This window comes from Lacerta agilis, chromosome 11 (genome assembly GCF_009819535.1).
Source record: "Lacerta agilis isolate rLacAgi1 chromosome 11, rLacAgi1.pri, whole genome shotgun sequence".
NCBI classification, from domain to species: domain Eukaryota; kingdom Metazoa; phylum Chordata; class Lepidosauria; order Squamata; family Lacertidae; genus Lacerta; species Lacerta agilis.
Genome location: NC_046322.1, coordinates 41,016,218 through 41,088,306, shown reverse-complemented (window position 1 = coordinate 41,088,306; position 72,089 = coordinate 41,016,218). Strand labels below are relative to the sequence as shown.

At 40.8% G+C, this 72,089-nt stretch overlaps 1 protein-coding gene across 1 annotated transcript; it reads right to left on the bottom strand.

Annotated features, from left to right (window-relative positions):
• Positions 1-13,888: 13,888 nt before the first annotated feature.
• Positions 13,889-71,597, bottom strand: MAN2A1 (mannosidase alpha class 2A member 1). The gene is made up of 22 exons (XM_033164606.1): positions 70,979-71,597; positions 59,831-60,091; positions 55,600-55,744; positions 53,852-54,023; positions 49,363-49,490; positions 47,862-48,035; positions 44,590-44,776; positions 42,584-42,761; positions 41,708-41,910; positions 40,480-40,665; positions 39,914-40,028; positions 38,254-38,321; positions 25,445-25,610; positions 23,862-24,095; positions 23,641-23,763; positions 22,287-22,401; positions 21,007-21,140; positions 19,748-19,889; positions 19,225-19,358; positions 17,675-17,869; positions 15,477-15,587; positions 13,889-14,877 (listed from the first exon to the last, which is right to left on the bottom strand). Exons 1-22 carry the CDS (start codon positions 71,111-71,113, stop codon positions 14,725-14,727), a joined length of 3,459 nt encoding a protein of 1,152 aa, XP_033020497.1. The 5' UTR covers positions 71,114-71,597; the 3' UTR covers positions 13,889-14,724.
• Positions 71,598-72,089: the final 492 nt, after the last annotated feature.

The window sequence follows — 72,089 nt, the reverse complement described above, 5'->3', positions numbered from 1 at the left end:
GCCACAAAAAACATATCTGATCCACAACCGAATCTGAACGTTAATTAATATGCTGCATTACTTTCAATGGGATGTGTGTTAGGTATTGTGGACAGCAATAAATTCCACTGCTTTCAGTGTGATGTGCAAACTCATCTATATTCTGCTGCAGCCAGTCTGGTACATGTGACTGGACTGGAGTGAAGGATCATTGATCTGATTGCCTTGCCAACAGGAACCCATTTCTCTCTTCCTTTCCAATTTGCACAACCCTTTACAAAAGGCTACAAAATTCAGAAGAAATGGGGTCATATTTTACAGAGGTGGAAATATTTGCCAAAAAATAAATTAAAAAATCCCCCTTCCCATTGTTGTTCAGCACTAATTATTTCCCTATCTTATATTGATGTGGGAGTCACTGCCTGTCCTAGGCATCCCAGCCAAGAAAGGTACACACATGGGCGTGGCTGATCAAGTAAAACAATAGAAATAACCAACTGACCAATCACAGCAGTCCTGCCCCCCTCCCAAAAAAAATCCTGGCTATGCCCATGGGTACACATATGATAAGTGTGTACTTATAGCAACTCCCATGGTGCTCCAGATACACACACACAACTTCTAGCCTCTAGGCAGGTGTACCCAGATCTGTGCCCTGCAGAGGAGTTAAAGCAAAGGGAAACCATGCTTCCCCCAGCCAGCTTATGTACCCTCATCTGATGAGGTGCACACGGTCAACCTGAGGGCTTCTATTACACAGACACCACCATCACTGCTCTTCAAGCTAGGAGACAGGGTGGAAGGGGATGGTGGGGAGTCAACTGGCCAATCCCTTACCTCTTCCTCTGCCACTGATACATCCTGAGTACTTTCCTCCATCTCAGATGGCTCTGACCCTTCCTCTTCCTCCTCCCTGCCCTGACTCCTGCCATGCAGGTGGTGCCAAACCCCGTAAATCACTGGTCCCCTCTCCTGGGTCGATCCCCTGGCCCTCTGCCCATGCCAGTCCCTGACACTGCCCCATGGCACACCAATATCTGAATGAAACAATTGGGTATTAAAGATCTATGTGATGGTCACCTCACTGCTTTATTCACATACAGTTGTACAGTTGGAACCACGATGTTTGATGCACATGGAAATGGGGTCTGACTCACCTGACATCCCTGATTAGTGGCCCTTCTGGCTGGGGGCCACCTGGGGGGAGGAATGAAGGAAGTACTGCATATCTGGTAGACTCCACAGTAACTTGCTCTCTCATCCTCTCCATTTCAAGCCACTTCTTGAAAGGCTGCCAGAGGTTGCCCACAAAGATCAGAGTACAGTGGTACCTTGGGTTACAAACACCTCAGGTTACACACACTTCAAGTTACAGACTCCACTAACCCAGAAGTAGTACCTTCGGTTAAGAACTTTGCCCCAGGATGAGAACAGAAATTGCGCGGTGGCAGCGGAAGGCCCCATTAGCTAAAGTGGTAGCTCAGGTTAAGAACAGATCTCCGGAACGAATTAAGTTCGTAACCAGAGGTATCACTGTACTTGAATTCCATGTCACACTCCACAATTTGCTTTGAATGTATATTGCGACAAGAAAGGCATTATCTCATGCTCATCATCCCTAAAAACAGAGATAGGGAACCTGTCCCCTTCCTGATGTTGGGTTACAACTCCCATCATCTGTGATCATTGACCACACTGACTGTTGCATAGTCATGAGTCTTTGTGAAAGGCTTCACAACAGTCTTTAATGATGACAATGATTTATGGCTTTGAGACAAGATCTCTCCCTAGTAACTGCCACTTTCCCACTTCATTAAATACATCTATTTAGTTATTTGGTGTTCTTCTATTTTACACAAATCTGATATCTCTGGTGATTGTTAATGTATCCTCCTCCTCCTCCTCCTCCTCCTCCTCCTCCTCCTCCTCCTCCTCCTCCTCTAATTTATTACTAAGGACCTGCTGTGTTGGGGTGGAGTACATGGCAATCTGTTTATTAAAATCACGGGACTGGTTTAAAGCACACAGAGACACCCTGAAATCAATGTCTTAACTTAAGCAATGATTAAGACGGGGTATCAACACCAGCAAAGGCCCAGATATGACTGACAAGGCTGGTTTGCACATGCCATTTTGTGCTCGCAGGTGATCTGTTCTGCTGTGTGTAGCATGTTTTCTGGCTTGTAATCACAGCTTTCCAATGCCTGCTGCTGTATTTACACATTTCATTGTGTAGTGTCCCCCCTGGGCTCTTCCCCAGCCTCCAGTATGACTTCATTGACAATAATGGAACTAGCTAAACATTCTGTGCCTTTCCCCCACAGGGTAATTTGAGTGTTAGCAAAGAATGATTTCTCAGAATAGCTTTTGGAGACTTTGAAGGCAACCTGCTTTTGTGTGCATGTAAGTGTGTGTTTGTTTTTTGACACAAAAGAATTACTCTTGCAATGACTGACTAGAAAAATATTTCACATTTGCCTCTCTGCAGCTGCAGGAGGTAGGAAGTCAATTGTAGAATTGTACATTTTCATGAATCTTTTCAGGGAGCAACGTGGCTATCAAATGTTAATAGGGAAGAGTAGGGTGGTGTCACGAAGGTCATCCCACACTCTGCAAGATTCCTGGGGGTTCCGTGCACTCACTCAGGGTCTATGTTGCTTTGGAGAATTAAGGCACAGCGGAGACTGTCGTAGCTGAAAGAAATATGGTTTATTCACCTATTTACACCTTCAGTCTGCATGGGGGGGGGGGAGTCCATGTCTTACAGCATGGCAATTTCAAGAGGGGCTTGTCCCCCACAGCAGTGCAGCTGCTCTGGCTATCTCCCACTTGGACTACTGCAATGCGCAATACGTGGGGCTACCTTTGAAGGTGACCCAGAAACTACAACTAATCCAGAATGTGGCAGCTAGAGTGGTGACTGGGAAAGACCTACATTGGCTCCCAGTACGTTTCCGGGCACAATTCAAATTGTTTGAAGCCCTAAACAGCCTCGGCCCAGTATACCTGAAGGAGCGTCTACATCCCCATCGTTCTGCCCGAACACTGAGGTCCAGCTCCAAGGGCCTTCTGGCGGTTCCCTCACTGCAAGAAGTGAGTTTACAGGGAACCAGGCAGAGGGTCTTCTCGGTAGTGGCGCCCGCCCTGTGGAACGCCCTCCCACCAGATGTCAATGAAACAAACAACTATCAGACATTTAGAAGGCATCTGAAGGCAGCCCTGTTCAGGGAAGCTTTTAATATTTGATGAATCATTGTATTTTAATATTCTGCTGGAAGCTGCCTACAGTGGCTGGGGAAACCCAGCCAGATGGGCAGGATATGTATGTATGTATGTATGTATGTATGTATGTATGTATGTATGTATGTATAAATAAATAAATAAATAAATACTACTACTACTACTACTACTATCTCTCCCTGCCAGCCTTTAGCCAGCCTGCTCAAGATGGACCCCAACTTTCTTCTCTCAGATAGCCCATAAACCAATTTTGTCATGTTGACAGATTTGCTCTTCACTAGGCCTTGTGGGCTTGCCGATCAGAAGGTTGGCGGTTCGAATCCCCATGACGGGGTGAGCTCCTGTTGCTCGGCCCAGCTCCTGCCAACCTAGCAGTTCAAAAGCACACCCCAAAGTGCAAGTAGATAAATAGGTACCGCTCCAGCGGGAAGGTAAACAGCATTTCTGTGCGCTGCTCTGGTTTTGGTGTTCCGTTGCACCAGAAGCAGCTTAGTCATGCTGACCACATGACCCAGAAAATCTGTCTGCAGAGAAATGCCAGCTCCCCTGGCCTGTAAAGTGAGATGAGCGCTGCAACCCCAGAGTCGTTCACAACTGGACTTAACTGTCAGGGGTCCTTTACCTTTACCTTTTTAGGCCAGGCAAGCTGGTTTGCATAAGGCAGCCCAGGGATTCCTTGTCTGGCACATTTCTGCAGCTTGTACTTTCATCCATATCCCAATTAATCAAAATCCTACCGTTTATTAATTTCTAGGGTTGGGGGGGGTCCCCTCCCAAATCTATAACACGGGGCATCAAACAACCCATGTTGTTTGTATCTCTCTCTGTTCCTATCAATGTCCTCATAATGGCTATGGTCTAGACCAGGGATGAGCAGTCTGCAGGGAGGAGGAAGCCTGGAGGGAGAGAAGAAATGGGGGGGGGGGGAGAGCTGAAAGAGAACACTGGGACGAGGGAGGAGGAAATCCATCTGCAAGTGATTGCTTCAGACCTCTGGCAAAAATGATCTGCCCCTCCCCTGGCAACCCACTGTGCGGAGAAGGAGGAATAGAGAAAAGGGGTGGCTCTGAACTAGCCCAGTTTCAGCCCTTTCCACCAATCGCAGGTGACCCTTCCTGAGATTACAGGCCTTTATTGTAAAAAAAAAAAAAAAGGTTTCCTGCTTTTGTTTTAGATTAGATGAACTATTCTAGCACTGAATGCGATGTAGGTAGATAATTCCTGCAAGGGAGAATCTGTCCGAGAAGCTATGGTTAAATGATATATTAAATACTGGATATGCTCATTGAAAGTTCAAGGTAACCAACAGATGGAAGCAGGAAACTCATGCTTTAATATAAATTATTAATGCAATAGGGTTGTCCGTAGGACTGGAAGAGTCTTGGACCGAAGCCGCCATTAAGATACTGACTTTTGCTGATTAGCTCATCTGCTTTATCTATGTGAATATTATGCTATAAAAATATTCCTTTGTGATAGTATCTTAAGGGCACATGGATGGGGGGGGGGAGTTGAATATATTTTTACATTATTAAAAGTAGATTGCTACTATGCTGTCTATGCTCTTGCAGAAGTTTAATTCGATAGGAGTTTTGCAGAAGTTCATAGAAGATTACGCCCAGTGCACAAATATTATCACATCAAGTGCCTGTTGCTCTAGAACTTATAAGAAGCTCAGTTTTAACTTGCCTATAGCCTTCTAGTGCTTAATAGTTTTTTTGCTTGACTACCCCATAGTAATTTCTTTAAAATGCAGGCTTAACTGCTATGGTTAGTTGCTTAGGCTGGGCAAATTAAATTAAGCCTCTGGCATATGATTTAAGCTTTGTTTCAGCTAATTGAGCAACTAATGGGTGAGGATGAATATGAGCTATACAGAGAAATATTGTTTTTCAAAGTTTTTCCGATTAACAACCATTCAGATGAGTTAACAGGAGCATTTAAGCAGACACTTTTGCAAGCAAGTTTAATAATGAATCATTGAGCCTTGCAGAATACTGTCATTGTATGAAGTGTACTCTGAGATACTCACCCTGTCTCACTTCCCTTTTTCATTCCTCTGTTTTATACATTAATAGTGAATAGCCTGTTGGTTTTATTGGCCATAAGCATGGTCAAACTTTCTTCCTAACCTCACTGCTCTTGCTGCAATTGGTCAATCTGTTGTGATGGCACAGAAGCTTTTGTTGTTCTTAGATGTTTAGACAGCAGCCTTACTCTAGACTTGCAAGAGCTGTAGTGACATCAGTGGAGCTGATGCAGCTCATGGTTCTTCTGCTATCTGCCATTGGTCAGCTGCTGTGACGAGATAGAGGACATTGCCACTGGCAGAGGAAGAGGAGTGCGGGGGGAGCGCACAACCCCCGGCAGCGCAATCCTGGTGGGGTGCCATTGTGGCTGCCCCCCCCGCCCATGCTGGACGCCACACCCCTGCAGGCAGCGTGCCACACCCCCAGGATGTGTGTCACGCCCCCAGGACGTGCGTCACGCCCCCACCTGCTCTATGCCCCCCCCAAGTGCCAGAGCATGAAGCTCCTCCACTAGACATTGCAAGCCTGTTTAGGGCAACAGGAAATGCTACTAGGGCCGTGTGAGGGAAGGGAAGAAACTTTACCACAGAGTATACTAAAGAGTCAAGACAGAAACAAATGTACAATAGGAAAAGCAGAGAAAAAGAAGTAGGATGAAAGGGGTTGCATTTTAGGACAAAGTTCGTCTGGAATAAGGAAGGAAGGAACTGAAAGGAACTTAAGTCACACAATCACACCAGCCACCTCTAAAAACTCTGCAAGGAGCAGAGAAAAGAACTCAAACAGTTTCTGGTGTGTTCCATTTGCATCCCTTCTGCAACTCTTAAAAAAAAAAAAAACCTCAGTTGGTACAAATAAAAGGAGAACTCTGATAAAGTCATTCCCAGATGGAAATTTAGAACTGTCTGTCACAGACCCACATCCCATTCCTGTGTCTCCCTTTCCTCTCCCTGGTATTTTCCAGTCGTGGACAGCTTGAGGAAAGTTTCACAACTGTGTCAAATGGGCCAGAGAAACAGCACGAGTTTTCTAAGGCTCAGAAGCTGTTCTGAAGCTTTAAGACTTGCCTGCTTTGGACCCAGGTTGTTTCAGGTCCAAATATGTTGAGAGCAGGTCACTTTGACTTGAACCTACTTCATCCAAAATCAAATGCACAGTCCTAATTGTTATAAGAATTCTAAGGTCCCAAATATAAAATAAACATTCATAAATGTACAAGGCATACACATTGTTCAGTCGTTCAGCCGTGTCCAACTCTTTATGACCCCATGGACCAGAGCACACCAGGCACTCCTGTCTTCCACTGCCTCCCGCAGTTTGGTCAAACTCATGTTAGTAGCTTCGAGAACACTGTCCAACCATCTCATCCTCTTTCGTCCCCTTCTCCTTGTGCCCTCCATCTTTCCCAACATCAGGGTCTTTTCCAGGGAGTCTTCTCTTCTCATGAGGTGGCCAAAGTACTGGAGCCTCAACTTCAGGATCTGTCCTTCTAGTGAGCACTCAGGGCCGATTTCCTTGAGAATGGATAGGTTTGATCTTCTTGCAGTCCATGGGACTCTCAAGAGTCTCCTCCAGCACCATAATTCAAAAGCATCAATTCTTCGGCGATCAGCCTTCTTGATGGTCCAGCTCTCAAGGCATACACATACCTAAGTATATAAACCACGTGTCTGAAAAGTACAGGAGAGCAATGCTGAAGCCATTTTGACTCTCCCAAATTGACCTCAAAAGGGAAAGCCTCTCCATTGTCTTTTGCTTACCTGTCTTAAGGGTGCATTTGTTTATGAATAGGGTGAGCATGTGACCTGGATTCAGGAACTAAAAGTGTTTACCGTCACAAAAGAGTATCCTGGGAAAAGGCTCATCTTCCAATGAGCCATGGTTTGAACACTTCTTCCAATTTAGTGCTGCATTTTCTAACTCCATAGGCTAAAGTTTGTATGATCTTTCATGTGAATACAAATGCAGTTGCGTAATATTATAGACTCAAACTCTGTGTTCCTATCTGTACACTTTTATACTGAAAACTTTCCAAGGCGGCCTCCTTTGCCGATCTTTCTTTTTTTGTATGGTTAATGAGCAGTCTACCTACCAACTTTGATAAAATGAATGACAAATGTGGTACAAAAACTAGTCTAATCAAGTTTCTTTTTAAAAATTGACTTCTATTTCAAGGTCTTCCATTTTCCAATTAGTGTCCCTAAATTGATTGTTTAATGCATAACTAATCTCAAAACTTGCACTCCCTTACTGATGGGGAAAGTTACTGCTCATTCTGCGGAAGCCATGGTACTTATGGCTCACATTTATCAAGAGGTGGCATTTTAGAAGTCATTATGGCTGCTGCTCTGCTTTTGCTGAAAGCAGACTTAAAATGAATCAATACAAAACATACTTATGAGTGAGTTGTAAACACTTGTGTGTTCCAAGTACTGCTCCTGCTGTGCTTAGAATTTAATCCTGAACTCGTAATCTGGTGTCAGGACTGTACTATTTTTGGTGGGGCTTAATATGACTGAATGTTCCTCATTAAAAAATAAAAATAAAATAAAACCTGTTGTTGTTGTTTAGTCGTTTAGTCATGTCCGACTCTTCGTGACCCCATAGACCAGAGCATGCCAGGCACTCCTGTCTTCCACTGCCTCCCGCAGTTTGGTTAGACTCATGTTGGTAGCTACGAGAAATAAAACTTACCCATGTGGAAAACTGGCTTGACATAGAAACTCGGCTAGAAACCTCTCTGACAATCCAACTTACAAGGTGAAGAAACTCTCACACATGTGTGTGTGGTATACAAAAATGTCAGAATCTTTTGGTCCCTAAAGGTAAAGGTACAGAGACCCCTGACCGTTAGGTCCAGACACGGGCGACTCTGGGGTTGCGGCGCTCATCTTGCTTTACTGGCCAAGGGAGCCGGCGTACAGCTTCCGGGTCATGTGGCCAGCATGACAAAGCCGCTTCTGGTGAACCAGAGCAGTGCACGGAAACACCGTTTACCTTCCCACTGGAGCGGTACCTATTAATCTACTTGCACTTTTTGGCGTGCTTTTGAACTGCTAGGTTTGCAGGAGCTGGGACCGAAGAATGGGAGCTCACCCCGTCATGGGGATTTGAACTGCCGACCTTCTGATCGGCAAGCCCTAGGCTCTGTGGTTTGGTCCCTAGGATCCTGCAAACTCCAGGTGACCCCTTAGCCTCAGAGAATGCCGGATGGGACCCTTTCCCTCAAGGGCCTGGAAATTCCTTTCTCATCACATGACCCCTTTTCTGTTTTTATTTCCATGGTGTAGGACAGGCATAGGCAAACTTGGCCCTCCAGATGTTTTGGGACTACAACTTCCATCATCCCTGACCACTGGTCCCGTTAGCTAGGGATGATGGGAGTTGTAGTCCCAAAACATCTGGATGGCCAAGTTTGTCTATGCCTTGTGTAGGACTTTCCTACCTATACCCCTAAATGTCTGTAGTGCCATGATTCCATTCACCTGCCCATGCTATTCTGGCTTGCCATTGCGGGTTATCCCTCAGACTTGATCTCTTACCTTTCTGGCTCTAACCAGTCCAGGTTTCTTCCTCCCTTGCTTGTCTTGCCCTTGTCCCTCTTCGGACACCTGCTTCTTCCACTCATCAATGTCTTAGATCCTCCTCCTCCTCCAACATTCCCTTTTATGCGGCCACCCTGCATGTCTGCTTAATGCTCTAAGCTGCTTCCATCCAGCTGCCCCTTTCCTAGCTCACCTGTGTTTTCATTTGAGTGGCCTGGGAATGTCATGGGAGGCAGCTGGAGCATTGTTATGCAACCACCACAATCTTTTCTGAAGTGGTACCTCCCTCGTCTGGCAAAAGGGAGCCCGGTGGAGTTCAACCCAAAATCCCACTACGGGTACTCTAGTAGAAAATGGCTGCTTGGTTGCCCATGCAATCCAGATTTCAAGGCATTTTATATTCAGAGTACACAACTTCCTTTTTATTTGAAGACAATTTACCATCCAACATGTTTTTCTTATCATGTTTGCCGTTAATCTTCTATTAGCTTTATCTTATCTACTCCTTTTGTAAGAAAATTTGGAGCAGAAAACACAAGCTAAGTAAGCATGGTATGCCGAGAGCCAGAACAAATGCAGAGCAGGGAAAGACCAGGCCCATCGTCATGGCAACCGCTATCAGATACAAATCATTGGCAGGTGAGTGAAATTCCTTTCAGTGGGACAGTATTAAGATTTCTTGCAACATTTCCATAAAATGTGGCTGTAATACTGTAATAACAACTCGTTCTATGCAATTATGTTCAGGAAACAATAAGAGCATACTAGTCCAGCAGAAAATTCAGACGATAATTTTTCAGCAAACAACTGCTGCTGTTCTTATTTTATTTCTATACTGCCCTTCTCCTAGTGGGAACCTGTGGTGCTGAACACAAAAATTACAATCAGAAAATTAAAAACATCTTAAAATAAAGCTCTTAAACCAAATATGGAAGAAAAAACAACAACAGCTGCTGAAATTCCAATTGGCGTTCATGCCTCAAAAACCCAGATAGCTAAGCAGCTAGGTCTTTAATTTGCATCAGGGAGAAAATTCCTTATAAGATGTTCCTGTTTGAAATTTGTAAAAACTTTTCAAGCAGACCTGAGCCACTTCATACTCTATGTATTCTAGAATTATGGGGGTCAACCCTCCCGTTTTTTAAAAAAATGGCCTTTAATTTAATAAACTCTCAAGGATCCATTGACCCTCACTGAAACGAATGGGGAAGTGAACCTATCAAACATGTAAGCTTCCTAGAGTCTATTCTATTCCCGGCAACTAAAATAAAATAAAAGAGTCCAGAAGGTAATTTAGCATTCAAATTAATATACGGTGTGGCTATACCACTTTAAAAGCTTTTAAAAATAAACGAATCTGCACTTTCCTGTGTTTACTCCACCACAATTTATTTATTTAAACTTAAAATCCCACCATTCCTCCAAGGAGCTGAAGATGTATATAGTTCCCCACCCCTCCCCATGAACCCTAGGCTTAAAGGCGGTTAACTCTGCTTAAGTTAGCTTTATATTAACATAGCAATTAACTCGCTTATAGAGCAAACTCGCAACACCCATTTCTTATCTGTAATGTATTTCTCAAGACAATGGTCACTTACCCATTCCAGGCATGGGTGGCATTTGCAACCTGCCACGGTGGCTCCCTCCCCCCCCCCCCACCCGAAGCCACACCATGTTTGTTTAGCTGTTGGCCCCATCCCCTGGCCGGATTGGTGCTCTCTGGGTCCCCGCCAGATCCAGATTTGAATTTGCCACCATCCACAGTGGCTTGGGAGGGGCAGGGCCTGGCTGTCGAAGTTGTCACTCCAGTCTGCTCCCAGGGCATTTAAATGTGCAGCACAGCTGGCACAGAGCATCACTCACCCAACCCACCCTCTAATCATGCTTCCTTTGCAGCCCAACTTTTCGCCTTCCTCGTAGCAATAACAACTTTGGCGGTTTAAGCCTTGGGCGCTATCCTATAGTCTTAACCTCTGATGAAGGCATGAAGTGGTGACTCGTCCCCTGCTCGTGGTGGCAATAACAAGGTACCCCATTAGAGGGCTGCTGAAGGAGGTCTCTGTCCATAAAGCCAGAAGTGTGTGGCTGGAGGGCCATAGAGATTCCCTTAGCGCCCGGGGGGGGGGGGGCGCATTTGTATAAACACACATTTTGCAGTGGTCCCAATTTCCCCCTAACTGACCCTGTCTTGCCTCGGACCCCTGGCTGGGGGCTGAGAAGGATACATGTCCAATGCTTATGCCAAGGTTTACCTACAATTGAAAACAAATAAAAGTTGTGGCCATTTTTCAATCCCAAAATGTTGTTGCGTCCTTTCATTTGCCCATGGTGGCCTGGCTCTCTGGGGAGGGGCTGCTGCGACAGGGTACGCAATATCCTTTTATTTACTTTAAGCCCAGAATAGTGATTTGTAATGCCATTTTAAAGAAAATATCCTTTTGTTATTAACTTTAAAACATAGTAACTTTTAAGATGTATTGATTTGATTGTTCTCTCTTGTTATGAGCCCAATATTTTACCTATGCCTGTTTTCTGTCGTCGTCCCCACCCACCCTCATGGAATTCCTGCTACCCCAAGCAAGGAATTTAGGTTAACATTCTGAAATCTGTATTAAGACTAGATTGGCACACCAGTATACTTGCACAATTTGCACAGGGGTTGTGTTCTGGGTCATCACGTGCAACAGCAAAGGTTGTATAAACCCGTTATTCCCCCTTTTTCTGCCCCTTCCAGGTTTGTGGCCATGTCTGAGTGCATGGTCACGAATGCTTTGATCACGTGCGAAATGGTCATTGCCTGTATCTGAATGATCTGGAGTAATTTTGAAATCAACCAACTATACTTCCAGCTAAGCCTTTCAGTTGATACAGTCCCCCCCCCCCCAAAATGGTGTCCAGCAGTTAGGATGTATATGACCTTGAAAGTTATTTCAGCATTTCCCCCATCCTTTCATTCAGCAGGAGTCTATACAGCAAAGGGAATTAGATGAGGTATTCCAGATCCTCTGGTTATTGTGAAGATTCTTGCACATACTGTAGTCCATAACCTAAGGATCATATCTTCCTAACAGTAACCCCTGATGTTACACTCTTACTGGTATAGACAGAACAGCGACACAAACTGATGCTTTGGCAACAGGGCTGAATATTTTATCTCTAAAATGGTGATCAAAACAGCTTGACAAAAAAGTTATCACATTTTTTTATTAGGAATCTTGCATCACACACCCCACCCCCAAAGATATAAAATCTTCCTAGGGAAATATATATATATATGAAAACATTCCAATTAAATCAGCTGGCTTCAAGGGACAGTATGAAAAAAAATGAGACACAATGTAAAGGAATGTTAAAAATCCTTAGAATGGTGGAACTCCTGCAACAAGAAATTTAGATTCAGCTTTACATGATTGCTTTAAATGCACTGATTTCTTCCAGTAAAAAAAAAAATGAATGCATGATAAATTGTTCTTAACATATATGGGCATTAAAACTGACATTAAAATGTGTACAAGTTTGAAAAATGTTCACAGGAAATGCAAGGAATAAAAACAGTAAATCCTGATTTTTTCTTTCCTTAGATTAGTATGAACTGGACTGCAATTTTGACAACTTTATATTTTGTATTGAATTAATTACCATTGCCTCAGAAGGCATTAGCTTTCAGACAATAATTATTTTGAATTAACACAAACATCTTCTGGTTAAGGAACATTTAGGCATGATTGTACAGCAGATGAAAAATAAATGAGTAAAAAAATAGTAAGCAAGCATAGGATTGCAGCCTAAGAAGTTTAGGCTGCAATCCTGAACACACTTACCAGGAAGTAAGTCCCATTCAACACAACTTCCAAGTAGACATGCATTTTAATGTAGACTTATGCAATAGGATTTCTGAGGGAACATGTCCTAAGATTGGGCTGCAAGTCTAGTCACGTGAAACATTATTTGGAAGCGTGTTTTACAAGTAAACAGACAACAATTCATTGCATCTTTTATTTTTTCTGAATTTTAACCTTTTTAATACTTTTTTTCTCTTAAGAACAATTAGAGGCTTCCAGTAAATATTTCCCACCTATGGACATCATAAAACTGAAAAAAGTAGTTACAGGAATGTTCTGCTGGCATTTAAGGATTTCATCTAAAGAAAAAGTATTAATTTTTTATGTTTATTGCATAAAATGATTCATTTATAGCTTTTTAATACTCTTCCACTGTACTATTTTTTCCCCAGCAGTTCACATGAAATTGTGTGAATACAAAAAATGAAATAGGGAATCTATAGTGTCCTCTGAAGAATGCCTTCAAAACATGAAAATTATATTTTAATGTCATTAAGACAGGAAATGTGCCTAGATATCAACATGGCATAGATCAGATTACTATAGTACAAAAATGTGTGACTATAAAAGCCATTTCCCCATTAAAGTATTAGTTTTAGAGGAAATGGTGTATCAGCAAAACTAAAAAAGGTGAAGGTTAAAGGAACTGGAATTAAACAGAACTGCAATTTACAGTGCAATCCTACATATGTCTACACAGGAGTAAGTCCCAATGGGTTGAATGGAACGTGCCCCTGGGTGTTTATAGGACTGCAGCCTTTACTGGTTGCCAATAGTAAACAGTAATTTTATTTAGGGAAGTGGAACTTTTAAATCCCCATGGCTTCAAGAACTCAGTGTAAAATACTGGAAGCAGAAATACTGAGGAATAGCATCTTCAGAAATACGTAACAAACATTAGCAAAATAAGCATGGACATTTAAGTTTGTACAGTGACATTTTAAAAATATAGGCACATGATTCTCAATGCACTGTTTGCTACAATATACATGGCAAGGCAGTTTTTGCACACCTTTAAATTTATGTGTATGTTGCAGTTTTAACTGGTAGATGAATTTTACAGTATCATTTATTCTTCCATTGTTTTAATTCATTACATCATTTTCTACATTCAATTAGAGCATCCAGACCACCACCACCAGAACAAATTTGGTGCAGGAGAACGGAATGTAACCACCACTGTCAAATAAAAAGTATGTGTTTTAACGTCCTTCCCCCTTCCCCCCAAAAAACTACATGGACACCAAAAGAGTAACAAGATGTATCAAAAAATAAGGCACATTTATTTTGATATTGAAATATTGAAATAGAAAAAGGCTTTCAGAGAGCATTAGTATCCAAATGTTCTGTAAAAAAATCTTGTATTCATGAAAGTATAGACTTAACTTTCCTTACTCTTCATAATGGAGTAATTGCACATATCCCAATGTGTCAAGTAACGAAACAGAAGTTTGTTTGACATTTTCCAAGAAAGATGAATCTAAAATTCCGGAATTTTAACTTCTGCCACTTCAAGATGGTAGGACAAGTGGTTATAATTTTCCACACTTCTTAAAGGCTCTTGGATTTCACTCTACAGCTAGAGTGGGATAAATGCAGACTCCATGTGGAACAAAATTGTAACTGTCACTTATAGAAGTCTTTACAAGTATTTGGACAATAGCTTCGCCAGAGCATATTCAGGGTTTTAATTCCCGACTGTATTATCTGGGATTTCAACAATATGTAATTATTTAAGACCCAATTACAGATCAGAAAACCATTTAAAAATCAACAGTCCCAACCTTTCAAACACAAAATCATAAACTTAGAATCCATAAACTAACATTTAACCTGAGATTCACTATGTCAATGAGAATATCCTTTATTTTTCTTCCACTTCTTATACAGATGTTGGCATTTTGTTAATGGTAAAGTTGCTTGCTTGCATCATGGCTTTTTACTGTGCTGGAGATCAAATAAATTCTAGAGTGAATGTATTGTCACAGTATCCAAGAAGCTGGAATAGAAATGTGCTTCTTATTGCACACCAATCTTTGAGGAAAGTTGCAGATTCTTCTTTAGCATTTGAGTTCTAAAGGTCAAGTTTCATCTCAGCTGAATTCTGTATGTGTTTATCTCCATAGGACTAATACTGATTTCACTAATGTTTCTGGCATCTGGAGGTGAATGCATCAAAGATAAGGATGTGGGTATAAGACTTCCCACATGGAACTTGTTAAAGAGTCTGTGCACCTTTAGCTGGAGAAGTAAAAAAAAGTACAGTATTTACAACACAAAATTGGACATGAATTTTAACTTCACTCTTTAACGATTTTCCAACTGAGTTCCTCGTAAGTAGATTCTAACTAGGGCTGGGCGAAATATTGATATATCGTCCAAAACCGGCTTGAAGTTCATATAGTGAAAACCGTTTCATAATATTTATAATCTGGCAATATATCACAAATCACAATGTGTGTGAGGGCTGGATAATATCTGGCTTTCAAAATCGTGATATATCACCAGCAAAACATCGCAATATACTATGATATCTGAAATAAGGATGGGACTATGCAGAGGTGAACAGGGCACTACAATTCTGCTCACTTAAGTGAACTGCAGGCTTGTGTTCCTCAAGCAGCAGTTCCTCGTCATGCAAGATGGGAGACATCTCTGAAACTGAAGAGACTTTCAGGATGGACTGGTTTGTGACATAGTATAAGAGCCTGCTACTCAAAAGAAAGAAGGTAGAAAATCCAACTGAGCAGGTCCAAGCCATTATCAAAAGAAGCTGACTCAATCTCTGCCAACTTGTTTCTCTACTACCTTATGAATATATCTAAAATATTGTAGAATACCTTTCCCTGAGTTGTAGAGCAGAGGAGGCCCAGGTCTGTGCTTGTGAACCTACAATCGAATCCCTTCCTGTGAACAACCAGGGCTGCTTCCTCAGATGGCCCAGAATCTGCCTGCAAAACAAAAGGAGAAATTGTGGGCAAAGGGGAGAGGAGGAAAGAACTGTAGAGTCTGGGCAGAGGCACAAACTTTTGAATCGTGACTGAAACTGCTAGGAAATTGACAAGTTATTCTGGAGCCCAACATTGCCCAACTTCACTGATTATTGCTATGATTATAGACCTCAGTTATATGGCCATAACAGGTTCAGTCACATACATAATTTTAATTACTATATTAAAACTTTAGAATATTTTGGCATACATAGCAGTTATATCCCCAAATGTATGTGTGCAGGAATACAGATGTTATCTGAAGCAGGTTATGGGCTAATAAACAGCTCAGTAAGATGAACAAAGCATCTGTTACTTTATATACCATTAGATTCACTTGGCAGTGGCACTAAAAACTACACCAGAAATTCAGGCAAAATAACCTCCCACATAACTAAAACAGTACATACAATTGTACAAAAAGGAAGTGTCTAAGCTTTTTTTGTTTTTGTTTTTAAAAGGATTCAGGAGCCTACAATGTTAACAGGCACATACAATGGCTCTTCTAAAAGGCAGAAGATGGGAATACATTATAGGTGTGCAAAATATGTACAATTTTTTGAAGCAGAACTCTCAAAACCCATGCTGTCAGCTACTAAATGACTCTGAAAACACCGTTAGAGAAATTTACACAAAGAGCCATCCATGACTAGTAGCCATTGACAGATGTATCCTCCATGAAGCTATCTAATTAAAGCCAATTAAAACTAGTGGCCACCACCATATCTTATGGCAATAGTATGTTGGGCCCTGCTCTGAAGTACATTTCAGGCATATCATCTATCCCTTTAACGACAGCAAAGCAAATACGGCAGCGAATTTCAGCATGCCTACCTGTTGCCCATTAAGCAAGATCGTCTGCTTTTTCGTTAGGCTTTTGCTTTAAAATATTTGTATTCTAAAGGCTGCCCACTATCCACCCAGTGTGTAAGAACACTTCTCCCTTTATTTATTTAACGCTGTGAACAGGAGCATGGCTATTTTATGACAAGGCTTCATCACACCTTCCCTATTATTATTATTATTATGGGGGAGAGATGCTACTGCCAAGAGAGAGAAAGAGAGAGAGAGAGAGAGAGAGAGAGAGAGAGAGAGAGAGAACGAGAACCAACGGAGGCAAATGTTATCTGGAAAAGTCTTTCGGTTCTTCTTGATTACCGAAATTCATCTTATTCTCTGTCTGGTTTAAATCTGAGTATTTTAATACTACTAATGCAAGATTGCAACATTTCGTAATTTCAGATTGTCTTAAATATGCTGCCGTTTATCATTCCAATAATATGCATCATTAGGCAGAGAAATCTACAATTTTATTGTTTCTTCTACAAAAATGATGGTTTGTGGTCTATAAGGAAGCAGACATTTATCACTCTCTACTTCAGTAGACTCACATAATGAAAGCCCATACGTAGCATACACAGAGTTATTGCTCATAGAAATTAATTTTGTTTGTGGTGTAGAAAAAAAAGTGACTGCATCTCTAAATCTACATTCATGGAAGTACATGTCACAAGCTATGTTGCAAAGCATTGTTATAAGTAGGCAAGGAGCTGTGCATCTCAAATAAATCATCCTAGTAATCAGACTCAAGCCCTTACTCGCTTCTCAAACTTACTTCTGCACTGCTCTTTGACACCAGAAAGTATCAATAACAGTGTCAATAATGTCCACATTTTGTAGTGTTTAGGAGTAAAAGATGCTAAGACTGTACTAATTTCCTTGGAGACCCATTTCAGAAGTCTTGTAAAGGGGCTTTCTAGAAAGCAATAGTTTTGAGTACATTGGACGCTTGGGTTGCGGACGTAATCCGTGACGGAGGCACGTCTGCAACCTGCAGCGTTCGTATCCCGCAGCACCGTGTCTGCGCACGAGTGTGATGTAATTTGGCACTTCTGCGCATGCCCTAGCGCCGAAACCTGGAAGTAACCTGTTCTGATACTTCTGGGTTCGGCGCGGAGTGCAACCTGAAAAGGTGTAACCCACAGCGTTCACAACCTGAGGTATGACTATGTACTGAAATAACTATTTCAAACTTATTTCAAGCTTACCTTTGATTGTATGGTTCTTAAATTAACTATATGCATATCACAGGGCATGGATGACATTAATGGAGAAAAGGTATTCAACAGCGATGGGATGCCGATGTCTGCATAGGTAATCATTGGAATCAAAGGATGATTTATGAAAGATGATGTTATATGACTAAGGAGAGAAGGAAAGCTGACTGTTGATTTTTCTTCTTTCTATTAAAAAAAGAAGATAGTAGTAAGCTATTTTCAGTTGTGGTACATTGAACATTTATGCATTCATTTAAGCTGAAATGAACCCATGAATAAAACTAAATGGCATTTGGGGCATAGGTAGCCAACAGTGTTTTAAAGTCAAAAGTGCCCCCAAAAGATTACCATACAGACATACACTCTAGCCAAAAGAAGTTATAGCACTGTTAGGGCACATACTTTAACCTATGGCACAGTATGTGAATTGTGTATTTTCTCTTTCTCTCATATAGAAGTGATTATGCAGCATTTGGGAGTGCTTAGCTGATCCATTTGGGGGTCTATATTCATATCCCAAAGGAACTGGTTCTTCATCATCCATACTCTCTGTGGGGATCTTTTGCATCCCTCTGTCATGCTGGTTCCTGATGGATGACTGAACAGTGTGCTCTTTTAATCCTGAAGCAAACAAGAGGTACCCTTTTCTTGGTTTACTGGGCTGTTTCTCTGTGTGTCACATTTAACTGGGTAACCTGCTATACTCTGCCTATACCCAACATTTGTAGCATTGTTTATGGATTCTCATGCAGCATTAATAAAGATTTTAAATTTAACTGCTACAACCTCAGACTTCCTTGGGTCCCAGTATAATGAACTGTGACTACACCATAGACTGGAATGATGTTTATCTTTGTCAAATCTGTACCACTTAAGACTGTGATAAATAAATACATTTAGTTTAAAGCAGCTTGGCTGGTAAAACTCAAGGTGTTCTTTACCCTGTGAAAATGTGCTAAGTTGTGCATTTGTATGACTTCACTCTATAGTAGACAAAGTCATATGATGTAAAGCATGATACTGAAATATTTCATCTTAAGAGTAGTGTAGAAGACCAAATATTCAACTATTGTCACTGCTATCCCACTTCCAACAATGAGCCTACTGTTGGTCCTCATTGCCTTTTATCACCACAATCCCTATTCCCCTCTTCTGCATGTAGAAGGCCCCATGTGCTCCCCTGCAAACCACAAGGGTCTTACAGTGATGTCTGATGTCTACAGTTCTACAGATGGAATAATCACTTTTTGCCCAACCCCCTTTCCACCAGAATTCATTTGGACCCAACCATCTGGTTTTCTTAGCGAGTGACATTACAGCAACATATTCTTTCATAAGAACTCCCTAAAACAGTTATGACACACCATGGTCAGGTTCAATAACGTAAGTGAATCTATATTTGGAATACTGAAAGATTAATGTTCTAATCAGAGATATGGAGAATCCCTTGGTTAAATGTTCTTATGATACATACATGTATATATATTTGGAGGCTAATATTTAAGAAACTGAAATCAAGTTATATTTAACACTTCTCCTACCGTATCTACTGCATTTCTTTTCTCCAACAGAATTCGGAATAGATTAGCTGTGATTTTGTTATCTTGTACACCTTGTCCTAAACCTCGATTGTCATCCTGCATAAGTCGGCGATCCATGATGACCTCTAATTGGCCTAAAAACAAACAATTGTCTTATTTTGGATTCACCACTCAGCACTCTGTTAAAGTATCTAAAAATCATACTGCTACAAAAAGACAGACTACCCATTATTCTACATATACATAAAGGCTAGAAGTATTAACAGGTATACAAAATTTGGAGTCTTAAAGCTCTCCTAATCCAAGATCTTTTGTCAAAAATATTCATAAACATTGCTCTACTTATATTACTTTTTCCTCTAATGTTTTAGCAAGCACCTACATATCTTATCAACTATTCATACAGTCTTGATTACCCTTGGATAATTCCATGGAACTTGCAGGGCCTTTAAGCTATGTTATGACCACAACATGGTTTACTTTCCAGCACAGTCAGTCTTTAAAACCTTCTAGTGTTACTTACCACTTTTTAAACTTGCAACGCCAAGAGACTGAGCAGAAAGAAGAGACAAACGTATCTTGCTATCCTGGACATAAGCCATTGTTGCCATTGGATAAATATTTGCTTGAAGAGGCAATTTGCTCATTGTCCGTCTAGGCTGAATCTAAATTAACAAATGTGACTTCAGTAAATTTCACTGATAATTTACATAAGACAAATAGAAAAACAGCTTTTGCTAAATGGTAATTGAATACAGTCGTACCTTGGAAGTTGAATAGAATCTGTTCCGGAAGTCCGTTCGACTTCCGAAACGTTCGACTTCCAATGTGTGGCTTATGATTGGCTGCAGGAGTGTCTTGCAGCCAATTGGAAGCCGCGGAAGCCCCGCCGGACTTTCGGCTTCTTGAAGAACGTTCGAAAACCGGAACACTCACTTCCGGTTTTCAATCGTCTGGGAGTCAAAATGTTCAACTCCCAAGGCGTTTGGGAGCCAAGGAATGACAGTACTATATACTCTCAGGCTTGCCCAATTTCTGTTTCTTTCCCTAAAACCAAGTTATTGATAGCAGCCTATAAACAAGTTATCTTTCTAACTAATAATTTATGAAACAAACATCTGTATGCAACACAGCTAAATCTTGGGAGCTCCCAGAGGAAAGTCACCGATTATAATCTCAGTGAAAGGGCGAACGGGTATAAGAGAAGATGGTTAACAACTGGGTTTTTATTTCTCTCCATCATTTTTGAGATTCACTTGCTTTCTGTGTGCCTGCTTATCTTCTAATTTACCATGTGCAAGAGCTTGCATACATGTTGCTGAAAATACAGGGAGCTTGCCTGAGTGAGGTCTGCTGCATTCCACCATGGCTGTGGGTTCATCAGCAAACATACTGATTGCACCAACCTCAGGTTATGCTAGTTGATAATTCCCTTTTAAAGGGAATGGAAGCACCTCTCTGCTGTCCTGACTTGGGAATCCAGATAAGGGAGAGAGACAAAACATGGGGACAGACATGGTATCATTAGTGGGAGATAAAAGGTGGTATTTCTTCATTAATGTCTAATAAAATTGAGTGGAATAAAAAAATAGGGGGATGAGGAAGATGGGAAGGTAACATAAATATTTTAAGATTTTCATCCAGTTTATAGGAATTTTTTTTAATTGTTGCTAAAAAAATTAAAAACACAACTCCAATAAAAGATGAGAGTAAATGTTAACAAAAAGCTAATCTAAAATGTAGAACATAACCCCTGTGTTTAAATTAACGTATGGCGTTTACCTGGTAACCATTGAGGTCAGTGTAAAATTTGTTATGGCTTTCTATGTCAGATGAAATCCGCATTGCAATCTCACGATTGTATTCTCCTCTAATGTCCACAATATTGGATACCTCAAGGGACTGACCTTCAAGCCCTAAATATAAAATGAGATTCAATAATTTCCAAATACTAGTCCGTCAAACCCATGATCCTAAGCAGTAAGCAACCAGTCAAGTGCACCATATATTTGCAGCTCAATTGGAGCCACGTAAAGAAGGGTTTCGTAGATGCTTCTATCGGTTGAATCCTCTAGAGCTGCATATCCTGCTTTAGAAAAGGACTGGAACCAAAGGAAAGATGTCAGAAGATGCCAACTTTTGCACATTATATATTTATTAATTCAACCGATTCCACCTTTGTTGCTCTCCTTTGATTTTCATAAGTAGTGTGAATTAAAGAATGAGTTGGGAAATTATTTATAATGAGTTTTTTTTTGGGGGGGGGGTGTTTAGATTTACCTTCCCAAAAAAAACCAGAGCCCTTTTTGTTGGGAATAACCCAGACAGAAATTCCCAGGGGCCAGAAAAGTTTTGTTTATGTATGCAACAACAGCAGCCTGTGTTCTGTTAGCCCCCAAATAGAAAGTGAGCAAGGTCCCTTGTAAAGAGCATTGGCAACTTTAGGTGTTAGAATACGAAGAAAAACTTGCACGTTTAACCCACAGAATAAGAGAGCAAGAAAAACATGTATTTAAAGAAAAATGGAAAATATTTACTGAATATATGGAGAATAATTGTACACAGCTGAAAAGCTGGCAGCACTGAGATAAATTCAACAGAGTAAACAATATTTGATTGATGTAAAAGTGGAAAATTGATTTGAATAGTTATAGTAAAATAGGCAGGAAAGTATGATTTGCAATATGAACTATGGAAGGAGAAGAAGGGAAGTCATTGGATATCTTAAAGGTTGTGAAATGTTTAATTTGAAATGTAGAATCAATCTATCTATCTATCTATCTATCTCAGGCTGTTAGTTGAAACCAGTTGACGTTCCCAAACACTTTTCAAAGGCACCACCACAAACAATGGATTACATTAATCTAAAGTAGGCTGAATAAATGTAGCAGATTAAAGAGTTCATTTCTGAACAACTCTCACTGCAGTTAACAAGTTTCTAAAATGGGAAACTGTAGGAAAGTCAACTGTATTCACATGCACCAAAACAAGACAATATTAAACCCTAAAAAAACTAGAACATAATAGCACAGCTAGATTAGGTAATGATAACAATACATTACCATGAACTTTGTAAAGTCGTATTGTGTGTGTCAAATGATGGAAAAAAGTAGTAACTTCAGAAAAGATCCTCCCATGTGTAACACGTATGATAGGTGGATCAGAGAAAACATAGGGCTGCAAAAAGACAAAAGCAAAATTATGTTAGTACTTCTTCACATTTCATTGTCTTGCTTAAGGCGGGGGCACTGTTGTTGTGACCCTTCAGAGGAGCTCCAAAAAGTAGGATGAAGCATGTCCCTCACACACCCTCTTTCACCACATCCGTAGAAGGCCTTGAAAGAGCTCCAAGTTAAAATCGTACAAGATGGATTTTGGGCAACATTTATCTTGTCAGAGATCCCTCAAGCTTCAACCAAGAGCTATATGAACAAAGGACACTTGTTATTCAACAACATCTGATCGCTAATTAAAGAGTTTTCCCCCTTTCTGGCACAGCTTTTCATAAAATTGGAATATTTATTTAGGGAAATCCCAAGAAAACTGGGAGATGACCTTCTCAGTCATTGGCAGCGACAGCAAGCCCCCTCCCCTTACAAATGCACAACCCGGAGCACATTTCAAAGGTCCGGATCACTCATTGGCTGCCACATCTCCACCTGCTCCTCATCTGATGGAGGCCTGGGACAGGTGGTTGTGGTTTGGGGGGTAATGGCTTCATGAGTCAAGCAGCGACCCCTGCCAGACCTAATTAGGTCTGTGGGTTGGATGCTCCTCAATCCTGCTGTAGATCCCTGTTTCCAAAATGTTTTGTATCTGCCGTTTATCTTCAGTTAAAAATGAAGGCCCAATTCACTAGCTACTTCAATATTTTAAGTTGGCTCTCGAGTTGCCCTTCCACAAATGGAAAGCTTCCTTCCATTGATGGAAGGAGCTGTGGAGTACAAGACAATTCCCCCTGATTTCCTCACCTCACCTCTTACAACCTAGTTCTCCCAATCCTTGAGGGTATGTTTTCAAGAAACACAAAGGGGCTGCAGCAGGAAGGAGTAACCTGCAAAAATCACCCTGCCTCTGTTTCTTCCAATAGGAGCATATCTGAATTAAGTCCATATTTTTTTAGTGATACCTATATAACATGACAAGTGATAAAAATGTTCTATAAAAATCAGACCCCACCTTACCACTAATGGATAGCTAAATGAGCACTGACTCTCAAGAGATTCATCCTCCTTTCTTCCCAGTCAGTCATGGCTCACTTTTCTCAATCCAGTGCTCTTCTGGGAGGTCACAACATCTATTTCTAAAGTGGGGGAAGTTTTCCACTAGCAGAATGGTACCTCTGGATCAAAGCCAGTATATACACTCTTCCCTGCTTTCCTCAATATAGTCCAAACACAAGCCTATTATTATTACCTTGGCGTCTCCATCCGGTAAGAAGAGATAAGCCCCACTCTTATCTCTGTTACTTGTAGTCCCATACCAAACAAATTCCAGCTTGACACGATGATTTTTATTATTTTCTTTTGTATTTACTTTCTAAAGAAATAATAATAATAATAATAATAATAATAATAATAATGTTATTCCAATTAATTTCATTATCAAAATATTTTCAAATAGTTAAATATACATACTTCAAGAAGCCCAGAATTCCCAGAGAACCAGACTTTCATGTAAGAGTTCTCTAGCATGATCTCATCCAGAGCATTCTGTATCTCTTTAACGTTGAAAACTCTATAGGGCTTGACTAGCTTAGCTTTGTCGTTATGATAGAGATTATAGTCCGCCAATGCAGCTTCGGAACTCAGACCCTCCAGTAGCTGGTAAACTCCAAAACCCAAGGGTGGTATACGAACCAAGAAAGAAATCTGTTAAGTGAAGGCAAAGAAAGGTTATTTTTCCAATATCAAGAGCAGACATCCAAGTGTAAACAAAATTATTTGGTCCCCAAAGAATGGCTTATACTGAGATCCTAAACTCACAACAGTGCTAGGAACTATTTTCTAATCGAAGCCAACATCTTTGTTATGAACAGACATGTGAAAATAATGGTACTCAAGAGAGCTAGATCTCATTTAGCAGGATTCTTTTCAGTTTATTACATCCATGCTTTCCCTACAATAAAGCAGAACCTAGGACACAATATTAGCTACAATAGCTGCCTTTCAAATAGACTGCGTTCAGTCAAAGATTCCACTACATCAATTTACAGTATCCTCATTTTCTTCTATTCTAAGAAATTCAATGGTAATGATGTAATCAAATTCTTCTACGTTTGAGAAACTTGAGGAGCAATGAATTAACAAAAAAAAATTTGGAGCAACAAACCATCCTTGTTTTAATCATTGCATGTACTCTTACTTGAATATATAAAGAATATTAAAAGCATTGCAATGCTTTTCTTTAAAGCTGTTTCACACAAGTACAGACTCTTATATTTCAAGCAAGAGACAGAAAGGGAAATCAAGAATAATTATTTTCTGCATGCTCAAACACTATAGCTACATCCCCTCAGTAGGTTTCTTGTACTTCAGCAGTCGCAGGGAAAAAATGTTTTCTTTTTGCACTTTTAGGAAACTGTTACAAAAAGCATAAGGATTATATCAGAAAAAAATGTTGATGGAAATTCCACAGAATTTCATGAAATTGGAGAGCCAAGATAATTTGAAAGGAAATGTAACCTGGATTTTCCTTTTCCAGAGAGACAAACAAAATAACTTATTTTATGTTCTGAGAATTGTTAACTTCAAACTTACACATTCTGCTCTGACTTCTCACCACCAGGAAAAACATAATTAAACTAAATATTTGAAATGAAAAATTCATACTTTTTTGTCACTTTGGAACTATAACCTGGATTAAAAGAAAGCTTTAATAGGACTACAATCCTATATCCAATTTCTTAGGAGCAACCTCCAAGAAATTAAAGTGAGCTTACTTCCAAGTAAACACACATGCTGTAGTAATTTTATGCACCTTCCAAGTCTCAAATGCATAGGCATCTTATTACTATTTATAAAGGGGGAGACAATAATCAAATCCCAAAGTTAAAATTATCACTTGTATGCTTTTAAAAATTTCCCAAATACATTATCTAGCAACAGTTGTAGATGACTGAATTCCCTTTTTGTTTGTCGTTTGTACTACTACTTCCCACATACAAAATATTCACATGCTTGTTCAATACATGTTCATAGATGTATTACAAATAGCTTGCCTGGTATGCATCATATGTTATTTTAGCAGCTCCATCCCATACTGCGGTAAGCTGGACCACAACTGGTCTTCCAGAAGGAGACAATACTTTAACTTGAGGTGTATTCACGTAGACTGAAACCACTGATGAGCGTTCTTGTTCTGTAGGATTATAAATCAAAAGGTACCTGCAAGAAATGTTGCCAGATCTTTACAAAAACAAATTATTTGATCAAAGACTTCTTTTTTTACCTGAATTACCAAGATAGGAAATTATACCAAGAAAACATTAAAACAAGTCAAAACAAAACAAAAATACATGAGCAAAATGCATCTAATATGCTAGATATATTGAAGAGAAAATACTGAAAAGTTCTCTTTTCAAGATAAATCTATTAATTTACCAGTTACCTGTTTCAAGTCTAGAGCCTCAAAATCTATTAATTTACCCGTCACCTGCTTCATGTCTAGAGCCTCAAAATACAGTTTAAAATGGTGTGTATATTCTCTTAAAAGCATACACAACTTGTTGAAATTACTTTATATCATTGGGTTGGGTTCAAATGAGCTTCCTCTGTTGGAGGAAACACTTTCCTCCTTCAGAAAGATGCTTTTGAGATCTATCTGGAAAACACTGAAAATCACCCAACAAATGAAGCCAAGAATTGTAGCTGAATCAAAGAACATCTGGACAGTTGCAATTTCTTAGCCCAAACCACAAGCAATTAGTATAGAATGAAACAATGCAGCTATATCTTAAAATATGCATTCACATAAATTAAAGAGAAAAAGAAAACTGTTGGAATATAATGAAAGCACTGGTATACATTTTATCATTTTCTGTTCTTACACTTTCTACCACACTACTTTGTCTCAGTTACTTAACTTCCTAGGTGATTTCTTGCAGGAGCACATTTGTAAGCTGCATTGGTCAATGTGAATATACTGACATGACCTCTATTTAAAAAGTTGATATTTAAAGAATCTAAAATGTTGAAAGAAACTGAATCACCCTTTCCCAATAAAATTCATCCAAAATTAACCTGGGAACAATGGCAAAGAAGAGTGTTTATATTGCTAAACGTTCAGATACCCCTTGTTTGAGTTACTCCCCGTGTTCACTGGCATCTAAGAGACATGCAAGCGTCACTCACTTGCACGTGATCAACTCACGTGTGACCGTGTATACATGCAGTGACGGGAAATAAATAATTCGATTCAAACCCGGAAGGAGTCCTTGTGGCTCACAAAGAGACCAACCCCAGAGCCCGAAGAGGGTATCAGCGAAGGTGGAGGAAGCCCTGAAGAGACTGGGCTTTGTTTATGCTGCTCAGCCTCCCTGCCTAACAGCTGGTGTGTGGGGTAGTGCAGCCACCGCTGCCACCACTTTCCCACACATCCCTTCAGCCTTCTGCCAGCTCCACAGCTTCAGTTCTAGTTGTGGATATTTTTGGATAAAGCATTTTTTTTTGTATGGATTGAGGAGAGTGTGGCAGAGATGGCATTTAAAGGGTGCTCCCCACTTTACACAATTTCACTTATGTGCGCATGGACCTGCAATGTAACCCCCACGTAAGTGGGGAGATGCCTATACTAGTGAAACTTATCACAACGACGTGGTTGTATATGCGCCACCCAGTTTTTCATCTCACCACTAGGAAGTTCCAGCATGCCTTAAGCCTTGACCTTCTCAAGATTTATTCTGTTCTCTGTACAAGAGAACATATCCTATTAATTCAAAAGTAAAACTACAGTTGTCTCTTAACTTTACATAAGCTGCAACAAATTATGAGACACACCGCTTGCGCTTCAACAGTTCAATCTAAGACATGAATATTAAAAATTATGACATAAAATTTTCTATGGGGAAAAAATGACAGGAAATGTATTGGGGTTTTTTGCATATTATTTTTATGGAGTGTAAATTCAAAGTCCTTCATAGACATAGCCAGCCTAGGCTTGCATAGACTATGTAGATGCCTGATTCTGAGATATATTATTATTAATTACGTGGTGTCATCTATGCTTTCCAAGGAATGGGAGAACAAATCCCTACCTCAAAGTTGCCTCTAATTTATCTGAATTTTAACTTCTGTGAAGAAGACGAAGAAGAAGAAGAAGTAGTTTTTATTGTTACCCCAGCCACTCTGGGCAGCTCCCAACAGAATATTAAAAACATGATAAAACATCAAACATTAAAAACTTCCCTTCAGATGTCTTCTAAAAGTCAGATAGTTGTTTATTTCATTGACATCTGAAGGGAGAACATTCCACAGGGAAAGTGCCACTACCGAGAAGAATTTCACAACAGAAATTCAGGCCGTATAAGAACTTAATTCATTCATTCTTTCTTTCTCTTTCTTTCTTTCTTTCTTTCTTTCTTTCTTTCTTTCTTTCTTTCTTTCTTTCTTTCTTTCATCTCCTTCAGCATAGTCTTTAAGAGATATTGATACAAAAGGAAAACCAAGTGACAAGTTCTTGTTTCCACCTCATCTGAACAGCAATTTAAGAATAACTGCTGCTTGAAACTGTCCTTGAATCTCCAAGCAGTGCAGATGTGGAAGTCCTTTGTCAGATTAAAAACAAAGATGCATATGAACAGGAAGTTGCAATGCGGAGATATTATCCAAAGCCACTCTCTAATGGGGGAAGGTCAGAGAATAATTTAATGATAAATGTACCTAGAACCCCCAAAAGTTGAGGTCAACCAAACTCAACCATTTTATAAAATGTAACTGGGGAACAAACAGAAGGGAAGGCAAAAGAGGAAATTAGTAGTCCAATAAGAAGAGGAAACTTACATTGTGATTTTAGTCAAGAATTAAGCCCACAATCTGGGAAATGAAAACACCATGCAAACAACAGGGCACATCCTGTCAATTTCAGGCACACAACTGTGTGTGTTTTAGTTTATGACTTATACAGCTCTGCAATACTATTTTAAAGCTTTGCATCAGTTCCATCACTTAAAACATCATGTCACCTGTAACAAGATAGATATCTACAATAAAAATCAAGACACCACACTCACAAAAGACTCTACTTCACTCATACTATGTGGCACAGCACAACATCCACCCATGTGGAAAGACAAATGCTAGATGTAACCCACCCACAAAAAACAAGCATGGAGGCAGGTTTACTGAAGGAGGCTTTTAGTACCATCTAAGAAGGTCCCATTAAAATTGGACTTAAGACAAGAACTCGGAGAAACTGAACATCTACCTCTGTTTCAGAGGCAATAGGCAGCTGTGCTGCTCTCACCATTCAGAGCACTTCTTTGTGGCACTGCCTCAGGGTCTATTGCTGGAATTGATTTCTTCCTTCAAAAATTTAAAATTGCTCTCCTGTTTCCATCAGCCAGAAAGACCCTGAAGAAAAAAATTTCCAGTCAGAACATTTTACCCCAGATTCAGTAGTGAGGCTCGGCCTATTCCATCATTAAAGTGCTCTCCAAAATGCCAATTTCTCCTCACACCACTAAGTTTTGTCTGACTCTGAACTGCCACATTCCACTCTTCCATGAAAACGACTCTATTCTAGAAGGTACCTGAGCTTTGGGCTCATGCACTAAAACTGGTGGTGGCCTCCATTAGAGTTTTCACAAATCAAAAAGTGCCCCTTATGAAGTCTTAGGGGCATTAGCAGTATAAGCAAATAGCAAATTATGAAGTCATAAAGATCTGATTGCCCACACAAAATAGTAACAGGACAGATGTTATAAAAAGATTCCCAAAGAACATTTTCCAGAGACAGACGCCACCACCTGCTGCTCATAATCTTTTCCAAGAAAAACACTTACCTCTGTAGTGCCAGAGATACTTTCAAGCAGAATTCATACATACACATATGCCCGGACATGGCATCATATAAATTGCAACTAGGATTAAATTTCATCAAATCTGCTCTGAAGCAGGAAAATTTAATGAAACTCCTTCAATGATACAGTACTTTATCTTCCAGTGTTTTGATTATGCAACAGCCAAACAGTTGATTGTGATGATTATAATAGTAGTAGTAATTATTATTATTATTATTATTATTACTACTACTACTACTACTGCTACAGTGGTCGCAAGATATAGAAATAAAGTGCAAGTTTGATAAAAAGGCAGATGTCTGCTTCTGAGAAAGCGAATATGCTCTACTGTTAGGCAACCTCACACCCAAAATCTCATCTCTCAAAGCCTCAGCTTATAAGTCAAAAGCCATCAATATAAATGTTTTTAACATTTATGCCAAAAGTAGAAAAAAACACACCAGAATAAGAGCTGGTGTATTTAAACTCGAACATGATGCTTACACAGAAAGAAAAAATAAGAAAGTCCAAACTTGAGCAGGTTTCTCAAGCAAATTGTACAAGGGAAAATGAAGCAGCATTACAAAATCTGTTCAACTACATGTATTTCCTTACATTAACATGAACGCAAAACAAGAGACAAATGGGCCAAGAAGAAAAAAAGAACCACCATGACAACACTCCTTCATGGAACTGAGTTGAGGCCTAAAGGCTTTCATATTCACACCCCACACTATTCTGCCCAATCACACTGCAAATATGACACACAATTCAGGGGATGAGATTGGGCTTTTGAGCATTGACAGCAGTATTATATATAACCAATATTAATATACTACTTATATTCATATAATATATGAATTTAAGTCCTAAATGGCTTTGGATCTAAATATTTTATGGATTGTCTGCTCCCATATAAGATTTCCTGAACATGACAATCAGGTGGGTATGCCCTCTTAATGGTGCTAAATCTGCATTATGAACAAGAGTGTGAGTGTGTGTTCTCAGCATCTTTTTGGGAATGTTTTCTCGTCACAGATCTGACAGGCGTCAACCCTGATGGGTCTTTGGTGCCAGTTAAAAACCATTTTTATCCACTCAGGCTTTGGGCAGAACTGGTTGTGGGGGTAGGCAGCTTGTTCCTGCTGGATTCACTGGTATGTTATATGTGATTATGGGTTTATGTCAGGCATAGGCAAACTCGGCCATCCAGCTGTTTTGGGACTACAACTCCCATCATCCCTAACTAACAGGACCAGTGGTCAGGGATTATGGGAATTGTAGTCTCAAAACATCTGGAGAGCTGAGTTTGCCTATGCCTGGTTTATGTTATTTATTCTTGGTATTTTGCATTTGTTTTTATACATTGTGCCCTACTTTGGGATTATTTTAATAAACAGTGGGCTAAGTTGCCAAAACAAACGATTTAAACATCTCACGTATCTCATCAATCATGTTATATTCCTGTGCATACCATCTTCACGTTTTATGATATAGCAATATATACTTTTATATTTAAAAAAAACCTTCAATTTAATCCTTTAAATCTAACCATTTTCTATAATCCCAGTAGAAGCAGAAGCACTTTGCACTCAAAACTCTAAATTCTCATCTACCTCATAACTTACTCCAAAAGCCATCCTGCATCTTTGCCAGTTCCACAAATACTTCAAGATCCATGATGCTGTATCCATTGATGACAAAAGTGCATGCAAATCTGCCAATTTTTTAAACTCCACAGAAAATCTATACCACAATGCTACATGAGCAGATATCTCTGGTGGATTTTACAAGGGAAAATGAAGCAGCACTAAAAATGCCACTCCATTATATGAAGCAATCACAATAAGTATTTAAATGAAAGCATCCATTTAAAGGTGACAATATTGCACAGCATAGGTACACTTCAATAGTTTTATTTAAGTTTGTTTCTTCAAACAAATTTTAATTAGGCAAAGGTTACCTTTATTTTTTTACATCTGTTTGTATTTACTGCTCATTGTTGTTTAGTTGTGTCCGACTCTTGCTCATAGCTACTCTAAATAAGATTTGGTGTCCAACCTTACCACTACACTCACAAGCAATAAATACTTTCACCTCACTTTCATCTCTCAACTACCAACTGAGTCTCTGAGACAGAGACAGAACAAGCAATTATGAGTCCGTGGTGCCAGCACTCTAGACCCCAATCCTGTTAAATTCACCTTTTCCTTTGTTGCTCTCAGCTCTCTCAAACATCCTCATCTCCCCACTAACAATCTTAGAGCAACTCTGTTCTGATCAGATCCCTAAATTCTGAAGTCAGTTTTCCTCTACGTAGCCACAAAATTACAGAACTTGAGTGCTAACCCCCACACTCTCAACATGTTCCTGAATTGACTTCATCACTCACTCACTTCTCTCAGGTACATACACACACACGTGTTCGAAACTCCCATTGTTCATTAGAGTGAGCAGTTTCTGAGCTATGGGCACAGGACTGCGACTAAGATTTCAGATTAAAACTGCAGAGTGGAAGGAAAGGGGGGCCTTTTTCTGCCTCCCCACTTCCAGCTACTCTCTGAAGACTGGAGAAGAGAGGCTCTTAAGAATATTAGAGGGGTGGGCAGGGGAAGGACTAGACCATGTGAAAAATGATCGTAATATTTTCACTGCAATTCATTCATTTTCAGCTTTGTATTCTTGTTATAAAAAAGCACGCCTGGACATTCTGTTGTTGCACCCATAACCTAGGTTTAAGGTGCCATTTAGCCCCTAGCTTTCATATCTCAGTTTCTAATACTGCACATACACTCATTGTTGGTGAACATTTGCTGCTGTCTATTTTTTCACCCATTTTCCTTATTTGGCAGAATAAAATAAAACATAGTAGTACAGGTGGTTCTGTTAAACTGGTATGTTGTCTTGCTGCTGACCTAATGCCATAAAACACAACAAGGTGAGGACTCCGAGCAAACCCAACGAAATCAATGCACTTATTTGTACCGATTTCAACGTGACTACACAAAGTACGTAGGTTAGTTATCATATCACAGCTTGGGTGATAACCTATGAAAAAAACTACTAATGGCAGCAAATGGCAATACATTAAAGTCCGGTTGATTTTCAAAGTTATGTTAGGACTTTCTTGCAACCTGAAGAGGCAGAACACATACCCCCAAAAGGCAATATCTATACATAACTGTAAGAAACTGAGTATTTCACAAGCTGTATGTCATCTACCACAACCACCATGTATAAATATCAGCTAAATAAACAAGCATGAGCCTGAAAAAGATTTATTTATCAGCTGAATTCAACCGTAAAAATATTTCCTGAAAAATCACAACAAAAAGCCTACAAACAGTATCTGACTACACACAAGTCTGGAAGGGGTAAAGCAAAGTGAGGCACTGGAAGAAATCTGATTAAAAGTGAAGATAGTACAGACCTCTGCCTGCTCTCTCCTGACGAGTTATCACAATTCCTAGACTTTTGTACCTTTGCTGCATTTATTTATTGTAGTATAGTGGCCAAGAGCATAAATTATGAGATGAAGGTTCTTGATTTCAAGCTCAAGTTTTTAATATGGAAGTAATAAAGTTGTGCAAGCTTAAAAGACCATTGTAAGAAATGGTGGAAAATGATAATGGAAGTACTTTCAGCACATTGAGTAAAAGTTAGTTGAATGCAATCCAGTGTACACCCACTGAAATTAATGGACCTAAGTTAGTCATGGTCATTGATTTCAATGGGTGTCCCCTGGGTAAAAGTTAGCTTAATATAACTTTTTTAATTTATATAGTACACTGCATTAAATTTTACCCTTAATAAGTCAGAAACATGTACCAAATTTTAAGCCAAACCTTTAAAAACATTTACAGAATCTCGGGACTTCCGGCGAGGACGCCATCGCGGGCGGTCGTGGGTCGCTTCGGCAGCGAAGCGACTCAGGCCGGCCCGGGGGTAGGAGCCCCGCTACCGCAAAGCGGGGCTCCGCTAAACCGCAGGTCGAGCGTCCCGCGGCATGGGCTCTCCAGCGAGCCCGCTATGGCACCGAACCCTTCTCCCGTTCCCCCTGTAAAGGGGGAGTGGGGGTGAAGGGACCAAGGCGCCGGGCTGTGGAGGCATGCCCCAACCGGACCGGCGAAGCGGCGGCCACCGCTCGCGATGAGCGAGATCGTTCTACCTGTCAGAAGGAAAACAGAAGAAGCCCGTTGGCCGTGAGTACGTTAACAATTGGACTTATTTTTGACATTTGGCGCTCCGGGAGCTACGATGGAAAGGAAGCCCGTTTTTTTCCCCTTTGTGTGGAGAGAAAGTAACTGCTTTTGACGGCGACTGCTGTTGCAGTGGTGGATACAATGTTCTGAATTTGACAAGTGAGATTGGTCAGACCCCTTTTGAGGGACTTAAGTTGGTGGAAATATTTCTTCCTGAAGTGGATAGAATGTAATCTTTTCGCCCTGACTCCAGGGAAAATGGCTGCGGAGACTTGTAACTGAGATGGAAAAGTACTGTGACTAAGATGGAAAAATACTGAAATCTGATACCCTATGCCCACTTCTACCATGTTGGGTTTCGTTTTCAAGCTGGTTTTAGACTCTGGACTGGCTCACGAACAAAGGATTATTTTTTTGAACTTAGAATTGCTGAACCAGAAATTAATTTTGCTGAATCAGGATGACAATTTATATCCCACAGGAAAGACTATTCAGAACATTGTTAAAATGGAAGAAAACCTTGGCAGGGAACTTAAGGGAATTATTGAAGTACAAAGTACAATGCTTTGGCAACTCCGAGAAGATGAAAAATCCTGTTGGGGTGAGAGACCCAGGATTAGAAGACAATTTATATCCAATTTCTGGGGTGAGAGCCCAGGAATGATGGGGAAAAGATTTATATATCTACAATTAGAAGATGAACGGAATTTTGAAGCGGAGATGCTGGAAGGTGATGATCTGTGTACCCTGATGCTCCCTGTAAGGACTGTTGTAGACTGCGTCTGGAACTGTGGACTTATAAGAAAAGAGGACATTCTGAAAAATGGTTTTGGTGTAAGATGGAGAAATGTCTGGGGGGAGACCCCGAGATGGCGAAAGAAAATGGTTAGAAAAGGGATAGGGTGAAATACATTAAATAAAATTAGGATGGTTTATTATGGTACCCTGAAGCCGGTGTGTTAAGATTTTAAGTTTCTGAACTAGAGAAGAGATATCTGAATTTGTTTTATTAGCAGCAGTCTAAGTGAAAAAAGAAGATGTATGATCTGATATAAGAAGTAATATGTTGTGTTATGTAGTTATATTACTAATTATTATGATGTTATATTTGGAATAGATTTGATTCAAGCTAAGAAGTGATAAGATTATTTTGGAGTAAAAACTAGATTTTAAGAAGTATGTTTAGTTTTGATTTTTGAATGATTTATTTTAGAGATGAGAAGTTACTAAAGTAAAATTAGAATTGGAACCAAAGGAAAGAAAACGGGGGAAGTCACCTAGTATTGATTCGAACAAGAAAAGGTTTTTTTTGTGTGTAAACAAGAAAAAGAATTATTGGTGTGATTTGTATTTGTTTTTATTATGGTTTGATTGTTGGGTTTGTGTTTGGGTTTGTGTTGGTGTATGTGTTATGTTGTTCTTTGTTTTGCAAAAACCAATAAATTCTTTATAAAAAAAAAAAACGTTTACAGAATCTCAAAGCCTAATATAATATTTTCCAACATCTTTTCAAAATGTCCTAAGCACTTTTCTTCAAATGTATCAATTATTTCTGCAAATATTACAATTGTGGTAAAAGAATCAATAGATGACATTCAAAGGTGTTTCCCACGTGTGCAATTAATATCCACTCACCTAATGGGATTTCTTTCCCCTGCAGCCCCAAAATCTGGCCTTGCCCTGTCTCCCACCCTCAGACAGAAGTCTCAGAGGACCCTCAGCTCAGGAAATCCCAAAGGTTTTATTGATAAATCAGCACAAAGTCTCAGTATCATCTCTAAGTACAGAATACATCGTTCATGAGAGTTCTAGGATCATGGCTAGGCATAAGCAGGCATCATCACAGAACCAGTCAGTTATGTGGTTCTCATCCCCAGCGAAAACCTTGCAAGGGAGCACTCCTACAAGGGGAGCTGCTGGGTCTGTTCAGATGGTGGCATGTCTTTTGTGATGGGTACAGAGTCCAACCCCCTACCTCTAACTCGGCTGGCTTGGCCGAATGGCTCCCTGCCTCTTTGGCTACCCTGGAAACTTTGTACTAAGGAGACTGAATAGGAACTGACCCAGCAGACCCCTGCTCCCTTACAGAAGAATTCAGCAGCAGGGCCACATGACCCTCTTCTCCATCACTACTGGAAACTTCCCCACCCCCAATTGAGGCTCTCGTCCTCTGACAGATCCTGCCATGCCTACCCTTGTCCTGGCTGGCACGGGACAGCTCCGAAGGTCGAGTTGAAAGACCCATGGCTGCAGGGAAAGAAAGCCCTGCTGCATACACTTGTGGCACTGGATAATCAACTAGTACCTACACCAGATAATCAGACCGTGGGTTTTTATCTAGCACAGATATGCAAAGAAAGATATAATTGTTGGGATTTTATGCAGCCGACGCTGGCTAGTGTGATTAGTATAATCACATGAGATGTTTGAGAAGAGTGTGGGAATGGAAGACTGTTATCTCTTTCATCTGAGCGTGTTATTGTACTGTACTTTCACTTTTGCATTATGCAACGGTTGTTCTGCCAGAGCTGAGAGAACACAGACGTGAATATGGATTGTCTGTATAGAATGTAAATAAAACGTAGTTTAGATGTACAGATGTTTCCTCCTTCTTGCTGTGTGATGCCAGAAGACTTGTGTGCACTTTTCATATGAGAAGTGTCGCAGAGAGGCACTCTGGAGTGAAGGGACATGCCATTCCAGAGACGTGCCTACTGGGAGACGATCAGAGGTATTGGGGGGTTTGCCGTCTCCCCCAAGAGCGCTTGCCAACAATAATCACATTGTCTGTTCCAAAATTAGGTTTACATGCATTTATAACACCACCCATAGCCTCCTCGCCAACATTATATCAAAGAAGACTGAGTTCTGATGTTTATAGTAACAATTCTGTAAGACAGGCAACTCCTAAATCGTTGCCGTTGCAAACTAACCAGACATTCTATGGTGATAACCTATAACCCTCTGAAATACTCTGCATCAGCCTCAACTTGGTACCCTCCTGATGGTTTTGATACAACTCCCTTCGGTTCCAGCCATCTTATTTAGTACCAATGGGGGTTGTACTTCAAACATCTGGAGTGCATCAAGTTGCCATGCAACCCTCTGAGACCTATCAAAAATTACTTCGGAAGTCTGTAAGCAGAACATAACAAAGCTGTACAATTTTTGCTGAGCCCCAAGGTATTTATTGCTGAGCAATAAATACTTAAGCAGTACTTGGCTAGACGACTCATCGCCTCCTCTCCCCCACTCAAGTATTATTGGTTATGGTTGCCATCCTTAACGAGACTATCAAATGTGCCGATCTCATGGCAAAACAAAGCATGTGAAGAACTTCCATAGTCTAGAAAAGAGAAATTCAGACTCTCCATGGCACTGTTTGCAAACTATCGGCAATATTATTAGAAGCTGCACAAACACCACTTCCAACTCCAATTCCTTCCAATTCCTCAGGTTAGAAAAGAGAAAGGGGTCATGGCCACAGGTTTCATAGCCCTGCTTTGCTGAACGCAGGGCAGTACTATGAGGGCTACCCCTATGGCTGCAATCCCAGTACTGGTGGCCCTTATGACAGCAACCGAGATATATGCTGTAACTTTTACCACGGGCAACTAGGCAATTACAAAGTTTCAGAGTTATTCACTTCTGTACAAACTTGCACACAACATACTAATTCAAAACACATTTCTGAACTAGATAAGATACCTATAATGTTAATAAAGAGGTATTCCTAATGTTTCTTCTTGAAATGAGCTACAGTTCAACCCAAAAAAGCATCAAACTGCAAATTCTGAAACACTACAGTAATCAATTCTTTCACCTAGTTTATTTGCTACCAATACTGTTGCTCAAGATTGAGAAATACTCAAGTATATCAAGACATTTTGCTACACAGACATTAAATCTTGCAATACTAAGACATTTTCAACCATAAGCAGCGTCAGTTGTTTTTTTTTTGTTTTTTTTTTAAAGAGAGAATAAATTATGTTTTGCTTAACCCTACTGCTCAGGTGCTTCTGTGACTATTTCACAACAGATTTAAAAAGGCATTGTCATGGTTACCTTTCTTAGCTAGAGGTGTATCTATCACCTTCATTGTAGAGCTTTCAGCAGATGCTGAAGACACACCTCTTTACTTTGGTCTTTGACATCCGTGGTTTTGTTTTTTTTAAGCTGTGTTGGTTCATTATTTTAACGATTTTGACTGATATTAAATTGTATGACTATATTGCTGTAACTCGCCATGAGACGTTATGCTGAGGGCTACGTAAGTAATCCTATAAATAAATATGTATTTAAGTGTCTGGTTATTAGAGCAGTTTTTCAAGCAAAGCATAAGCTTTGAGATGAGCTATAGATGGTACTTTGTTTTCTCAATGTCACCTTATTGCTAAATCCCCAAATGTGAGTTTAAAAAACACACACAAACAAACTATGGCTTTAGAGTTGGCATATCAAAAAATGCAAACATAAATGAAATGACAGTACTTTGGGGGTTATCTATGATTTTTCTTCCACCCAAGCAGCACTTGCTTCATACTCTAATTTCTTCATAAATCATGAACTATCCTATTTTTCTGGGTTAAAATTGCTTTATTTTTATTTCATAAAATGTATACACTGTAAATAAGAAAACCTCATCTCTATTTGGAAAAAAGATAAAACATTAACTAAAAATAAATTTACTGCAACTATACCACCTTGATTAATATTTTAGCAAGTCCCATAATATCCATCTGAAACAGATTAGGTTTTTTTAGAATCAAAACAACAGTAGAACTTTTAACATTCTGCGTATTCTCATGTATTAAGAAAGAGAGCATTTACCTTGGCTGTTTACTCAGTTCTATGACAGTCTTGTGTGGCAAAGAGTCTTGTGAAGACTGCGCATCATCCTTCCAATGGGAAAAAATGTTGAGGTTACTTGCAGATACAACACAGTGCATAAGAAGTAAAGTCTATTTGAAAATGCACCAAGGCTGCAATCCTGTACCCACTCATCTGGCATCAAGTCTCACTGAACTCAGTGGATAGGACTGTGCTGAACAGAGTTGAGCTTACAGTGCCACAGAATGCATGGGGTCATTCGAACCCCATTCACTTTATTTTTAAGAAAGTATGCTGATCCCTCTTTAATTTTAAATGTTTTGAGGGTGGCTTATAAAATTTATTAATAAAATCAAGGCCACCAATAAAATGGCTTGGGATCCAAATATATGAATGGGCGGCTCTTTCCATACTAATTCTCCTATGCTTTGAGACCTTCAGGGACCTCCTTATTTCAGAAGTCATCAGTCAATGGCAATGTCCTGGGCCTTTGGAACATCCTCCCCAATATTGCAAATCTTCTGGTGCCATGTAAAATCATGTTTACTGACCCAGATGTTTTAAATCCATTGTAAATTAATTTTATGTATTGCACTTTATACTTTCATTTTTGTATTACCATGACTGACGGTCCACTGGCCTCAAATTCTAAGTGTGAGGGGGAAATGTTTAAGCCACCACCACAAGATAAAGTAGATAAAAGGAAGCACTGAAGTAATCTCAGCAAGAATTGAAAGGTAGCAAGCCACACACCACTGAGAGCCTCTCCCCATCACTATCTGCCTCAACCTCAGACGACGAAGACACCTGGAGGAAGGGACCTGAAGTAGGTATCAGTGCACAAATAGTTCAAGTTGAAGTACCGGTAAATGACTGCTCTAGGCAACTCAGCTCCCCAGTCTGGGAATTAAGAACTCTTTAATCATGTAAATTATACAAGATGTGATTTGTCATGCTTTCATGCTACTGTTTCATACAGTCAAGCTATTTTAAACTCAAATAAGAAATAACCAATGAAATAACATTACTTGGGGGGGGGGGAGTTTTTCATTTTTGTTCACTATTCAACTATTTGAGAAGTCAACTGGCAATTGTTATAACCAGTCACAGTACCTACCCTATTGCAAGCAGAGTTAGTTTAGGTGTAACATTCACTGTACTACTGTACTACAATTTAACTTGGTCACCCAGTACAATTGTATTATACCTTGTAAAGGATGTAGGCATCTAACAGTGTCCGTTCACTCAAAGAATGAATTTGTCAATGGAACAGGATGGGAAGGGATGCCATTTTCAGCAATTTTCCCTCCCCCTGCAACTCCCCTAAATCTGCTCAGGGGGTTTGAAAGGATCACTGAAAATTATCTCTCTTCCCCTCATGCACATTTCAACAAGAGGACACCATTGAACACCACATGAAGTAAATGGCCAATAAGTTCACCAGCAAAATTTAGCACATTCCTTCTCCCAAACCTTTTCTTTACAGTATGATTACAAAAAAAATATTGTCCAGGCTGCATTAGGTGCCAGGTCAGGTGCATAATACAGCCAACCATCTCATGCTACGAACCTAAAACAAGACTGGCCTATTCACCAACACAATTGTGGCCTCCTGGAAAGAATTTCTTCATGATCATAAAGATTATTACCATAAACTCACCATTGTAAGAAATGGGGTTGATGGGTTGTAATGATACATTTCTTGGTCCTTTAGAATAAGAACGTGAGCAGAATCAGTGATAATTTTCTTCAGGTTTATTAACGAATGGAATAGCCTGTGAACAAAATAAATACTGCAGCTGTGGGAGCTTGGATTCAAGCATTCTTTATGTTAAAGGGCTACAAAAAAGCAGCAATTACTAAGTGTTGACTAACACAAAGCTATTAATATGTTTAGGTAAAGGTAAGGGGACCCCTGACCATTAAGTCCAGTCGCAGACGACTCTGGGGTTGCGGCGCTCATCTCGCTTTACTGGCCAGCGTTTGTCCGCAGAAGGTTCCGGGTCATGTGGCCAGCATGATTAAGCTGCTTCTGGCAAACCAGAGCAGCACACAGAAACGCTGTTTATGTTTAGGCTACTTAAATATAAAATATAATATATATAAAATATGTTTACTTAAATATAAAAAACAAGAGAAGTTTGTCCAAAATAAGAGCCCAAATAATCAGATCTCCCCTCAAGACAAGAAACACACTGGAGGCAGCATGAAATGCATGACACTTACCTAGTGCCATAATCCACAACAACCCAGTCTTTAGCTGTTCCTGTGATAGCATCATGATGTTGAAAAAGTCCCAAGTTTCTTCTAGCCTCTGTTAGTAATTTGTAGTGGTCCACTGAAGGAAATACTTTCATTTTCTCCGTTTTTTTAGACTGTACCAGAGCCAAGGAGTAAAGAATTTCAGCAGCCCTGAAACAAAAAAAGATTGTTTACAATATTTGCATACCACCTTTCAACATAGAAGTTCCTCAAGAGTTTTCCACAATACAACTGAACAAGACTTACAACATCCTATTATTCACTTCAGCATTAAGTCAATGAGAAGCTACTTTCTTTCAAGGGTCTGAAACACAATGCTAACAAAGCCTTAGCATTAAAACTTGTTTATGTTTAGAACTACTTAAAATACACCTAGCATCTATTGCAAGTTCTGGTTCTGTTTTCCTCAAGCACATTTGATATGTTGATAAGTTGTCAAGTGATCAAGTCTTCACTAACTTTCTCTCAAGCTACTTTCTGCTATATGCAAAGCCATTAGAGCAGACCGTTTTGGGAAAGGGATTAAACTGGACCCAAAAGTATGTACAAAGACACAAACCTGACCATTCAATACCGTCTTCACCAGCAGTATGTCATGCAAACTAACAAATCCCTATCTAGCTCTCGGGGGTAAAGCAAGAAGACATTTTAGCAATCTAACTAGCTTCTAACGTCAAATTATCTTTGCACAATAGGGTGCACCGTTGACTACAGAACTAAGTATTCATACAAGTTACTTTTAACTATTTGAAAGAACCCACTTTGGTGTGGTGTGCCATTTTTCCATTCCACCTACATTTCCTTTCCCAAGAAGAACTCAAAATACAGGAAAGGCTAGAAAACTTCAAACTAAAAACATATCAAACACATTTGCTGAAACATGGGAGGAAAAGAACAGGAGATGTGTAACTCCCCCAACACAAAACACCAGTGTTCACAGGCAAATGGAAGCACCAACCCTTCTTTCCAACCACCCTAGCACTTCCTTTCAAAAAACGGGTTGCCAAGACCAATCATGCCAGTCAATCTGGCCCTTTAGCTAGAGGACAACCCAGCACTCCTAGTCCCACACTATATTGTTCAGGGAAACAGTCACAAGAACCCCAAGTTTGAAGTAGTGCAAACTAACTCAACCTTAAGAAAAAACCCTCAGGGGTATCCCCTGCCCAAAAAAGCCAGTGACCCCACTTACCTTAAATATGACTCTAGAATCCTATCTAGGCGTTTGTAGAAGGGGCGTGAAGTAAAATATCCACTCCAATAATGATTATCTCTGTCTGCATATGTGAAGAAATCGCCACTCAGAACAGGAAACACTGAATTACTGTTCTTTTCATCCAAATTACTAGCTTTACGGAGAGCGTCAAAATAATCTGACAAAGTCCCAAACTGAGCCTGAAGCAAATTAAAATATGGTATATAAGTTCTTTGCACTGCCTTCAGTTGAAGCACATTCTGTTCTTGGAGACCGACTTATTTGGCAGGCATCTGCTGTTCCGTTTCAGTACTGAAGCTCACGTTGCTTCCATTAGCTCTGGAGTGGAACCTACCCTCATCCTTTCTCCACCCCATTCCACCTTCTCTGTATACATAAATCACGAATCTTCAAGTTTGAGAATTTATAGAGAGAGTCTAAGAATTACATTCAGTGTTCATGTATACAGTAAGCCAGCAAATTACACGGGAGTTACGTTCCAGGGTTTACGACGGAAGTCAAAATTGTGTATAGTCAAAACATGCCGAGTGCCATGGCGGGTGGGACTGCCAAATACTCCTCCCACACACACACACACCTGCCCCCCATTTTAAATGCCAAGCATGTAAAGTCATCTGAATATGACTTAGTTGTATATCACCCACATATTCTTAAAACATGTGTAGGAATATGTTTACTATGAAGTATATTCCTCTGTGTTCAAGGTGGCTTACTGCAGCCGTATTCATTCTAGAGTTCTTTCTATCACTGAGAATGCATAACCGACCAACAAAAAAGCAAAGCTGAAGTTTAAATGAACCGTGAAGGCAACAAAATCCATTTAACAACTGACTTAGTAGGGCTGTACCTTACCTTAACGTGGAACTCTGGGTGAGAATTCATGTAATCAAAAAGCTTCTGATAATTTTGATACTGCTGATCCCATTCTGAACTCTCAGTGTAGCGGAAATCATCTCCCAGTGGAGCCAACAAAACTTTGGTGCGGAAAAGCTTCGATTTCTTTCTATACTGATCTAAAATCATCCATGCCCTTGGGGAAAAAAATAAAATTTGAGGGGGAAAGATAGAGTAAGTGGATAAACCAACATGAACAGATATTTTGCAACAATACTTATTCTTACTAAGTCTGCAAATTTTCACCTGACTGGGGTGAATTAAAGTTTTCTGAAAGAGTTATGGCAGCCAAGTTGATTTGATTCCAATAGTTCTGACCTACAGTTCTGACAGCAGAAGTGAAGAGGACTGATTTTTTTATAATGATTTTTATAATGATAAAGAAGAGCAGCTGGACTGATTTTTTTATAATGATTGCAAGTTGGGGCACAACTCTTCTAAATAAATAAACAAACAAACTGGTACAACCCAGTCCTATGCATGCTTATTGAAAACGAAGTCCCACCAAGTTCAATGTGACATTATTCCCAAGTATATATAAGGCTGTAGCCTTAGATTATTTGTGTTCAGTCAGTACGAGCAGCACAAATACTACAATGCTTCTAAGAGTAACTTGATTATAAAAAAATCAATGCATCTACAAAACACATATCAATGAAATTGCAACACTTAATATTGTTTTTCAACCTATTTAGGTTTTATAGCTTAAATTCCATGCAAATCACATGGAATTTAATTCCATGTAATTTCCTCTGTTCTCAAGTACATCTAATCTTTGCAGTTCACTGTCCATAAGTAACATATATTTCCCCATATCCACTAAAATCAACAGATTCTTTTTTTAAAGGATTCGTTTTTTAAAACAATGCTGATGGATGACAGCAGACTTAGGTGTCTGTACTATAAAAACTGTCTACATCCCAATCCACTGAGAACACCCTTTCAAGAAATTGAGAGCTTCTGTCGTACAACAGAAAGGATATTCTGCTCAAGGAATGCTTCCAAGAGCTTTAGTTTAAGAAACTCCCAGGATAGCTGCAACTATCATAAAACACACTTAGTCAAAAACATAGGGTAAAAACTGTAAGGTTAAAAAAAGCTTAGTTTGCCCACAGGGAGATCTGCGTAAGAAAAAAGATAATTTACCCGGCTTGGAAAAGAAATCAAATTGGGTGCCAGATAAGACCGGTGGGGTGGGGTAGTCAATGCAGGTCACTATCCTGTTATCACTTGTCTCCCTTCAGAATAGGAGGAGGGAAGAGACCTCTGATGATATTAGTATTCATCCAGGCTCATGAGCGGCATTAATGGTCCTTTTAAATATTTAGCCAGTAAAGAATTCTCAACTCAGTTTATTATCATTTCCTAGTTTTGTATATATGTCCAAATTCTTCAGAACTGCCACAAGATACAAAACACTTCAGTAGAAAACAATAAGGATTGAAGGACATCTAAAGCAATACAGTTGTACCTTGGATCCCAAACACCTTGCGAGTCAAATGTTTTGGCTCCCGAATGCCACAAACCCGGGAGTGAGTGTTGCAGTTTGCAAACGTTCTTTGGAACCTGAAAGTCCGACGGGGCTTCTGCAGCTTCCAATTAGCTGCAGGAACTTCCTGCAGCCAATCGGAAGCTACGCTTTGGTTTTCGAACATTTTGGAAGTTGAATGGACTTCTGGAACGTATTCCGTTTGACTTCCAAGGTACGACTGTATTGTAAAGCCTATTCCAAATTGATGATTGTTCAAAGACAAGGTGCAGCTCCCTGCACAAAGTGAGACTTCATCCCAAATGATTCAGGGCCATTGTCGCCATCTGAAAATATGAGACAAGCCACAAAGCCAACTTCTATTTATATTAAAATTATTTAATTTCCACATCCTACATACTTGAATTTGGATGGCCGACATTGTTCTAAGATCTATGACTGGCCAGGAAATTAATGGACAGCACTGTGTACTTACCTGTGCTGAATGTTTCCAGAATGAATGGCTTCAGGAGGAACTCTCCAGGGACAACTGACTCTTCCTCCAGGAAGGCGCTTAAAATCAAATTGGCAGCAAATTTTAGGATCTGGTCCACAAGTGTGAGGAACATCATAGCTATAAAAAGGCATCATGTGGCAGAGAATATCCGTATTAGATCCCAAATCTAGAATTAAAATAGGCAAGATAAAGATAAAAGGAATAAATAAAAAAAGATAAAAAGGTAAAGGTAAAGAACCCCTGGATGGTTAAGTCCAGTCAAAGGTGATTATGACTTGCTTTCAGGCCGAGAGAGCTGGTGTCTGTCCACAGACAGCTTTCCGTGTCATGTGGCCAGCATGACTAAACTGCTTCTGGCACAATGGAACACTGTGACAGAAACCAGAGCGCAGGGAAACGCCATTTACCTTCCTGCCGCAGCGCTACCTATTTATCTACTTGCACTGGCGTGCTTTCGAACTGCTAGGTTAGGTTGCAGGAGCTGGGACAAAGCAACAGGAGCTCACACCATCACGGGGATTCGAACCACTGACATTCTGATCGGCAAGCCCAAGTGGCTCAGTGGTTTAGACCACAGCGCCACCCGCATCCCATTTCCATCAGTAATTAGCTCCAGGTATGCTCTTTGGCCTGTACTTTTTTTGACAAGTCTGCTGACATAATACAGAAGTCCATGTGTGGTATCTATGTCACTTTGAGCCATGTCTCCCTAGGTCTGTTATTTAGTGCGCCCATTTAGAAGGACCCACCATGAGCCAAAAAAACTGTCATTCCATCATATCAGCTGACAGAATTAGTACTTTTAATAATTTCCCATTCTATAATCTGAAACTGCAGTTGGAAGGCCTTATTTTTATGACAGACTGTTGGATCACAGCCAACTGTAGGCAATAGGTTTTGCAGCTATAAATGGTCATATGACACAAGCTACCTCCCATACCTGTGAGCCTGGTAGCGTTGCAAACCTGGCAATGATACCCAAACTGCCAATAATTCGCCACACAGTAAAAATAATTCACTGTATATTCAATCCAGTAAACTTCTGTTATTTGAGTTTACATGAGGTGACCAGATTGATGGCTCACAAATATTTTAATAACTCAGTGACTTAAAGATAAATATAACAGTGTTAAGTAAAGGATAGTGCAGAGAAACCCAATGAAATACAATGTCAGGTATTCAATATGGAAGAGACTGAAACAGCTTCAGGAGCAACAGGTCTAAGCTCAAAAACATAGAAACGCCATCTTAATAAAGCAATCTATCATTAGAGACTTATAAACATTGTGTTTATAAAAAGGAGACTTTGAAAGTTGATCATCTTCATCAGTGCATTTAAGCTAACCCAGTGTAGTCGGGGGGGGGGGGTTCCAATTCTTAGACCCAACCCATCTACTCCAAGCTTTGCTCAATTTTTATTTTATAAAGTTCCTTTATTATCTTTGTTAGACACTGTCTACTCTGCAGAGGCAAAGAAGGAAGAGAAACCAAGTAGCCCCCAAAATAGGGTAAATTAAATTTTGATCAATTCCACCATCCAGTTTTACTCAATTGATTTTTTTCTAAGCAATGTCAAAAGATTTGCCTGCTGAACAAAACAAGAATACTGGCAAATAAATCTGTTTAGAGCCATCACCACACTTTTTTGAGCCACAGATACAATCATAATCTCACCTGTTGCACAATTTCAAATCCCTTAATTACCGGTATATATTGTACATTGGCCTTGGGGTTCTTTGTAGTATTGCTTAGCAATACGTTGTGTGTATTTGAATGCTTTGCTTATTAGTTCCTGTTGGATATGCCAAACTTTGAAATTGGCAAGTGTATTGTACAAAGAATTCAGGACATGCCAAATATAGTTGAAACAACTTCCTACAGCGACGGAGGATTACGTTTAATAAGGCAGTTTTCTGGTGCCAAATAGTTTCCAGGTTAGGTCTGCCATACGTCCAGATTTCCCCGGACATTACCAGGATTTTCAAAGGTGAAATTTTCGTCCGGGGGAATTTTCAAAAAGCAGTGCTTTGTCCTGGATCTTAGGCAAGTCAACTTTCGGGGTGCCCTGGTTTTTACTTTTTGAAATATGGCACCTCTAGCCCAGGCACTTTCCAACATTTGCTTCCCTCTGTAAGTATAACCTTTGCCCCTGTCTCAAATAGAAAGAGAAGCTTGAAACACTTTCTATCTTCAGTTTTCGAAAGCAAACTCCAAACATTCCTACAATCACTGAGGACAAAGAAAGAATCTCTTTGTTTGCCAGTACAGGTATGAGCTTTAAATAGCCATATTACATACAGTCACTCCCAGCTTTTCAAACTTTAAGGTGCTGCTTTCAGTACTTTATATGTTATGACATAGGTGAGCTGCAATGCAATTTCTTGAAGGTCACTGAGCATTTTCAGTTTTCTGTAAAAGTAACACTCATTTAACACTCCTTAACATCCTTGTGGCTTGCAATCTGGAAAGAGCTAAAAGGAGAATAAAGAAATGCCAAAAAATAATCCTCTTTTCCACTGTTGATCCCTTCCCCATGAACACTGACCAACCTGATTACAATTATTGTATATTTTAACCTACTGCCCACCAGTTTTCAAGAAAAAAAAATGAGTTTTGCCAATTCCAGTGCAAGATTAACGCTGGGCAAGTGTGAACACTGTATTAACCCATGGTTTAATTCTAAATGGCGGCGCCTCAGCATGTCTGAGAAGCAGGTTCACACGTATCCCTCTACCACGTGCTAAACATTAACCAACCACTGTTGTGAGTCAGAATTCCTGACTTATCCATAAAACTAAGTCAAGGTTATTTGAAACTGAAAGCAAACATGGCAGAAGGTCTCCTCCTGACTGCAAGAAAAAGAACATGAGCCAATGCTTCACTTAGGCTCCATTACATAGCGCTAAACCATGGTTTAGCATTATGTGCAAACCAGCCCATTATCTTTTCATTTCTGAATATCTTTGTTTTTGTGTTTTAGCAAAACCGAGCAAGACTCCTGCAGCACCTTACAAACTGAAATTTATTATAGTATGAGCTTTCGTTAGACTAAAGTCTAGTGCATCGGATGAATAGTGTATTGCCTTTAGTTCTATAAATCATTTTGAAGTTACAAATTAGTTCTGAAGATAGCAACATAGAAAACTGTATTATCTATTAAATGTTCTGGTCAAAGCAAGACCTTTCAGTTTCAAAGTATTTGTTACTATGACAATTCTTGGCATAAGGTCACACAAAAAAGGAATACATACCCCAATTCTGTCTCCAAAAAAATTCTAGTGTCTTCTGGGCTGCATGATGCTTTTTAACTGAATAATGAACTCTCTGTATAAGCATACTGGAAAATCCAGTGCGTTTCAAAAGATAAGCCATGGTTGGTGAATGTCCAAAGGGATCAATTGCCCAACCAGATTTTGGTTTCACTCCTAATAAAAAAAGAATACATGTTGAAAATGCACACCACAGTGGAATACAAATGAAAGTGCACCTAGTCTTGCACAGTTAAGATCTCATCCTATAGAAACTCAAATCCTTACCACTTAACTACATTAAAGGAGGGGGGGGGACACGACCCAGAAATTTAATTTCTTTATCAGGGAAGAGCTTTTATAATCCGGCTAGTGTTTTGTTTATGCACCTGCAGATTCACAGAAAATAACTTTTTTCTCATCTCAAAAACGTCTGGCTTGCACCCCTAACCAATTATGCAATAATGAAAACAAAACAGTATGGCTAAAAATGACATTCCACTTGTCTACAGGACTCCAATTATACTTTACTAATTGAAGCTGTTATTTGTCAAGTGGCATTTATTTTAAGGATTCTTTCTACGCAATTATTAATTGCTTAAGTTTCAAATTACACATTGGGAATGTCAAGACTGCAATCTCTTAATAATTATTAAGAGACTAGTATGCTCATCCTCCCACATGTAAAGTCACCCTCCTTTAAAAAAAAAACCAAAAAAAAACCTAACCACTGTGCAGCATTATGTCTGCACCAATTTTAACCATTAGTAGCTCAATCAGGTTTTTCTTCTTCAAAGCAGGGCACTTTGAAGCTAGCCGTGATTAGGATTACACTACAATAGATTATGACCAGGAAAGCATTTTTAAATGATTACTATGGCAAACCACTGCAGTCTATGGATAAAAATAATCAATAGCATAAAGTAACTGAATTATTTATTCTGATCTGTAGGTTGTAAGAAATATGCCACATTAACAGTTTTAAACTTATCTGAGTTCTCTTAAGTGTTTTCACAATGACACCTGCTTCCTCTATAGCTCCGGGCAAAGTGAGTTTCACCATATAAAACTCAATATCAAAGGTACACTATTACATAAACTAACAACTGTTAATTTATAACTTTCCTGCAACTCATGTACAGTGGCACCTTGGTTTAAGAACAGCTTAGTTTATGAACAACTTGGATTAAGAACGCTGCAAACCCCAGAAGTAGGTGTTTTGGTTTGTGAACTTTGCCGTGGAATAAGAACATGTTTTGCTTCCTGTTGAGTGTGTTCCATTTGCTAATTGAGTCCCCCACTGCTATGGGAAAGCACGCCTTGGTTTAAGAATGGACTTCCGGAACAGATTAAGTTTGTAAACCGAGGTACCACTGTACTGTGGTTTGTCAAGATTGAAAGCGCAATCGTTTAATTAACTGGAAACATGCTTTCTAAAATACTGTTAATGAAATAAAATGCCTTGTCACAATGAAATCACAAGGCAAAAGTTACATGAACCCACCTAGTGCCTTCTCTAGCCATTGATGCCCTTCTATCAGCTGGTCAATTAAAGCAAAATAATGAGCAGACGCTTCATCAGGCATGACCCATCCCCCTGTTACAATTTCAAACTGTCCATCTTCAATTAACCTGAAAAATATATTTACAGAACTTTTATTCATGCATCTAACTATTTCCAATCTTATATTATCTGGAGTAGCAACATACAATGTTGGCAGCAATGATACTTAAATATTAACAATACTTTCACCATGCCATAGAAGTTGTGGTGAAAGAAGAATGGCAACTTAAGTTGAAAGAATATGTGCAGTTTGCAGACTTAACTTATAGAATAAGAGAACAAGAACAACATACGTTTAGAGAAGATTGGAAAACATTTATTGAATAAATGGGAATTAATTGTGTACAGCTGAAAATGCTGGCAGCATTAAGATAAACTCAACAGTGTAAATAAGCTTTGATGGATGCAATAATGGAATATTGAATGGTATAGTTTTTTGTAATATATGCAGGGGTTTATGATATGTAAAATGAATCATGGAAAGAGAAGAAGGGAAGTCATTTATATCTTAAGGATGTAAAAATGAGTATTTTAAATTGTAAAACAGAAAATGTAATAAAAGTTATATACAAACAACAATACTTTAACCATGCAACAAGACCATTCTTAGCCCTCTGTAAAATGTTAAGAAGCAGATTCTATTAGGAATCATATACACAATTAACCATCTTTTTTATATGGAACATCTTCTAACAATAAAATCATTTTCAAGGTGAGTGGTCCGAAACTCAGCAGCATTGAACCCCGCCCCCTCAGCCCATCAACTGACATCACCCAGTGACATCAGCTGATGGACAGGTGCTGTGGTTTGGGGTGACTGGCCTGTGAAACAGATTCTTCACCCCTTGTCTAAAACCTGCTTTACTCAAACTTTGGAAGAGCTGCACTCTCAATTCTATAGAAACCGAAATGCTCCAAAAGCTTCAGCTTTGACCGCTTTGAACAGCACCCTCTCAAAATAAGAATGGCCATAGGCAGTATCTTAAATCAAACTTAAGCACTTGACGCCTAACGTATTTTCGCTGTGTAGTTGGCATGTTCAGTGGGATTAAGACAGTGTAACTTAAATCAGTGGGTTCAATAAAGTGTGACTGTTGACAGACTGTTCCTATGTTTTAAACACGGGTGGGTTGTCTGTCCTCCCCCCACCCCAAATAAAAAGATGCTTCATTCTCAAGCTGAGTTAGCCATAGTTTAACCTCGTTTGTTTAGAAAAGGTTGACGGGTACTGTAATCTATCTCTAGAAAGCAGCTATTTATATGACACAGGCAATACACCTGGAATACCCATTCCTCTGCCCATGTTCAGATTTTAAAAGCCATATCCCTTGGACAAAATTAAGAAAAACAAGAGGATTGAGACGGAATTAATTTCCATTGGCCCCTTTTCCACTTCCTTCTCCCTCAAACAGCTGCCAGTTGTGGTTTTTATTCATGAGATGGCTCCTGCTAAGTCTTTGCTCAAGCTTCCTCGTCATTCCCTTCAATACTTGTTCCTCAAAGAGGATGACCTCGCATAGTGTAGACAGCAGAATTTGTTAGGCGAAAAGCCAATGGAAAGGTGTATCCAAAAATGGGCTCCAAGGGGAACACATTGCAGATTTTATCAACTTTTGCCCTAATAACATATACGCAGACAAATCTGAAACAAATGTTGAACATTCCAATTTGCATGGCAGTGAAAAATGAACGTATATGTATTTACACTGTTCGTTCTAAAGCGTGAAATCCACGCATGGAAATTCACTTTGATCTAGTATCTGTGTCTTAATGCAAGTCAAAAGTGTCTAATTGCCAATTACCAAGTCATTATAAATTAGCAGCAGTATCAAAGAGGACTTTCTTACAATCAATAAATAATTTGTTGATTAGTACTTTTTTTTTCAATTGAGACTAACAGGATTTTTAACAGAATGTGAGGATCCCACAAATTACGTTCTGGCTCAATAGCCCAGGAGGTTCTTTCATTGCTGCACAAAACTTTTGGAGTAGGCAGGCTGAGAGTCCCGACATTAAGGAGATCCAAAGACATCCCAGTAATACATTGCCATATACAGCACCCGGTCCTTCTTCTAATCTAAGGCTTCTCTTCCTCAGCATAGATCAAGTATCTTAGCTTGTCCCTGCAAGCATTTCCATTCTTTACTGTTTATGATGGATTTTGGCAGAAGGTACTGTGCTTGCTGATCAGAAGGTCGGCGGTTCGAATCCCTGCCACGGGGTGAGCTCCCGTTGCTCGGTCCCAGCTCCTGCCCACCTAGCAGTTCGAAAGCACATCAAAGTGCAAGTAGATAAATAGGGACCGCTCCAGCGGGAAGGTAAACGGCGTTTCCGTGCGCTGCTCTGGTTCGCCAGAAGCGGCTTTGTCATGCTGGCCACATGACCCGGAAGCTGTCTGCGGACAAATGCCGGCTCCCTCGGCCTATAGAGCAAGATGGGCGCCGCAACCCCAGAGTCGGACACGACTGGACTTGATGTTCAGGGGTCCCTTTACCTTTACTGTGCTCCTAGCTCAGTTGGTAGAGCATGAGATTCTTAATCTCAGGGTTGTGGGTTTGAGCCCCACGTTGGGAAAAGGATCCCTGTGTTGCAAGGGGTTGAACTAGATCAGGGGTAGGCAACCTAAGGCCCGTGGGCCGGATGTGGCCCAATCCATAGCTGTCAACTTTTTCCTTTTTTAAAGGGAAATTCCCTTATTCCGTCCTCGCAAGAAAAGGGAAAAGTTGACAGCTATGGCCCAATCGCCTTCTCAATCCAACCCATGGACGGTCTGGGAATCAGTGTTTTTACATGAGTAGAATGTGTCCTTTTATTTAAAATACATCTCTGGGTTATTTGTGGGGCCGGCCTGGTGTTTTTACATGAGTAGAATGTGTGCTTTTTTATTTAAATTGTATTTCTGGGTTATTTGTGGGGCATAGGAATTCGTTGATTTATTTTTTTCAAAATGTAGACTGGCCCACCACATGGTCTGAGGGACGGTAGACCGGCCCGCGGCTGAAAAAGGTTGCTGACCCCTGGACTAGATGACTCTCATGGTCCCTTCCAACTCTCTAATTCTATGATTCCTTGACACAAAATGGCAAACACAGAGAAGAGGAGTCTAGGTTGTGGCACAAGAAAAAGGCACACCACAATTTGCCATGACAGCTAAATGAATCTCCCTGCCTGTTGCTGTTTCACAAATTCAGCATCTGAGTACCACCAAGTCTTGGGGCCAACAACAAAGCATAATGATAACCCTGCTTGTGATGGGCAACTATCTGAAACAGAGAGCTGGACTAGACAGGCAGTTCATGCAGAAAAAAGCCGAGCATTTAAAAAATAATATACCACACTCTCTGTCTCTCTCTACAGCATCAACGTTTTAAAGCACTAATTGGAAAGGCTCTCACTGACTTGAACTACATTTCTTCTGGATATCAGCCTAGAGGTGTTATCAAGCAGGTTGCGATGAACACTCAGAATACCAATATGCTTGTTTTGCATGCAAAATATACTAAGCCATAAAGCTGCCTATTGAAAAAATTATGCATCATGACAACACTATTTGGGACAATACCATACCAATGAATACTGCAAGCAAAATCTCTTTCAAAGAGTTTCAAGAAAAATGAATGTTGATCCATATGCTTTGTGTCAGCGACACAATGTTAATTTGCATCTCTCTGTGGAGTTAAGAGCACCAGATCTGATGCAGTAATTTCATTTTCACTTGTCATTCTTTTTTCACTTTCCAGTCCTGTGATTTAGTCACACTCGTCAATCAGCCTCAAGAACTGTCCCCGCTTGACTTGTATGCAGTGCTAATAAAGCTACGCTGCCCTGCCCTTTGGTCCATGGCAAGCACTTGAATACTTATTGGGAAGGCTCCTGCCAACAACTTGCCACATTCTCTACAGCATTGTTAATGCTTCCGGTTTCAGAAACAGAGAATTCAACTGAAGCTACACAAATGAGTGACAACTACATGAAGGAGAACAGCAAAGAAACGGTAAAACCGTGGGGAGAAAAATGCCTAATTCAAAAACTTTCTAGAGTAGCTGAATACTGGCATTTCTGTACCTTAAAAGCTAGCCAAATAACCACCTTATTGCGGGCTTGGGGAGATTTTGTGTTTAGAGTGGTAACCCATGACACTGTTTTCACTTAAGAACTGCTTGTGCCACCACTTAAGATTTCTGCTCCGAAGTGTTCATCTTATAGCGCTTGGTAATTTAACTGTTAAGGAATTCCACTAAATTGTATGGCAAGGGGAAAAAATCCCAGATACAGCAACACATTAGAACACTACAATTTATGAACCTGTGAATAACGAAAACAACTATAGTTAATATTGATGTAGTTTAATACTAAACTGCCTTTAGGGGCTCTGACAGAATGGGAGGCATATACATATGCATACAATAAAGAAATAAAATATACAGACCTTTTCACAGCATCCTTCTTCTGACTATCTATTCCATCCCACCACTTGGAAAAATAAGAGATTTCAGACCATATAAATTTCCTGCCTTCGTCTTCTTGCAGCTTTAGAACCATGTTGTTAAGAATATGCTGCGTCTGATCTCTAAAGTAGTCATCAAATGTCTTCAGCCAGCCTGTAAAAACATAAAAAGATCACACGCTCACTAAATTAAATAGAATACAGGATTTCCCAGAAAAAATAGTCAAGAGTCATTTACCTGACTAAGGTTACACTGGAAGCAGTTTCCAGACTGGCAGTCTCACACACACACATACTGAAAAATTAAGTGCATCTATATCTTGTTGCTTTTTAGCACTTCAAAAACAACAGTTATGGTGGTAATACTAGCATATTGGTGAATGATCTGAGCATCTAATGCTGTAAGACAGGGGTATCCAACATGATGCTAAACCAGGCATAGGCCAACTCGGCCCTCCAGATGTTTTTGAGACTACAATTCCCATCATCCCTGACCACTGGTCCTGTTAGCTAGGGATAATGGGTGTTGTAGTCCCAAAACATCTGGAGGGCCGAGTTTGCCTATGTCTGTGCTAAACAATGGTGTAACCATCTACAACTCCCACCATTGTCTATGCTGGCAGAGGATGATGGGAGCAGCTTCTGGAGGTCACCAGATTAGCTACTCATGCTGTAAGATGGCTGAAGCTCATGGGGAACGGCACAAGTTTTGAAATAATAAAAAGCAAACCAACAGAAGTCAGTTCGGTTGCATGGTCATCCCTTTGTAAAGAAATACCATGAGCAGCCAACACACTGGGTTAGGAAGTTCTTCCTAACATGTACTGTACTCTGAATCCTTTGACTAACAACTTGAACCCATTTGTTCAGGTCCTACCCTCTGGAGTAACAGAGAATACATTTTGTCTATCACCTATGTGACAGTCCTTCAAATATTTGAGCATGTCTATCATATTGCCTTTTTAATCATCTCTTCTCCAGGCTAAGTATACCCCAGTCCTTCCAACCTCTCCTCAAAGGATTTGTTCTCCATGCCCCTCACCATCTTTGTTTCCCTCCTCTCTGAACAAATTCCAGTTTGTAAATATCTGTCTTAAACTGCAATGCCCAGAACCCACCACAGTACTCCAGGTGATATCTGACCAAAGCAGAATAGAGCAGAATGATTACTTCTTGCGAACTGGCCTTCTATTTCTATTGATGCAACCTAGAACTGCATTAGCCTTTTTCAATCGTGCATCAAGCTGCAGACGTATTTAGCCTATGTGCCATTAATACTTCTACCTCCTTTTCATATATAGCCTACTGCTGCCAAACCAAGCATCACCTATCCTGTATTTCTGCATCTTCTGTTCCAAGGTAAATGCAGAACTTTACAGTTATCCATTGGAATATGTTATTAGCTTTAGCCCTTTGCTGTAAAAAAAAAATAAAAAAATTAATGGCATGTTTCCCATGCAAGCTTTGGGTTCTCAGCATTTCTCAACCTGTCTGTTCCTTAAATAAGCTTACTGGTCTTATCCAAAGAATCAAATGGCTCTGGATTTTAAAGTATTAAGACTCTTACTTGCCAGATATGCCTTGTGCTACTGCCCTACGAGTGATAAAAACCTTCCTACACAGAAAGAATGTCACGGACCACATTTCAGCCACATTCGAGCCCCAGCAGATAGAGATGGCAACTGCCATGCAAAAATAAATCTCCAAATCCTTTCAGAATTTTGTATTACCTGGATCATTATGCGAATGAGGCACAACAAAAACTTGAAGAGGTTCACTGTCCCACTCGTGTTCATCATAGGTGATATCAAATCCTTGTTTCCAAACTCCACCATCTGGATTATCAAAAGGAAGAATGTCATAGACTTCTAGCATCTAAAATGGATGAAGAAAAAAGGTTACATGAGAACACATTAAGTGGCTGAAGTGCACAGTTCTGCAAGGCTGTCATCAGTTGCAAATTATTATTATTTTTTTAAAATTAAAATAGTAATGGGAAAAAACCTCACACTGAAAATCTGTCTATGTTCTTTATTCAAATGAGAATAAATGGAATGGAATACTTTGAGCAAAGTATCTGTTTAAGTTATTTAATTGAAACTTTGCCCCTAGTGAATGTGATCAATAATCACCACAACCCCACTTTCTGCATGCATGCCTAGAGTGTTAACTCCTTTCTGCACAAGAACAAGGCATCAAATACCACTACAGTCATACCTTGGCTCTCAAACGCCCTGGAACTCAGACGTCCTGGCTCCTGAACGCCGCAAACCCGAAAGTGAGTGTTCCCGTTTGTGAACCTTCTTTTGGAACCAGAATGTCCGATGGGGCTTCCGTGGCTTCTGATTGGCTGCAGGAGCTTTTTGCAACCAATCAGAAGCCGCGGTTTGGTTTTTGAACGTTTTGGAAGTTGAACGGTGCAACAAACCTGCCTTTCACACTCCCCTCCCCTGTTACTAAGTTTGTTTATTTTTTTATTTTTTATTGCTCAGGTGTTCCGGGTCAGACTAAATAGCCCCCCCCCCACCTGTCCCTCAGAGGTCTGTCAAAGAAGTAAACTCCCTGGTAGATACAAAACGGGAGTATCTTAGTAACCGGAGTGTATTTGTCCAGCTGCCGCGGCCGTTTATAATCCTTGCTCAGGAATTCAGGGGTTAAACACCTTTTTGCCTACACCCTAGAGAGGGATCTCTCTAGATCAGTGTTTTTCAACCTTTTTTGGGCAAAGGCACACTTGTTTCATGAAAAAAATCACGAGGCACACCACCATTAGAAAATGTTAAAAAAAATTAACTCTGTGCCTATATTGATTATATATAAAGTAATTTTTCAATTTTTCCCACGGCACACCAGGCAACATCTCGCGGCACACTAGTGTGCCGTGGAACAGTGGTTGAAAAACACTGCTCTAGATCCCTCACTGTATCAGTCTGCTAAACCCTTTTAGCAACTCAGTGGCATTGTTTCAGCCCACCAGCTCCTCCTGAGTGAAACCCCTAAGACACAAACTAACACCCCACAGGACAGTTTGGCCTCTTCCCTGGGTTCACCTCTTCATGAGCAGTTTATAACCCGGTGGACCCACAAATTTGACGACGACTGACTTATAGTGAAAAAACTAGTCTTTATTTTTCTATATAGTGCATAACGGTTTCAGAGCATCAAATGTTTAAACGTAGTTTCGTAAACGCATAAGAGGTCTTCTCTTCAGAATAACATTTTAAACCTTCGACCTAGCCTAACCTACCCACCACTAGCCTGGTCTCTAACCTTCCCTCCCTCAGTCACCACTCACTCCCTCTTTCTCCCTCCTGACCAACTGCCGCTCCCACCTTTTAAAGGGTGAAAAGTCCCGCCTCCTGAGAGCGAGCCGCCAGTCACATAGAGTGTATGTTAACTCCTAACACGCTGGGCTCCTGACCATACCCTGCCTAAGGGCAGATCTGTTACAAACAGACTTCCAGAACAGATTCTGTTCGACTTCCAAGGTACGACTGTACGAGAAAAGCCAACGAAACAACAGACGCCAGCACACACCAGCAGTTCCCAATTATGTTCAAAAAAATCTTTTATATGTCTAATATTTATTGAAGACTTCATGAGAACACTTTCAAGGTGAGCTGCAGCATGGAAGTGCCCCCCCCCCGTGACCAGTCTCTAATAAGGAGTATAAATATTTTCTGTCGTTTCCTTGAGCTCCCTTTGTCCCATGAAATAAAGTATTCTAGCAAGAGTAACCTGCTGTCTTTACGCTGGGATTTGTTTTTTAAGTGTGCCATCACATGAGTGTTAATAACCCACTATAATTACAATCACAAGGCTGATGGAATCAGCATTAAATCAGGTATTAACACAGTGAGCTGATATGTGTGCTTTTTCTTGATTTGTTCAAAGTACAAGACATAAACAGGGAAGCTTAAGCGTGACTACTCTCCATGACACATTTGATTCTGCAACTATGGCTTCCCTTTCCCACAAAGCCTGCTCAAAGGTAACCAAGCAACTATTACACCTTACAGTAAGTGAACAAAGGGGCACGATGCATTCTACACTCTTTTTAATAAAGACGCTGCAACATGGGCATCCATCTTCAGTCCTACAAACTAAAATCCTATCTACACCTTGCAAAGCACGCAGGTGCGTATCAGTATTCTGTTGCAGAATAAAGTCAAAATCAGGGTTTGCATAACTGATATTAACTGCAACTGCTGAGATGCTGACCAGATATCAACGAATTCCATTCAATGCAAGTAGAATTATCTTCTCCTCTGGGGGATTTGTATGATGCTGATTTTACCACAGTAGCTTTCACCTATGCAGTAATATTTTTGTATTTATGACGAAGAAGCCTCCGTCAACAATCACCTAAACGTTCTTAATGTTGGAAGGGGGTTAGAAAAGTCACCTGGCTGTCACTGACTGAGCAGCTCTGACTGGAGACAGAAAGGGTCTGAACAAGGAAACCTAATAAGATGCTGTGGCCCAGGAAAAGAAGCAGCAGATACCTGGGCAGTTAATGGACCACAGTAAAAAGGGGGTGGAGTGTTGAATATGATGGATGGGAAAGAAAACTGTCCAGAAAATAAAAAAGAGGTCAGAGAAAGAAAAGAAGCTGAGAAAGAATAGCAGGCACATTCACATGGCCAAGAGCTAAAATGCCAACAAAAGCCGACATTTACATAATGACCTGGGGAAAACAGTCAAATCTCTGGCTGTTGGACTCAAGCAGTGCTTTATTTACAAAAAAAAGCCTTATAACACAAAACAAGGCTAATTCCATACTAGCAACCTGGTTCAATCCTCTCACTATTCAGTATGTGCATGCACACGAAAGCTCATACCAGGAACAAACTCAGTTGGTCTCTAAGGTGCTACTAGAAAGAATTTTCGATTTTGTTTTTTCATATCTTAAAAACATCTTAACATCCATGTTATAGCTTTTCAGATTTAAGTTTAGTTTTAAAATGTAATTTGCATCATAAAGGTGTATCTTTTAAAATACCAATAGAAAATCACTCTATGGGCACAACCATTCCAAAGTACAAAGAGAATGCTGCAACTATATGATGCCACACCATGCATGACCGCTCATTTCTTAGATGAGCCAAGAGTACCAACCAGTTATCCACTCATATTCAACCTGGAAAGAATGAGACGATTACTTAAAACCAAAGAACTGAACAAAACATCCCTCAGGCTGCAATACAGCCACCTTTTCTTTTAAGTCCCAGTGACTTACCGGTAAGTATAACTTACAGTCAAGTGTTGTTTGATTAACCTGCAAGTCAACTAAGTTGTTTGAGAAACTCACTTAAGGGCCCACTTTAAAAAGCTTAGTAGTGGTTAGGAATGGGGGAGGAATTAGGTTTAGTCTGCTTTCGTGACTTTGGCTGAGGATTGGGGGGGGGGGAAGCTTCCAGTTGCATTACACCATGGGTAGGCAACCTAAGGCCCGGGGGCCGGATCCGGCCCAATCACATTCTAAATCCAGCCCGCGGACGGTCCGGGAATCAGCGTGTTTTTACATGAGTAGAATGTGTCCTTTTATTTAAAATGCCTCTGTGGGTTATTTGTGGGGCATAGGAATTCATTCATTTATCCCCCCCCCCCCAAAGATAGATAGATAGATAGATAGATAGATAGATAGCCCGGCCCCCCACAAGGTCTGAGGGACAGTGGACCGGCCCCCTGCTGAAAAATTTTGCTGACCCCTGCATTACACACTTCTTTTTGGTATGCAAAAGATCTGCACAAAATGCGTATTTTATGGACGGGTGTATTTTATGTAAAAAGTATATACAAGAATTGTAGTTTAAATGTGGACTTTCTGCGCATTCTTAAAAAAGAAAAAGAAAAACCTGCACAAACAGGATGAGCCTACCACTGAGCACCCAGTGAGACTGAAAGGAATGGAATTAAATACTCAGGCTCATCCCTAGCAGTGATTCACTATATTCTTACCTGTACATCTGAAGCTTGGCTTCCACTTTTTGATGCAAACTGACAATCTTCAGGGTCAACTGAGAGGTACATTGTGGCAAGAGGTGACAGCTCAGAAAAGTTTCCTTGACTGAAGTTTATAGCCTCTGGAGTACGTTGTCCATCTTTGACAGATTCACTCAAATTGATCACAGAATCTCTTATGTTTGAAATTATTTCATTATTTTCTGCCAATAAGCGTTCCAGGTGGTCTATTTTCTCTTGCAGAATTGAAAGCTGACCCTGTGGAGAGGAACAACCGTTAGTCCTTCAAATGTGCTCGCTACTGTATTTCACATCCCACTTGTACTGAAGCTCACAACTTTGCTAAACAGGCCTTCAGAGTCCAAAGGAAAAGAAATGGAAAAGAAGAGCCCTGAAAACTTTCTCAGAAAAAGATTAAAATAATGAAGACTGTTTTCTTCAATAATTAAAAGTCTTAATAAAACATAACAGTAAGAAAGCACACTGCACAAATCTGTTACAAGTCAAGTGAAGAGACAGACGTTTTCAAATTTTATCTTTTTCAATTCTTTTCAGTCATGTTTTCAACTAAAAGCATATCTGAGAACTTGTCTTCCTATTAAGGCAAGACCTGATGAAAGGTTTTGTAGCCTGCTGCAAAAGGTAGTAAAAGATGGTCTAATATTTTCATCAATATGCAGACATTTTCTTTATGACATATAATTTTAATAACGCGTTTTCAAGAGGATCTGGAAAAAGTTTCCGGAGAACAAAAGAACAAGTTCAATCAGCTGAGGCTTATCTACACCATCAATGTTCTGGGAAGCAGGTGATACGTCCTTCCTGGTTTACTGGGAGTTTTTCCACACATCTTCCCTTGTGCTATTGCTTGTATGCTGCCTTCCCCAGGCACAAAAAGGCACTAATTTGTGCAGAGAAGCATAACTTCTCCAGTGCATTCCTTGCAATGGCAACTGTTGTTCAATGTCCAACTAGCTGCTTTCAAATGGACTGTCACCAAAATATCGGTTACAAACTAGACTAGCATCATTTAACCAAATACCAAATGCACTTGAAGAATAATGCAGAGCCATAACAGGTGTTAGCTACCTATTTTATGTAAATGTAAAACAATCATTTTTTGTGCGTAGGCAAACTAAGGCCCGAGGGCCGGATCCAGCCCAAATGCCTTCTAAATCCGGCCCACGGACAGTCCAGGAATCAGCGTGTTTTTACATGAGTAGAATGTGTGCTTTTATTCAAAATGCAGCTCTGATTTATTTGTGGAGCATAGGAATTTGTTCTTTCCCCCAAAAAAATATAGTCTGCCCCCCCCCACAAGGCCTGAGGGACAGTGGACCGGCCCCCTGCTGAAAAAGTTTGCTGAGCCCTGAATTATATACCAGTTTTAACATTGCCACAACAATCTAAAACAGCAACTTTTAATCCACTGATGACCGAACGTTTAAAGACAGTGGCAGATGAAACTGTGCCGAGTTGGCGAAATTAACTGGGAAAATTGGGAACCAGAAAGACCAGACTTTCCTGAAAGATTGGAAGAAATTTATGATATATTTGAAAGACAACTGTAATCAACTGACATCGCTTATAGGGTTGCATGAAGTTTTGTAAGGAGAACTATATGAATTATTGGGGGGGGGGAAGGACTAAGGAGGAGTTTATTTAGGATTTGGATTTTATAGCAATAACTATTAAAATAAAATGCAAAATCAGAAAGAAAGCTAGAAAACCATTAGTCGAGGTTGACAGAAGTCCTAGGTTGTGGTAGCCAAAGGTTTGTTCTACTGTATAAGATGGGTTGTTATGTTATGTTTGGAAAACATGTGTAAAAAACAATAAAAATTACTTTTTTAAAAAGAAAGTTTAAAGACAGTGATCTGCCCACAACAGAAGCCCACAACAGAAAATGCACATGAACACATGTCGAATCAGCTAAAACTCAAATTCTATCTACTGAAGGACAATGCATCCTGTTTTATACCAGGTACTGTAATGCTAATCCATTCAACAGCATACAAATTCTCCTTCGGGGCATTTCTGTTTCTTATTAGTATTTCTGCAGGAATCCTGTGGGTTGTTGTCTTTCCTTCAGTCTAGATCATTCGCAGCTAGCTCCTTTATTTTCTGTCTTAATACACAGTTGTGCCCTGAGGCCCCCAAGCCCTTCCCCAAGTAAATAACTTCACACTGACACGTAATTTTGGTTGAGGTTAATGGGCAAAATTTAGGCCACAACTTTATTGATAACAGCAAAGTGAGTGGTATTGGCTTAGGCATTGGCAACTGACTATAACAGACTCCTGCCTCTCTGGCTGGTAGTCTGGAAGGGTAAACAGCAAACGAGGGAGCAACATCTATGAAGCTCACCCTGGGGTTCCTGTGGTCCTGGCATGGCCCTAGCCCCTCAAGCGGACTTCGGACGAGATTCCTTTACCGGAATACCCTTATTCATGGAGGGGCAGGTGATGGCCGCACCTCCCCTCCCACACACTTCAATAAGCCAATGCCTAACCTTCCACCTCATGAGAAGAGAAGACTCCCTGGAGAAGACCCTGATGTTGGGAAAGATGGAGGGCACAAGGAGAAGGGGATGACAGAGGACGAGATGGTTGGACAGTGTTCTCGAAGCTACCAACATGAGTCTGACCAAACTGCGGGAGGCAGTGGAAGACAGGAGTGCCTGGCGTGCTCTGGTCCATGGGGTCACGAAGAGTCGGACACGACTAAACGACAAAACAACAACAACAACAAAACCGCCAAACCTTACAAAGTTGTGACGATTGCTATAGGGGTAGGCGAAAAACAAGTAGCCACTGCCAATTTGCTAAATGGAAAAATTCCTACCCGGCCTCTGTTCCAAAACAGGCAACCAACCAAGATCCTAAGCAAGGCCAAAGCAGCAACACCTACAAATAGGGACGGGTGGGCAGGTGTTTGGCAGCACGAAGCAAGTGCCTCCGCCACGTCACGCTGCCGCTTTTATAGGCCCCCCCACCACCACCAATCATGCCACCTGCACTGATTGGCTCAAACAGCCTGGCGTGATTGTGGGGCCATACAGACAAGTCCTGGGCCACACCCAGCACCTTCAACCCATTTGCATTTTTTAAACTTCTGTCTGAATGAGCTACTTTCTAAAAGGAATGCTCATCAATACCTTTCCATTCACATGTTACAGTTTTTATCAGGTTTACAAGCCACACTAGTTGCTGATTAGATCATTCCTTTGATTTGACAGATTTTGGGGGGGGGGGATACAAAGGTTCGCTGCATTCTTTTTGGCATCTGCAAAGCTGAACATCTGAAAGCCATTTATAAATATTATGGCAGCACTGAGAAAGTTTTAAAAAAGAGAGAGAGATAAAGCACTGAAGTGTCACTTCATGCCCCCTGGTGGTACATTAACCAAATGTCTAAGGCCAAAATTATCTGAAACATTCTAATCTTAGCAGTCCTTGAAAATTATATACAACAACAAAATCACTTCTAGTTAAGACAATGAGCGAGCGTTGTGCATTTCAAATCTATTACTTTATTACTATAACTTTGGAACACCTGAACTAATGCTTCCAGGAAACACAGGTATGATATTTGGCTATAAAAGTAATGATTTGCAACCACATGCAAGCTGGTTCCTGCTTTTCTTCAAACAGAAGCATCAGATATAAAATTTCCTTAGTATTTTTTGAAACCTCACAACCTCAATTAATTCATAGCTGCATCTCTAACAATACAAAACTTGAATTCTTTGTATTCGCAATTACGGATTTTCACAGGACTGGCGGCTTTCATTCTTTAGTAACATTTTGGAATATCAAATACTTTAAGAATATACAGCTTTAGAAGAAAAATGAAAGACCCTTACAGCACCTAGTGATAATAAACTTACTATGACACATAACCTTTCATGGACTACAGTTCACTTCCTTGAAATCTTATCCCATAATAAAAAGCTTTGGCTTTGTGATGTGATGCAAAACTGTTGTTTTTGCTGCAACTGATAAAAATTAGCTTGAGAAGAGGAATAGAATAGCTTCATTCATAATTATACTTTACTCATGGGCTTCCCGCCCCCTCCCAGCTGTGGGGAGCACTGAAGCAGTGCTGAGTTCTGGGTATCCAAATCTCAGTCATCGGAGTCAATTTATCTGATAAAAGTGATTTGCACAATACTACCAAGTGACCTTAATAGCTGAGCAGACAATTCAATGTTAAAAATTCCCCGGGCGCTAGGTGTATTTTGCGACTTGCGCAGGTTTAATTGGGAACATGTGGAGATCTCTGGATGCCAAGTTGGCGACTGACATCTCCATCTGGCTGGTCCCCTCCAGCTTTCTTAAGGTGGTAAACAGAAGAGCTTATTTATTGCATTTACGGTATATCACACCTTTTTCTCCAAGGAGTACTTCCCCACCTCAGTTAATCCCTACAACAACCCTGTGAGGTAGGTTGAGGCTATGACAGGCCCAAGGTAACCCATGAGCTCCATGACTGAGTAGGGTTTTGAACTCTGATCTCCCAGTCCAACACTAACCAGTACACCATACAGTACTGACTTCCTAGAATACTTCTGCTTTGGGGCAGCTATATAAATTAAGTAGGTAAATAAATAAATATGGGGAAAGCAAAACGTCAATTAGGGAAGGATCTGAAATATTTTTATTGAAGCTTATATTTGTTTTATACCGAATTGTTTTATTTAATGTGTTGTAAACTGCTGTGAGATTTTCCCCCCTTTAAAATGTAGAAAGGTATAGAAATGAAATGAATCATCATCATCATAAATTTCATTGTGTTTAAACAAGGTGTATAGACCAGTTATCCCCAACCTTCGGCCCTCCAGATGTTTTGGAGTACAATTCCCACTATCCCTGACCACTGGTCCTGTTAGATAGGGATCATGGGAGTTGTAGGCCAAAACATCTGGAGGGCCACAGGTTGGGGATACCTGGTCTAGACATTCTGTTGTGGTGGCTGTAACCTAGGTTTAAGGTGCCATTTGGCAATTAGCTCATATATCTGAGTGTCTAACACTGGCAGACATAAAAATTCAGATCTCCCAAGTCTTCCCCTCTAGCGAAGGGGAAGTTTGCATGGGAAATGACAGAACAGACAAAAGGAGTGAGACCCTACAACATACTCCTAAGCTCCAACTAAGGATAGGAGATGGCTACACTGCCCTTTGGGAGAGTTTGCCACGTTGGGCAAAAGATTCAAAAGAGTTGGACTAGATGATCCTCGTGGTCCCATCTCTACAATTCTATGAACAATATAACAGATTATGTTGTTACTGCATTGTTATTAATATTTGCAGCCTGAACTTCACCAGGAAGTCACAAGATGGGTTACAACAACCTAAAAATCAACATTAAAAGCTGTTTGAACAAAGCACAGTCATAGGAATAGGGTAGGTCCTGAAAACACATTATCTCAAGTATCAAAGGTCATGGCAAAGAGGTGCATCTTTATCATACGATAAAAGCTGCATAATGAAGATGCCAGACACATCTGCCACACATAATACCCTTTTCCGCCCAACATCTGAGGGAGGTGGAACTTCCAAGAGGACACCCACTGCTTTAATACTCAAGAGGGTCTGTAGGGAAGGAGGTGGTTTTTCAGATATTTGGCACCCAAGTCATTTAGGGTTTCAAACACTAATGTGAGCGCCTTGAATTGGGCCCATACTGGTAATCAATGCAACTGTTTTAAAACAGGCATTTCAGTGGAACCTTGGGTTGCGAACGTGATCCGTGTGGGAGGCACATTCACAACCTGCAGCACCGCCTCTGCACCTGCGCCGAAACCCAGAAGTAACCTGTTCCAGTACTTCCGGGTTCGGCGCATCCGCAACCCGAAAACACGCAACCCGCAGCGATCACAACCGGAGGTATGACTGTATATGTATTCTGAAGGGAAGCCAGACAGTAATCAGCAGTTGAATTTTGGACTACTTGGAACAGGCTTCCTCAATCTCGGCCATCCAGATGTTTTTGGCCTACAACTCCCATGATCCCTAGTTAGCAGGATCAGTGGTCAAGGATGATGGGAATTATAGTCTCAAAACATCTGGAGGGCCAAGGTTGAGGAAGCCTGACTTGGAAGTTTCCATTCAAACAGTAATGACAACCCTGTTTCTATTTTTGAAACTTTCAGCTTCACTCAGATGCTGCTTTAGAAAACCAAAGAGTCACTTTGTTTAAATGAAGAAGTTTAGTTTTAAGAAAAGCCACACTTAACTGATTATTTCGCGGCATTCAGGCCAAGTGTCACATCGTTCAATAAATCTAAAAAGGGCACAAAACTTTCCAGGGAGGATCATATTAAAACAGAGCTAGGCATTTTGTGCCATGTACACTTTAAGGCCAAAATGCCCTGAGATTATCTTTTGAGCTGTTGGCGAGTGCTGTGTTATGGAAACATTGATCTGTTTTCCCACTAACAGATCTAGCAAGATTCAGCTTGCAGCCCATAAGCGAATCGGTAATCTCTTGTTTTGGTATTGAAGAGCTGACTCCTTTTGCAAACAGAAGTCATACTTTTCATTGTTCTTCTAACAACTCTCAGCTGCATGCTTGGATGGATTAATTAAAAACTGTACAGGAAAGGAGTCTTTGGAATAACTTTGCTCAACCATGAAACCACTGAACACCCAGGTAGTCTTATTCTTTGATATTTCAACTATATAGAGACACACACAGAGAGAGATCTGTTCTGTATGTGGCAGAACAGGTCTGTGCATTACCACCCTGGGTCAATTGTGTCTGTTCTGTAAAGTTTGCAAAACATTTGTTAACAGGTAGTAGAACACTGATAACATGGGGGGGGGGGGTTAAAAGGGCATTTTTTGCTTCTTCCTGCTTACGTGCAGATGAAGCAAACCATGACCCCTGGATCACTGTTACGTCCAACTTTGGAAGGCTCAGAACAAATGTTCGACATAGATACAGAGAGAATAAAAAACAACGTTGTGCTGCAGGCTGATTTTGAGTTACTTAGCTTTGAGGAACTATGTGCTGCTGTTTTATTTTAAGAACCAGAGCTGCAATAAAGAGCTCTGCATCACTGAACACCAGAACAATTTTGTCGGTTTTGTTTGTTTCGTTGACAGCGACACTACAGATGTAACACAGAGCCAGTACCAGCAGGGAGGGAGGGAAGACAGACCACAAATATGTGTTCAAATTAAACCCACTAACTATGGCTCACTGTGAACGTGCAAACCAGGTGGCTATGCTAAATTCTCTTCAGACGTTACAGGAAAAGTGAATTTGATCTGCCTTGCCTCATGTGGATTGTGTGTTCAAGTGTCCTTCAATCATGCCAAAATGTTGATGTTTACCCATGGCAGTAAGACACAAGGACCAATCTTACTCTGTAATGTGCCTTGCCATCTCCACAGATTCAGTTTGCTGAGGAGTACCGGTACTTAACTGAATTCTACCCTCAAAGCCAAAGTATCAGATAAGCATATAATTGATTTTTAAACTAAAAAAAAAAAATCAAGTATTGTGTAATCCCCCCCCCCACACAAAAACACTTAAAAACTTCAGGACCTTTAGAATTAGTTTCTTAAACATCAGTTTCCTTTCTTTAGGGGAAAGGGCCACAGTATAGCACCACTAGAGTCTTCCATGGGTGTACCAGGGAGCCTCCTATGTCTAAGACATGCATGCTGCCTCACTTATGACCCTCAGTCTCTGGATATTTGTGTACAGTAGCAGTGGGCACTAGATCCCACACAATTGGCTGTGAATGGAAAGGATGTGTATAAGTCCCTTTGGGTTGGGAAGGCTTTAATCCCCAGTCTGAAAGAAGTGACAAACTGATGCAGCAAGAGACAAACTCATTCCAGTCAGAAAACTCTGCTGATACCAGTACTGTGTTCTTCCAGCACTTACATATTAACAGCCCAATCCTACGAAGAATTAGGTTTACTTAAATCCACTGGTCTCATTGAATATTTTGAAATATGCCTGACTCTGCATACGAACAGGCCGTAAATCTGGAGCTTTTTTTCCCTTCCGGAACTCTCCAGAACTCAGTTCCGGCATCTCTCAGGTGGGCACCATGGCCATTCTAAGAGAATGAGGGAGGAGACCATGTTGAGTCCCAGCACCTCTTTTTCTAGAAAAAATAGCACAGCGTAAATCCTAATATTTAGATTTCAACCAACACGTATGGGAGAACCGCATGTCAACACACTGAATTTAACTTCCAATTAAAATGTCCAGAATCTATATAGAATAGAACCAAAGATATACTTGTTATCTAGTACATTTTGGTCTGGGCAGTGCCTGGGTGGGAGACCACCCAATGTACACCACCTGGTACACATGTTGAGTTTCATGAAGGCTAGGTATAAATGCACTAAACAATGTCCTTATGTTTGACACTATGCATGCATACGGTAAGGAGGAACTACTTCACATGCCTTATCACACATTTCCTCCCTTCAAAAAAAAAAAAACTTTGGGATACTGAAGAAACAAGTTATCTGTAGTGTTAGGAATATATGATGTTAAATATGATCGCTTTGAGTCTGCATCTGCTGAGGCCGGCCGGCCTATTTTTCAAAGGGCGAACTGTGTGTGTGTTTCTTAAGCTGACACTCTAGACAGTATCAGAACATCCCAGATGCCATACTGTCTGTGAAGACAAGCTGGAACTTGCCCTGGTCTGCCATTCAAGATCAGATCGTGCCCTGGGGCTAGTTCACAGCCAAGTATGCAGCCAAGGATATTGTAGGAAGCTTAATGGCGAACTAATGAATACTACACTGTACCCTTCTGCCAAGTAGAAAGGTACGGAATTTGAATAAGAATTACTGCCTTTTGCTCTGGATCTGTAACCAGGCATAAACTTATGTCTAACATATTTATCGAGAGGCACGTTTTAAACTAGAAATTGCATTTTACCTTTATTTCTCCAAGTGCATTTTTAATGTTTTGTTTTAAACAATAACATGATCTTCTTGGTTAAGGAAACTTGATCTGAACAGATTTCTAAACTACCGGTAGGCTCTTGTCACCTCACATGAGTGCTTTATCCCTTCAGCAAAGACCGATCATTATCCCTTTAGGGAGGGAAAATGGCTGTTGAGAGGGTCCAAAGGTGGAATACTTGCAACTCAGTACCCTAACTGGATCTTTTAACTGAAGTAGTAAGAATCCATACTGCTCCCTCGGTAAGTGGCAGCAACTATTGATTTTAGTGTGTTTTGTGGTGAGATAATCACACCAAAAAAGTTACTAGAAAGTAAGAAGAAAACCCTCTATTTTCAAGCCACTGCCGAGGGCTCAAACACAAAACCAGGAATGTCACAACTCTTCTCAACAGCTTCCAAAGGCCGCCTTCCTATGCAACCTAGTGTGCTGGCATACTGTAGCACAGGAAAACTTTCTAAGCAGCTTTTTTTTAAAAAAAATCAAAGCACTAAACACTTTAGAAACCTATCATTTCCTTAATATCTGTGCTCCATAAAGGCAAGGACCACCACTTTCTAAAATGTGCATATTAAAGCACGGATTACGCAAGAGATGATAGATTTACAGTACTAGCAGTCTTTGGTAACTGTACAGTACTTTACTTAATGGCATAGGAATTTGGAAATTTTAGAACCACAGAGCTGGAAAAGAGCAAGATTCCCCCACCCCACCCCTTTACGAAATATTGAAATACACTTACTTTGTTACACAAACCACGTTAAGTTCTACAGTTCTGAGCATTAGGCCAAGATCTGCAGGAAAAGCTGGTTTAAATAAAATAAGCTCTTTCCTACTGATATAAGATACTAATTTCAATTCTTTTCCAGCGGTACATTCTAACCTGTTAAGCTGTCGAAAAGCCTCATTTATCCAATTCGAATGCACACACCTCTGTGCCAAAGTTACCTGTCTCAGAAGCAAGCACACCCAAAGTTATATATCCCGGGAAAATGATTCAGCCTGACATGCCGGTAACTCTTTCGGGTGACTTGATCCTAGCCAGGAACGTGTTAGATTTCCTGACCTTATATGCCAAGTACAAATCAAGTAAAGTACAAATCATAAATTTGTATGCTTTCCCACTGTATTGACTTTCTAGCTACAAGCAGGTAACTCGATAATGTAATGTAACTACAATGGACTTCAAACATGGAAACCTAGCTCACAGCTTACTTGGTAGCCTCAGTCCAGCCTCACACACACAGCCTGAAGTATGCCAAATAATTTTTGTTTAGAAAAAAAGAACAGGGCAAACTCCCATGTATTTTGCCTTAAGTCCTTTGGGGAATAAGGGGAAATATGAAGGGTGAGAAAAACAAGACTTTGCAAATAAAAAACAGTTGTGCCTTGGGACCAGTATGGCACCCATTTAACAGGCACACAGGAAAAAAACTTGCTTTTTCCAGTGTCCAAATGAGTTTCCCTCCCACATTCACGCCTAAGAGCTCCTATCAAGCAGGTAACAGCCACCATCCCCTTCGTTTCCCAGGTCTCCTTTAGGGCAGCAGAGTATTGTACAGAAGTCCTTTCCTGATAGCCACGCCACCTGTCTGTGAAGCCTTGCACCCTACTCCCTGGCTATGACTCCTCTGGAGTAAGTATAGGACGGATAGTAACAGGCACTTTTTATTAAAGTACTACAGTACGTACTCCAAGGCTGTGCCGAACTTGACATTCAAATCTGGCTCCGGGACTGGCCTGCGGCTAGAATTAAGCCTACCCAACATAGAAAGTAGGGCACTAAGGCGCTGAGCTCCCATTCGAAGTCGGTCAGGATGCGACTTTACCCCAGGGGAAGGCTACAATCCCACGTGCAGTTTCCACTCGGGAACTCGTCACACCGAATCAGACTGTTAAGTGGGCGCAGAAAGGGAGTCTCCTAGTGCCCCCCCCTCCATCGAAAAGCCGTAACAAGGGGGAAGTATGAGCAACTTCCCCTTTCCTTTCCGGAGAGACACCCCCCCCCCCAACCCCACTTGACTCAGATCCTATCTACGGGCAAGAGCACTGATCCGGAATCGGTTTGTGGTCGCCAAAACGAGCTTTCTGCATTTCCTTCTCTCCAGTTGCGATACAAGCCTGTATGATACACAAATACACACACATACACACGCGCGCACCCGTGATCCATCTGCCCCCTAACCCCGCACCAACTCACCTGGGGGAAGGAGCCTTCGCGGCGGTGGTTCTTGGGGTGGTCCAGGTGGCCCCGGTCCAGCATCAAGTAGAGTGAGAAGATCACCACGCAGAAGATCGCGCTGCCAAACACTGTGAACTGCCGGCTCAGCTTCATCGCCGCGCCGAGCAAGGCGGAGAAGCACAAAAAAGATCACCGAGCGCAGCTACCCAAATGCGCCCTGCGCCCCACCCTGCCCAGTAGCAGTAGCGGCGGCGGCGGCGGCTCCAACTAAACTTCTGAGCGGGATCTCCAACAATCCCGGCCCCGCCGCCGGGCCGGAGAGCTCGCCAGGAAGGACAAAAGTTCCCTCCCGGCCCGGGCGGACGCCGGCCAGCGGGGCCGGGGCGAAGTCAAGCCTGCAGCCGCTTCTCCGAGTCCCTCGGGGCAAGTTCTCCCCTCCCGTCGGGGCCCCTCGAAAAAATCCACCAAGATACGCCCGGGAGTTTCGGGGAAAGGCGAGAGGGCTGCTCCCCCGCTCGAGCTCCTCCGGCGCGAAGGGGAGCGAAGAAGCCGAGCGGGGCCGGCGAAGGGCAGCCAGCCGCCCGGGCGCCTCGACGCAGCCGGAGATCCGGATGCGCTGCTTCCTGATCGCCTGACCAGAAGCGGGACTGGAACTGGCGGCGGCGGCGGCGGGCGAGCAGAGCTCGGCGCGGCTGATAAGGAAGCGGGGAGGAGCCGCGGCCGCCTGGCCCGCCAGTCCAGCAGCAACAGCGCCTGCTGCCGCCGCCGCCGCCGCCGCCGGAGAGCGACGCGCTCCGCCCACAGACACGCACCGGGGAGGAGAGGCGAGGCGAGGCGGAGCCTGGCCCACCACCAGCCACACAGCGCCACGACCACGCTGGGCTGCGAGGCAGGCAGCCGGGCGGGGAGACGTTCGGCGAGCGCGCCTCGTTCTGTCGCCGTTATTCCGTTTCCGAGGCAGCTCGCGGGTGTTCTGCGCGCCCCGGACTCTTCCCGCCCGCCGCGCTGGTCGTTAGCGCGGGAGCTTCGCTTGCACCGTAGCGATCGCGCTTCCCGCATAAAGGCGGCACTTGGGGGCTCTCAGCGCAGAGATCAGTTCCCCTTCCCCCTTAAAAGACGCTTGCACAAA

Coding starts and splice junctions, on each gene's coding strand:
- MAN2A1 (XM_033164606.1), bottom strand. CDS start 71,113: ATGAAGCTGAGCCGGCAGTTCACAGTGTTTGGCAGCGCGATCTTCTGC. Junction 38,322..39,913: donor CAACCCCATTTCTTACAATG/GTGAGTTTATGG, acceptor TCCCATTGGAAG/GATGATGCGCAGTCTTCACA. Junction 23,764..23,861: donor GGAATTCTGGGCTTCTTGAA/GTATGTATATTT, acceptor TTATTTCTTTAG/AAAGTAAATACAAAAGAAAA.